This window comes from Nyctibius grandis, chromosome 8 (assembly GCF_013368605.1).
Source record: "Nyctibius grandis isolate bNycGra1 chromosome 8, bNycGra1.pri, whole genome shotgun sequence".
NCBI lineage: Eukaryota > Metazoa > Chordata > Aves > Nyctibiiformes > Nyctibiidae > Nyctibius > Nyctibius grandis.
This window is the reverse complement of record NC_090665.1, coordinates 31860079-31932167: the sequence shown is the minus strand read 5'-3', so window position 1 is coordinate 31932167 and position 72089 is coordinate 31860079. Positions and strand designations below refer to the sequence as shown.

Sequence of the window (72089 nt, the reverse complement as noted above, 5' to 3'; positions counted from 1 at the left end):
AACTCTTGCAGCTCTTTGTTTTGTTTATTCAATACAAAACCCCCAAACATCTTCCATTAGCTAGAATGAGGAGGTGAAATCCCTTCTACTCACCTCCCAGAAGAACTTTTCAGAGCACCAGAACCTCACGGGTGATGCTCAAACCCAGATATCTTCTCCCTGGAGAGGCAGTTCTCAGCTCCTCTTCCTGCCCGTTTCTTGGAACCCCAAATCTCGTGTCAAGCCAAGCGCAGATAACATCTCCACACTACCCTCTCCCTAAGTACAATGAACATGTTCAGGCCTTTGGATAGCACGTTCCTGAGGCAGGGATTATGCTCTGTAGTATTACTGTTGTCATATTTCCCCTGTTGTAATGTTCCAGGTACATTTATGTCATTTACAAAATACAATTAACAGACATATTGGAATCCACAATGGCCCAAAGAAGGGAATAATAGAAGCAGAGTAACAATGTTCATTTGCTTTCTACAACTATGCTGGCTGTGGTGACCCACTCCCAACTGGCAGATGAGTGGTAAAAATGAAACACAATCCTGAATTTTCAAAATGTATGGCAAAGCTGTCCATAGTTCCCTTTCACATAGCAGAGGCTTCACAACAGGGTTCAGCTTCTCTCTGCTGGAAGATGTTGCCCCGCTCTGACCTCACAGCGCACCTCACCTCCTTCCAGTGCGTACCAATGACTAAGGCTTAGTACTGTTACATCTGCTGGCTCATCCAGCCACCAAGAAAGCATCCAACCACAGTCATCCACCATGAGCCACTGGGCGGCTTGTACCAAGTCGTTACCCTTCCCCAAGAAAGACCACTCTGACTTGTACCAAACTGCCCTTCCCAAAGATACTCACTATGGGACCAGATGCCCCTTGTTTTCAGTGAAAGGCATCAATAGAATATAGACTGCCACTTCTTCACTAAAGTTTCTAAATCAATGTAAATACATATTTTATAGTGTGCAGTATTTCAATAGTGCGTACACATACCTGTCTACTCTCAGGTCTGAGCCTATCGTACCACCTCAGTGAGCTCTGCTGTACTGGGAGTACCAGTGTGGGCTGAGATTTTGCAGGCAACTGTCCTCCACCAGCACCCAAATTGTGGTTTTTAACATTTACAAATAGGTTTGTGCAAATAATCGATTCTGTTGTAAAGAAACTGAATGAAACTAAAATGAGCAAAAACCCATGTTTAGATCAATCTGAAATAATATTTTCCATTTTTCTTTGCTGAAACAGAACAAATCCCATAAATATTGCAGTGAGGAAAGTGCTTTGTTTCATCCAAAGTATTTCATTTCGGGCACTTGCAACAGAAAAAAAAAAAAAACCACAAAGGAAATAAGAGGTTGGATTCAGCACAGCTGCTGTCATTCCCTTTTTAATCCACTAACCCAGTAATTAGGGCAGTGACCCAGGATGTGGGAGATCCATGTTCAATCCCTTCTCTGCCTGAAGGGATTTGAACCTCCACCTCTCATCTCCGAGGACAGCGTTAGAGCCACGGTGCTGGAGGGGCCCTTCTCTGCTGTCTCCTTTCGGCTCAGTCCCTTCTGGACAGGTGCTTCGTGTCGGCTGGACACCACATGCAGCTCGGGTGCCCCATCTCACCCAGGCACAGCCCAGCTCTCGGGTTCTAGCGTTACTTCTCTGCCCCTGCCCTGCGGCTCAGCGGGTGCCGAGGTGCTGTGTGTCAGGTGGAGGAGTTGCAGTGGGTTAGACGACTCTCAGATACACTACACCAAAATGTTTAAGGTATGTCCATAACCAGGCCACTGAGGTGATCCCAGATCTGGGTATCAATCCCCTAAGGCAGAATGTGAGTCCTCCTCCCTAGACACCTAGCAGAATGCCAGGGCTTTTCCCCAGTAAGTAAGCAATATGCTAAAAAAAAAAAGTTGGATAAATATCGTATTTCTCTAAGCCTAAACCTCTTCCCACTTTCTAATCACGCTTTGCTACAATTTTCAATTACTCCCCTAATCACTTTTTGTCTATTATTGTAAATTGCCTGTGATGTTAGGAAGGATTGACGTTAAGAAGGGTTTCCTAATATGAACTTACTACTTTCTTGTTACCTTTTTGGTACCTTTTAACCATAATTAGTTTCATAAGCAGCTTACACTAGCTCAGGAATCAGTTGTATGATACTGAGTATAGAACTGAACGTGTCAAATGTCAAGCCTTATTCATAGCCTTGCAGGGAAGCTTTGCACACAGTAGTTCATGTGCATCATTTTCATATCACCAATGAGATCAGCTGAAGTCCTTTTTTTAATTAGGAAAATCTGGCTCTTTAATGCTACATTTTTGCCAATTTTTGAATTATCTTCATCATTTTAATAATGCTATTTAAAATTATTTTCTACTACATATTTCTACTGAAAAGAATGTCACCCCTTCTTCAATTTTTCTCCATTGTTTCTAGAAGGTAAATAAATTACCTGGCACTTCTTATGAGCAGACTTTGATTACTGAGAAGTCCATCATTTCCCAGTATTTGATAACCTTTTATTAGGGCTGACCTCTGGGGACTCTCCAGACAAGTGGCCACACGAAGTCACAGTCGGAGAAGGGGATTCACCCATCCAAGTGTGAGAAGGACTCCTTTGTAATGAACATTAAAAAAAATCCCTCTACTTTCATCTCGCTTTAAGGGCCTCTAGCACAGCATATTTACGGAATAATAAAACAGGGCTTCAGGGCTTTTCTTCTCATACATCAGTAACATTCGCATATCACGCTTATATGCTCTGCACACTACAGAATTTACTGTATCTCACTTCTCATAGCAAACAGTCTCAAATGCACTAAATGAAATAAATCTTCTGATACTGTTCTCACACAAGAATTAAATCCTGGCACAAAACTGGCTGAGAATATCCCCGTGACAACTTTTACCCCCTCCTGCCCCCGTGAGTTAACCCATCTCACCCTGGCACGTCGCTTGTGCAGCTCATTTAGTGTTGCCTAGTACAAACCATTGTTCTGATTATTAGTATTTATTTCTATTACCAAGAAGAAACTCCAAATGAATCCCTAGTACCAAAAGCTACGCAGATACAAAGCTAAGATGCTTCCCTTCTCAGAGAGCTCATAATCTAAAGAGACAGGAGGTGGGAGGAAGGAGCAGGGCGTTTGCAAGCACAGTCATCACAGAGCTGACTGCATGCCCAAATCAAGGGAAACCACCGCTTCCAGAATTAACATTGTCTCTCCTTTGCACTGATTTTAGAAACAATAAAAAACTGTGGAGTTACTAGAGTTAGAAATGAAAACAGGGAACGTACGTCTTGTTCTGGGGAATAACATGAATCACAATCCATCAAGGTAACCTTAGACCTTCGTCTCAAAAGTAATGAACATCTGTGATTTTTATACCCACTTCAGTCAGTGGGAAAATGCTACTGTAAAATATCTGCATTTCATGTGCAAATGTGTGTGTGTGTATGTATATATATATGCTCATTGTTTCACTTAATTTTTGTATTGATCAAAATTATTAAATAGCACAGAAAAAGTAATAGCCTTTCTTCTCATGGTATTTTTAATCTGAAGTTGTGCAAGAGAGAAAAAAACGAGGTCTCATGCTATTTCGGGTCATAAGGAGGTGGGTTTTTTTTTTTGTAATGAAGGTTCACAGTGATTGCAAACACTAAAGGAAGCCACAGCAGCTCAGGTGCCCTCAAGCCCAGAGACGCAGCCCCAGCCTCTGCAGATGCCTCAAGCCTGGCACAAGGAGGGTGGGCACTCAGCTGCAGGCACAAAGCCTACAGCCCCAGCACAGCTGTCTTCACTCGCCTGCAACACTAAAACCGCCACAAACCTACATCTAGTTCTCATGAGTCCTCTTCAGTAAGGAGAAACACGGATGCTGAGGAGTCACGGCACAGATTTACTGACATTTTGCTGCTCACGCTGGCCTGCGCCCGTCCTTGGGCCAGGGGTTGCCGGGCAGGGCTCTTGCAGCTGCCCTTGCCAACACATCCAGAAAGGAAGGAAAGCCCCGCTCTTCCCACACCCTCACATCTCCACCAGTTAGCCCAAATGCAGTTTTGACGTGATTCAGGATCGTGGCCCAGGAGTCCATCCACAGAATCACAGGCAATGCATTAGTGTGATCCCACTGGCATCCTGCTTTGCAGTGAAGTGTAAAACAGTAACACGTTCATTGGCTAGTGACAACCCCTGCTAAGAACTCCCCTATTCCTAACCCCATATGGGGCACTCTTAATTTAGTCTCACTTGGAGCACGAGATGCTCTAATTACATCATCCTGATCTTCCAGTGTCATGAGGATGGAGCCAGGCTCTTCTCAGTGACATCCCTTGACAGGACAAGGGGCAATGGGTGCAAGCTGGAACACAGGAGGTTCCACTTAAATATGAGGAAAAACTTCTTTACGGTGAGGGTGACCGAACACTGGAACAGGCTGCCCAGAGAGGTTGTGGAGTCTCCTTCTCTGGAGACATTCAAAACCCGCCTGGACGCGTTCCTGTGTGATATGGTCTAGGCAATCCTGCTCCGGCAGGGGGATTGGACTAGATGATCTTTCGAGGTCCCTTCCAATCCCTAACATTCTGTGATTCTGTGATTCTATGAGGCGTATTAGATGAACCAAATGCTATGTCTGTAACAGTGACCAGTATTATTTTTAATCGCATCCACAACGGTTTCATTTCAAAGCCCAAGGATCCACTAGCAGGCCCGTTTTATGTTTTTACATGACCCAGGAGCCTCAGTGAGGAATTCCTGAGACACATTCACTTGTAGCTGTTTACGAAAAGTTGCAGGCACATAAGGCCATGAACATTTCTTGCCCATCTGCTCCATAAATTTTTCTGTAAGGCTTATTGCAGAACACAGTGAATGAGTTATAGGTGGTCAGCTGTTGCTTCCTGGTTTTGCCGCAGTTGTTGCTCAGTATGTTGCAGATAGAGCCTGTACCTGCATCAGCCTGCTTGATACAACCTCTGCCCCAATGAGACTGTTAGATTACTGTATCTGCATCATCTCTTACTGATTCATCTACCCTGGTTATATACAGGTGCTGGAAAGGACCTTGAGGTCTGTAAGTTATTTTATTGGAATATTATAGAAAACAGATGTTTTTCCCTTAATCCTGATGACATGTTTAAACACAGCCCAGGACAATTAGAAATCCAATGCCCCAGAGACTGATTATCCATCACTGACAATTTTCCAGATTACCCTTTTTTGTTCTCACAGTTGATATCTGTATCATTACCTGCCTCCATCCTCTTGGAGTATCAAGAAAACCTCTGAAAAGTAGTTCTCTACCAACTTTCTTTAAGAACAGCAGCAGTAACATCCAATGTGATGAGTGACTGTTCAGAAGAAACTGAACATCTCAGTTGCACACAGAGAGGCAGAAAGCTAGTACCTCCATCAGCTGAGACACGCAGCTCTAACAATCGGTGTTAGCCTTCTCATTTGCTCCACGTCACACACAGTAGAACTGAAAGAGCTAATCTGATTCCTCTCTTGATGCCACTCATTTCAGAGGACTCATTATGCTTGAGAATCAACATATAAAACCAGCGGAACATAGATTAAAGGAAAAAGCACAACCTAAAACAAGGAAAACAAGCTCATGTTCTGAGCAGCAGCAGCAGCAGCACAGCCACCCGTTAAATTCCACCAGGCTCCACACTTGGTCCAGAAGAGTTCATTTCACAAACGGGACTTGGGGCAAACAAGAGGAGGACAAACACGATGGCGTACCTTCTGCTCCGCGAGCATCGCCAGCCTCGCAGAATTTCAGGTCCTTGTCTCCGCTCTGCCTACTACTGCCTTGCACAAGGGAATACATAGGTAGCCCTTAGTGTGGCTATCACTGAATCTTCTGGCCATTGATCCTGTCTGACCAATCCACTTTCCAAATTTCTTCATCATCAGAATATCATCTGTGACCAAGACTTGTTGCCTTCAGGAATTTCAGACGGTGAAAGCTTTTGCTGGGTCAGTCCAAGTCGGGCAGGAAACATCTTTTTGCCTTGTTTGTGCTGCAAACAAGCAAGCAGAAGACACAAGTCAAATGTATTTGGCTGGAATAACCATTCTCGGTACTAAGTGTTCACAGCAGAGCTGAGAGGATCTTTCTAGAGAGCTCCAGCATTACCTAACATCTGCTTTACTGACATATTTGGGCATTCCCCTCTGTTCAGGTGAAGTGTTGAGATTGTGCCTTTAAATTGTGCCTTTCATCCCTGCAGTGCGTCCTTTACATGGGCGAACAATCCAAAATCCACCTATTTTCTGAAAAAAAACCTCTTACATTTAAATTTAAAATATTTAACTTACAGAAACTGTTTATAGTATTGTTATGTCTATGAAGTATCTGGTTACTTGTTTACTTCATAGAATAATTTTGAGTAACAAAACTGTGTGGCCCAAATAGAGTCTCACAAACACAGGCAATATTATGCCTGTGTATTTATGGCATGCAAGGGAAAAAAGCCAGGTTTTTTTAAACATGGTACTGTCAGAGGGAGGGAGACGTAAGGGGACAATACCCATCAAAGCCAAGACAAGGGTTGACAAGCAAAGCAGAGAGAGAAGTGTCTGAGATCCATTCTCAAAGAAGTTGCTTCCCGGGAGGAGCACAGGGTGGCTTGGGCTGGGACTTCAGAAGAAGGATCTGCCCTGCCTGCTGGTACCGATGGTCTCTGTCTGAGGACCAGCGAAAGGTAAATAAATCCATTGTGCTTTAAAGGACAGCAACATGCACCCACACCAGGCTTGGGGAACATTATATAGATGGCACGGGAAGTTTAGAAGTGGAAGCAAATAAATCACCACCCATTATTCACCGACCGATGAGAAGAAACCAGACAATTACCAAAAAAATAGCGTTAAAATATGGGCAACAGGAAAACTGGTGCCTTTTTAAAGGACTTAAAAGCAGAAGTGCTCTGCCAAATGGAAGCTATGGAGAAAGCAAGCCCAGCTCGTGCGCCCCTGCCACCGCTGGGCTTCTGTCACTGTGGATGCGCGTTACCCCTTTACCGACTTCCTTGAGCAGGAGTGTGATGCTTCTCACAGCCCGTGCTGCCCAGCACGTACCGCACCCGCTGCGCTTGTGCACAAAGAAAGTACGTAAAGGAGATTTTTAGGCATGTGTCCAAAATACACTATATCTTTGGTTTTAATCTCTTTTAAATGACATACTCCCACAGGAGGTAAAATTAGGGCCACATCAAGCTTTTGTTACGAGAAGATGCTGTGCCTACACTAAAGCAAATTTGGTGTGTCCCACCGGGTTACGTGTCCCATGCCGCACCGTGCTCCCGCAGCCAAGCCAGATGGCTGGTGCAGCAGCCTCTTGCAGGAGCACATCCCTATAGAGGAGGACGTCGCACTGTACTGGGTGACCAGGCTGTCACTGAATGCAGCTCCGTCACGGTATTTAAATCACATTAAAGCTTTCTTTTATTACACAACCCCTTGTGATTTTGCCTGCCTACATTCTAATTACTTGCTGCAGCACACGCAGGTTCCACAGCTTGCTCCGCCTCCCGTTTTATGGGAAATGACTTATCTTGCACAATCCTAATGAAAATACTGCAGTGAGATAACTCCTTTTCATCGTGCATCTCCCATTCTACAGTGTAAGCTGGTTGGTTTTTTTTATGTGGGAGAGAGACAACAAAACATTCAGGTTTACATGCATTTGTAGAAACAGGAGATACATCTGTTAAGGCTCCCCGAAGCAGTTTAATCACTTTTGCTGTTTTCTTACATAATACCTGATCTTGAAGTATCAATATATTTTTCCATGTCAGATGTCAGCTGCACCTGTTTTTCAAAGATACTACATTTTGCTTTTCTTGTTCTCCACCTATTAGCTTCTCAAATAGAGTATTTTAAAGGAAATGCATTTCACTAACTTCTGATGACTTACATCCGTTTTCTCTGAGAAATCTTTTTAGCAGTAGGCACAATTTCTCTCTCCTATCCAATTAGTTCCCAGCACTAATCAGCTCAGAAATCACATAGACTTTAATGGAGAACTTAACATTCAGGAAAGCTTAAGGACTAGGACATGGCTTTGTTCAGTGTGTCCACAGCACCACCCTTGGCCATGGTTTTGCCATTCTCCATTCTCCAGTTGCAGCACTAACCATACCTAAACACCACGATGATTTCATACTGCCTTGCTGTTTTCATAGCTTCCCTGTTGAGTAAAATCAAAATAATCTTGACTGTTAACCAAGGCAAAGTACCGACATGGTGAAAGGCTACATTTATACTTATTATTTCATTTTATTTGGTTCCTAGGTACAGAACTGGAGATGGGCTTCCTTAACCCATGCAGGCAGAGACCAAACCGGTCAGAGCTTTCTCTCTGTGCAGAGAAGTAACAGCAACAGCAGAACAGATTTGCCAGCTTCGGTCAAATTCTCAGAGACAGAAAGCCGAAATAAAGTACCTAAATTCAAAATCAGCCTTGACTTCTTGAGGATGGAGAGCTCTCACCGGCCATTCAGGGAGCTCTCCGAGACCACAACACTGGCTAAGTGCCTAGCACTAGATAGGATTGACATTTTCAGTCTGTTAAGGTAGGGAAGACATCTGAAAACTGGAAGAAGACAGGAAGATCGCCCACTGCTTCAAAAGAGAAAAAAATAAAAGATGGGTCCACTGTAAATCTGACTGCTACGGCAGCAGGTATCACACACATCTAGACTGTAGATACTCTTGCATAACATACCTGCTGCTTGCAATTTCTAACGTAACATGAAGAAAACGTAGTCAGGACCATCATTCAACTCCACAGCCGAGCACACAGCACATGTTACACGAGGAGTGACTGGGAAGTAGGGCTTCCCTCAGTTGTCCCCACCCCTTATGAAATTCTGTGCCAGCTGCTGCAAATCACAGGAAATTACAGAAACCTGTAGGTTGCTGATTTTGTTTGCTGCTGGCAGTGGAGGGGGCTGCTCACACAAGCTTGGTTCATTTCTACATCTGAATCCGAAATCACAGTTTAATTTCCTAAGAATTTCATGCTATCTATCACATTAATAATTTACTAGTAAATGGGCTGAGATTCTTATCTCCAATATGTTTTTACCAGTTTTTAAGAGACATCCCTGTTTGGCTTTGCTCAAGGAAGCTAACCAGCTGCTTGTTCACAAAAATCGCTCAAGCAAATGCTCCATTTTCTAAATACTTCCATGGTTTCAGAAAGGCTGTCAGCGGAAGAAAAAAAAAAAGGAAGAAAAAAAAGAAAAGCCAGTAATCCACCTTTATGCAGACAAACCAGAAAGATGGTACAAAACATTCCCTTTCCCAGGTGGGCTCCTGCTACACACGGTAACTCATGAGGCAAGAGTTCAGCTTCCAACAGCAGAGTCAACTCCGGAGTCCTGGGTTGTTACCAACTGTGTAACTTGGGATTTTTGTTCTGTGTAATTTCTCTTCCGAAGTCACTCTAAAAATCTAAACATCTCCTCCTCCCCTCACCACTTAGGTACAGACAACTACTGTCTCCATATAAAATAAATCAGAAACCAGGCCATTAGCTATGCTTTTAAGAATACTAAGCAGTACTCTATCTGTGTTCACAGTGATATAGCTTACAGGACTTTCCCCAAAAAAGCTTCATCACTGGTAGCCAGCGGTAAAATAAAATCCTAAAGAACAAGAGAGATGGAAAATGACGAAGAAAAAGCAAGCGTGGATATGAGCAAAAACTGAGGAAAGGGAAAACAAACCAAGCTGGGAATGAAGATAATGAAAATGGTCAGGTTAGCAGCCCAGCGAGACGCGGCTAAGTACCATCCCCAGATGGGAACCTGGGCCTGAGGGCAAAGAAATGAGTTTGGGATCCTGGAAGAACACTCACATTCTGGGTCAGGGTCCTTAGTCGTTTATTAGCACTCATGGTGCGCTGCAGTCAGAGAACACTGCATTTAGTGGCGGAGATTATCGCAATGAGAAAAGAATGTTATTAAACAATGGATGCCAAACAGTAAAGAGAGATTTTTTGGAGGCAGTGAGCAGTAATCCCTACATGGACAGAACCTGGGAAATTCAGATTTCAGTACTGAATTTGTGACTGAGGCCATATGTGGGAAGAGCAGCTCATGCTCAGTCATGACTGGACCAAGGGTCTATGGATTTATATGCAGCACTTAAAAAGCATCAGTAAACGTACTCCAGATGGCAAACGGAATGGGTACAGTTGACTTTCAACACAAGAAATTGTATTTAAAGCCTCTTTTCCCTGTCACTGACTATTTCTTTAACAGTTTGGGGTTAAAACTTATTCCTCTGCTGTTCAGCTAAGGATAATATTTGCCCTAACCTCCTCTGTGCCAGGAACCCAAATGCACCCCTGAAGATTTGGAGGCACAGCGAATGCAGCCATCAGCTGGATTTCAGGGACTACAAAACAGGTGTCAACCTCAGGCTTATACTGTCTTCTCCTGTTTGCAGTTTCTGTTTCAACCTATGGGGTTTTTGTTTGCCTGTAAAAGATTTTTGTTCCTGCTTCCTTATCCAAATAAGGTTATTTTCTTTCTCCTATTTTCACACAACTTTTTTTCAGGGAAGAGAGACAGATGTAAGAATTATTTTTTGTCAGCAAGACTTGTACCCGGGTGACACGCGATTCCTCATTTGGTTAAGGCACAGGTTAATGGCGTTAGCTTGCGTTCTGCTTTACCAGTCACTTCTTTTCTGCAGCTGTTTCAAAGAGCACAATGGGATTGAGAGCTTCAGCATTTGTGGCTACAGCAGCGAGGATGGATTTGGATGAGTTTCAGAGAGAGCTACAAACATGATTCACAGCTGCTGCTGGCTTACGGATACATAACAAAATGTTTAAACGTGAAGTTTCCAGTTTCCAATAAAACAGATTTTGTAGCTGTAGATTGTATTTAGGAACGCTCACCATAAACATCATGTAAGCCTGTTTCATGTTGCAGGTCTCTGACACAAAAGCAGAGGGATCATCATCATCACTCAGATCTTATGAGTTAAAAGTGTACTTTTAAGTGAAAATAAAGGATAGAAAGCCCAACAGCGTTGCGATTTATACAACATGTATAGTACAAGCACTTCGGAAGCTGTGGGAAGGCTCCAGGGCTCCCTTCGTTCCCCCACTGGACAGCAAGAGCTGTAATTTTGAGGTCTCTGGGCTCACAGTTACCAAGGATGCTATTTGATTGGCTTTTAATTGTAGTAAAAAGAGTGTGCAGAGCCTGCACGAGAAAGGTCTTTCAGGGCTTTTATAACAAACTTCACCTCCACCTAGAGAACGGCATCCCTACAAGGATGCATTTATTCCAGTTTTTACTTCTAGCCAAAATAACAGCATGTCAGTCTTCAGGCAACATGTGCAAACCCTTTTCGTAGCCAGCGACACACCGCACAGACCCCTCCACCTCCCATTCTGGCACGCTGGAGCTACCTGCGCTGGAGCTCAGGCAGGCAGAACTGCTTCCCCGAAGGCAGAGCCCTGCAGCCACACCACTGCAGCCACGCACCGGCTACCTGGACCACAAGGTTTTTCTACTTGATGCACTGGAGCATTACTAATAGGTTGTATAAAAAGGCTGTCAGCTGACTTATGTTCAAATCTTAATAGGGCACTAAAGGTAGACAGATTTCTTGTTTTGCTTTTTTTAGGTACAAGTTTATCAGCCTATAATGCAACTAGGAATGAGAACGAGCAGTGCCAGGGTATCAACCTTAGCAAGGCAGTGCGGAGAGAAGCCCCACTCCAGCCCTTGTTTAAACAAACCAGCCAACCCACCCAACCCCCCCAACACTCTTTTATGCTAAACTTGATCATCCTCTGCTCTTATAGCACATGCGTGCGTGAGAACGGCTGTGGTATGGCAATGCATCCTTACATGCAGGAGCCCATGGGGAATTGCAGAGCACCAGGTAGCCCTAGTTTTTGAGAGCACTGTGGGTCTGGGTACATGTGGAAGGCACTGCACAGCTGGTGCTGTTAGGAAAAACTGCTTCGAACTGGGCATCAGTGAAACTAGATTGTGCAGAGTGAGAAGTGGGAGGGTAAGCACAGATGAGAGCTGCCGTTATTTGTGATTCAGCTTCAGATTTGGGCCCCTGGCTCTGGGGACGTTTCCTCCACCACCAATCCTCACTCTTGGTCTCCAATATTGGAATGTGAATACCCTCTCCCCACCTCACCTCTCTGATCTTTTAGGCAGCTACAGCCAGCAGAACTGCCCTCTTTGCCTCACCATGCAACTATCCAGGTTGGGGTGAAAGTGCCCGGTTTAAGTGACACATGCCATGCAGCTCACCTCTAAATGACAGGAAGAACAGCAAGGAGCCTGCGGTGTTAAAAAGGAACATTTTATTGCAAGAGATTACAGACCTGGCACTACGGCCAAATGTTTCCGTTACATCAAAATTGCTACCCATGTATCAGGCAACAGCACCTACAAAGCATGGTGGATTGAAATATCTGAAACCATAATGCAGTCAGCTTTTTTAAATAAGTACCACCCTAAAAAGATTTTTTTTAAAAACAAAGTCAAAACTATATAAACCAATTTTTTAAAAAAATATGAAACTGGTGTTTAAGTATCCAGGCCATTAACTACCGTGATAAAAAGTGGAAAAGTCTGTTAACCATTGTGCTCAACTAACAGGCTTCATTCACCGCCCCTACCATTTAGTTAAAAGCAAGTACTTGTTATTCACTGTTAATTTTTCCACATTTGTTCAGCCAACATCTATCCTCTGTAGGTTTTCAGAATCTGGTAGAAGATTTAATGAATAACCCCTCTTTAAAGCACTAGTGACATACAAGAAACCTTGAACCACAACTGGCCCAGAAAAAGCACTGGAGTTAAAAGAGCTTTGCAGGAACAGATCTCCCCGTCTCAGTCCCGTGATGCTGACCTTTTGAAACCTTGGATGGATGCACTTCTCTGAGCCCCAATTCACGACTCACGTTCCTCCTGTGATCCACTTACCTCAAAGACCTTGGTGATTTCCCTGAGCGTGGCTGAAAAGGTAGGACTTTGAACTGGCACGCAGCTCAAACACGGAAAGTCTGGCCCAGGACATATACCCCAACTGTTAGGATCCCCATCTTTGGCACGCTGGGTGCTTGCTCCCCCTCCCCAATGGCTACTGTTATCTACTGTCTGGTCTGTGCTGCTTCTCCCACTGAGAAGAGTCAGCAGCTCATTTCCTGACACCACTGACTGAGTAAGGTGAGCTGTGAGGAAGCAGAAGTTGGACCTGCAGGCAGAGCTGGACCGTCTCGCCTTGTGGAAGTAGTGCACCTAATACAATTCACACAATCCATATCAGGCAGTATATGGCAAACAGGAGTAACTGCCCAGAGATTTTTGTGAGCCAACATTTGTTATCACTTGCCTCCATCTCCCACTTTCCACTCATACAGCTTGAACACACTAACACTTGGCAGGAGCTTGGCGGACACTTTAAAATCGCCTTTCCAAGGTCCTGCAGAAACCTCTTTTCAAGGAATGCAAACAGAGTTTGAATTTTTTAAGATGATTTGGAAATTTCACTGGGACTAGGGGATATAGGTAATCACCTTATAAAACGTGGGGGGTGGTCTTCTACAATTTCCCAGGCTTCTCTAAGTATTCTGAAAATGCCTTCAGAATCTTCCAGTGGCTCCTACTTAAAGAGAGCTTTACCAGAAACCAGGGTAACTCCAGAAACACAGCAGATTGTGATAAGGAACCAAAAGCAACCAAACAAAATCACTATGCCACTGCAGCCTTCACCTCAAAGCGATCTAGCCAACGTGAACAGACTAACACTCGTGTTCATATGTGCAATTCTGGAAGTACAGCCCTTTAGCACAGACTGCCATAGAGCCTCTCAAGCCACACATCTCAAAACATGAGATTCATATAATAAAACAACTGATTGAATTAACTCTCTTCTACCAGATTATTTCGAATCTCTATAACTCTGGAAAGGGGGATTTATATCTCCTTGGAGGTAGCGATAGAAGATCTGTATTTCCATACAACAGAAACCACGAAAACGAACGGCCCCACTTGAAGACTAGAGGCTGAAGAAAACTTAAGGGTACTAAATTATTATTTTTTTTAAAAAAGATCATTCAGTCCGTATCAACCATATATGCAATTAATTTAATAATCATAAGAGTTCTAGAACTTCCATACTTATTTCAAACTATATTGCCGGGCACACAGCTCCAGTGCACCCACTCATCCTGCCACTGAAAACTGTGGCTCCTCCGCAGGAGAATCTCATATCTTGGAAGCTAACCAGGCCTAGAGCTCCCTGCTCTTCACACACAACCTTGCATTTCAGCATTACACAAAGCAGCTCACTATTGGGGTTTAAGGAATTAAATAGAATTAACTATTTTTTTTTGTTATTATGAACCTAATAGAGTTTTTTGCTACTGCTAAATTCCATACGGTATGGCTTTACCTTTACAAGCATTCTTAACAATACTAGATAAATAGCATTTGCACTTAATTGATTTTTTTCATCTGTTAAACAGCCACAAAATATGGTGCTCTCACAAGCACCTTTTTTGGTGAGAAGGGTAAACAAGCACTCTATTAAAGCATTATAAACATTCAAGGTGATTTGATCACTTCCCTCTATTCTGTTTCAACACATTGCTGTAAATCTTCCATTTTCACAACATATAAAAAAATCCCAATCATCCACAAATTTAGAAATTTGTTAGTCTGCATATACATAATTCATCTGCAATACACTTCAACATCCCAGTTATCTTTCCTAAAAATCTCTGAAGTACTTTTTTCTCCAGCCTTTGAATGTACTGATGTAGATTTTCCAGTTAAAAAAAAAGGGAATAAATTTTGACAATAAAGCTGAAGTTATTTGTAGCAACTTGTACAGTAAAGCACCTGATAGCACTAATTTAATGATGGCCTCGACAGAGGTAGGATGGCCTTGTCTCAGGACTCTGTCCTGCGCAGCTGTGCATTTTCAGCCTGTCTATTTTATTAGAACATTAACAAGCCTCGTGTGTTAACTCTGAACTGCACACATATAGGAAGACAGACATTTATTCATATTTTCCACCAATCAAATGTAATGCGTCTGTGAACAAGTCAGTTTATTGCAAGTAAATGTACTTTCACTTAAGATCATGAGAAGATTCTAATCTCAAGCAAGACAAATCAATTTCACAAACTTAATTCACACAATGCAAATAAATGCTTCACATTATAGACATTTAGATTTTCTTTAAACCTTTTTATTTAGAGATTTTTCTGGTAAGGAGATATACCATAGGAAAGCAATTTCACTGGCAGTGAGGTATGTATATACTCTACCAAAATACTCCTCTTGTTTTAACTGCTTTTAACTTTATTTACATATAAAGAAAATATCAATGCATATCCTTGGCTTAACTACAGTATCTGTTACCCTATACGAGTAAAATGAAATGTTACTTGCATACAAAATTGATTTGTAGAGGAATCTGATTTGATTTAAACAAAAATCATGTTCTGAAGACAGCTTAAATGAACAAACACAATTCAGCATGACCAAGACACCTGCACCGTATTTCCATCCTCACAGCACATTTATTTCAGTAATTCTGTAAGTAGGTCCTTAGCATGAGCATAGTGTTACAGTTTTCATACATATAATCACATCCAAAACAAGCTCTAAAATTTAAGTTGTAAACATTCTCTTCATATGTAGAACATTTCAATCTGTGTTTGAATTTTCTAAAATGATCAATCTTTTAAACAGAATTATAAATGAAAAGTCTACTCTAACCGTGTAGTGAGCAATGCTTATTAGTACATTTCTACAGTGTTAAATAAAATAGTAGGAGAGGCAAACTTCTGTAAGCAAGTCAGACTTTAAGTAAATCATCATAAAGAAACAAACTTGTTAACAAAAAGATGCTTTGTAATAAAGAAAGTTGGATTCAATCTTCTATGATACAAAAACATAAGGGTAAATACCATCTTTGTTGACAAGTAGGAGGTAGCATGGATGCACCACTTTATTGTCAGTGAGAAATGCAACTGAAGTAAAGAATATTTCCTTACCACAAATTTCCAGTATTATGTACATATTTCTCTTAGGAATTTGTTTAAACAAGTTTCCCTCCACTTTTTAGTACAAAAAGCCTCATGTGATTTAAAAAAAAACACTTATACACCTAGATAGAATAGTACTAATTGCCCTATTTGAATGAAACAGTCTCTTGAACTATGAAGTACATGATATTTAATGCCCTAAGTTGAGTAAATTGTATTAGCAGTTCTTGGTATTATACAAAACACTACATACATACAAACAAAATATAATAATATCTTATTTTACTATGTAATTCTTTTTGGAATAAACAGAGCCTTGATTTGGGTAACACTGAAGAGAACATGGTTTCTTTGTTTTATTAAAATCTGTCTTTTAAGTACCCATGTGCAACAATTTAAAAATGGCTGCCATACATGTAATGGTCTTGTATTGATAGTGAACACAGTAACTGACAAAAACATAATAAACCTTAAAAACACATCTTCCACCCTATATAAAATATAAAGACTACTTACTGTAACTGTTAAGTATTCAATTTATTTTGATGTTACTGTAATCCACTTCCTCTATTTTTCTGTCTTTAGCATTTATAAACATAATTTAGTGTAGCAATTTATTTTAAAAAATGACAAAGTATTTCAAATTTACATCCAATTAAAATTTAAAATGTTTCCTTGTTCTATGATGCTGCTTCTGCCATCAGTAAAGAAAATGAAGTTTCAGTAATTGAAGCAGGCTTTTTAAGCAGTGATGTGACTTCAACCATGCCAGCTCCAGTCCGTGGAAGATTTGCGTTGACAATGTGTCGCTGCAAGTGCTTTATCCAGTCTTCTTGAACAGACAAAGGTCCTCGAAAGACCAGACCACAAAACCTATGCAAATATTAAAATTATTCCATCAAGATATAGCTAGCTCTACTGAAAAATTATAAGATAAAAGACATTAAGTGGAAAGTGTTAATTTTATTGAAGTTTCGCTTCTACATATTTTAGCTGAAAACCTTAGTAACTGAGTTCATTTACAGTAAATGTGAGTACAAAAACCCTGCAGTTTGTACAATTTACACTCTTACCTTTTTAATGCTAGCAATAACAACCTGTTGTTCTTACGTAAGGTTTCTTTTGAAGGACAGAACAGAATATCACTCAGACATGACCAGTAAGATTTTAGTAGAGAAACACTTGGCAACCTAATACCCAAGCATGACTGATTCAAGCCCTCTTGTTCAAATTAAGGAAAATAGGCAGCTGCTTCCCCCCCTTATTATTCAATTTAATCACAAACACATTTACAGGATACTATCTTAAATCTTATGACTAAAATTAGCAAGCTCTTAAGAATGTCTTCTTTCAGTTAAAATAACCCTATGTACCTGCATCTGAGTATGTAAACTTCATCAGCACTATGAGGTAATGGCAGCATTTTTTTCTTGCTTCCAGATCTTGACCTTGACTTCTTTTGCTTACAGTCTAAAGCTAAGAAGAGAGAAATTTCCATATGTGAAAGGATACTTCAACAAGTGTTAACCAGAGATATTTAGTAAGCATCTCCTATAGCAGTTGTGAAAATACATCTACCTCCTTGTTATTCTACATTTAATTATAATGTAAATCCAAAACAATTACAGTGTACTTAAGAAATCTACTAGCAAAATGCAAGAAGCTATTTTTTTAGTTTAGCATAGTGCTTGCTCTTTAAAAGACTAGATAATTGACATTCAGCATTAAACTGTTGTTTTAGCATCAGCAAGCATCTACTAACCTATTGCAGAATAATAGAGAAGCAAAGCACCATTGGAAATTCCCTTTCATGCATAAAACACTGTCAAAATCTTGGAACTTGTTTTGTAGTTCAAGTACCATCATGAGACAACTCATGTTCAACCAAGTTACAGCTTCACAAAGTTGTAGCTTTCAGCTAATACAATCAAGAATTTCTAGTTTGAATAAAACACCCGCCATTTGTTCAACATAAAGCAAAAGTCTGCCCTTTTATTCTAAGAATTTCAAATTAAGCTTCCCTCTCACTCCTGTTTGAATTCTAATGCATCTTACAAAAATTGTGTATTAATCCTTGGCAGTGGGAGCAGGTATTGGGACAATCAACAGGGATGGCAAGGCCACTTTTTAAATTCAGTCTAAGCATTTGAAACTATGTATGAAAATAATGTGTGTGAACAGGAAACGCAGAGCAAACGGGTTCAGTTAGTATTGAGGTCTGTACCTCCCATAAACAGATGCAATAGGAATCTGTAACAAAACCTGGAGATTCCAAGAAGGAGCCAAAGTTGGAGGATGAGGGGATTAAACTGAGTTAATATTGTTATGATGAAAACAGCTGATAAAGCTCAAGAAAACCCAAGAAGTTGGGGACTGCTTAAACTAAGAAGTGTATCTAGCTACACTCTATTCCAAAACACAAGACACCGATACTAAAACTCCACTGAAACATGAAAGACAGTAACAAGTGGTATTCTTGATACCAAAAAGGTATAACGCTATGCTACTGAAGCATCTTAACAGTGAAATTAAAAAAAAAAAGTTACACTTGTCTAAGTTTTGACTCCTGTAATACAAAACAGAAGAATAAACCTCTTAGTATTTTGAAGCATAAGACAACACCTGGTGAGGCAAAACATGCTGATTTAAAGAACACAGTCTTGATCACATCCTTCATTTTTCTTACATCCTCCAAATGAGCACCTCTCAAGCTTTTACCCTGTAGCCAAACTTTTAACTTGTAGATACACCAGACATTTCCCAGTTCCATCCCCAGATTTAAAGATTCCTACAGTATCCAGAAAAATTAGAATGCATTTTTGAGGTTTGAGGGTACCAGAGAATTAATCAAACAAGTAGAAAGCAGATACCAACCTAAAGAGACTTCCTTCAGGCCCTGGGTCAAGCCATCATTAGGAAGATGAGGCTCAACAGCATTTTTTCTGATAGCAACAATGAAAGCAGTCTGGATATAAAGGCAGTAACCCAAGGTGGCAGGGGAGAGAGAGAAATGGCCAAGATAACTTCTGGAAAAGTGAATAGGTAAGGGGTTCTTAATGCTTTATGCTCTTGTCAAAAGCACATTCTTCATATAATTAGGAAGAAAAAAAGCTAACTATCTTTCAGGCTGTAGGAACTACCAAGTAGTATAAATATTTTACATACTGCAACATCAGTAACAACATAATCAGAAATGTAAGCAGACAAAATACTGAAACCCAGACACCCGTTCTCTGAAGAGAACTATCTGCATGAGGGGCAACTTATCTGAAGCAGTTATTACAGCAGAAGCTTTGCCATTGCTGATTTTGCAGAACATCATGGGAAGAAGGGAAACAGAAGCCAGTATTATCCAAATGCAAACACATCTATGAGTTGCATGTGATGTCAATTAGTTGATGTCAGTTGATATGAGTAAAAAAAAAAAAAAAGGCAGCAGACAGCAGGCTCCTTCTAGAGAAGCCTACATGCATTTGAAACAAGAATTAGCTTATTTGCTTCATGTTGGCAAACTAAGACATTCATTCCTATCAAGAAACTCATTCTACTCACATACATACCAAGTATTTCAGAGAGATGTCACTTTCTTACTAGACCTGAATTGGTCTGCAACAGAGTTCCTGAAACCTAACGGTATTGTGCGTGTGTGTAATCTTCTAAGAAAAAAAACCCTCTGAACTACCCTGCAATCAAAATAGACAGCAACTGCCATAATGTAGCAGGAGAGGTAGTCTCTACTTCCTTGAAATTTACGTTTTCCAAGAACAATGAGAGAACGAGGAAAACAAAAGAACGGGCATCTTCTCTGAGCCATTTATGATGGAGGCTCTAGATAGAGGAATTACAAAACAAAGAACAGAAAATATCACAGTAAAAGGCATAAAGAAAAAAACCACTCAGATCACTCAATGCATTCTTAGAGTAACTTAGCTAAGACTGTAAGTACATTTGCCCAAGCAAGAAGCTGTTACAAAAGATAGAAAATACTAAGAATACTAAACCTGTGTTCTGCAAGGGGTATTTTTTGTTCCTTTGTCTTTTGACCTAGTGAACATATTCCTTCACATTTCAGGGGGCACAAAGCAGCACAAGTATATTTTGAAGTTACTCCAATGAAGCAGGAAAGTAAGTGAAGAAAGAGTAACGTCTGGTTACTCCATCAGAGTAAAGCTGATTGCAAACCGTAATTCCAACACCAGTTATCACAGACGTGTACCAGAAACTGTCACATTAATTTCATTTTTGTCTGTCCAGACCGTAACAAGTTTAGACGAAGTCACGTGCACACACTTAAGCACTCTGTTGATATGATGCTTACAAGTGCTTGCAAACATCAAGTAAGTCACACCACTGCCTGACCCCTAAGAAAGTGTAGCCATGTTCTGACTAAAACTCAGTCACTGTTCTTACAATGCTTTTATCGTAACAAAGCAAGACCTCCTCAGAAAGTACGTTTTTAGCACAACGCCAAGGATAATCTAGCTCTAGTAAGCTGCATGGAAATTGCAGCAAATTGCCAGAGAGAAGCAGGAACTACCTACCATTAACGTCTACTTTGTGGCTATCAGCTCCCAAACTATCATCCTTCATTCTCCATAAAGGCCCAATTCTGTATGGAAGAAGCCTCCTTCCTTCAAGTTTGGCCACTGGTGTTTCCTCCTTGCTATTCTAAAAACTTTTTGTAAACAACCAGTTACACCACTTCATCAAACCTCAGCATGACAGAGAAACAACCCATTTAAAACAAAAGACAATCAAACTTTAGAGGAATCTCCCTGAGGCACTTAAGTTCAATTTCAGAGCACCCTACTTTTCTAAGTATATGTTAGGTAAAAAGGCTGCATATAAAAATCATCTTTACCTCTGTGACCGTTTATCAAGAAAGACTACTAGCAGATGGAGACAGGAGGCTAAAATAAACATGCCTAAGACAACATGAACTAGAAAAGTCACAGTTAGAGGTCCTTCATGCCATGACATTTGGTCTGAGGTTCAAAATCAAAGTGCATCTATGTTAACTTGCATACCCTGCTTCTTGATGTCCCCCAACATGGAACACTTCTCATTTCAGGAAGGCTGAAGCTGCGTCTTTATTCAGACTTCATTACTTTTGTCATAGCATATGTAAGCTAACACAAGTTGAATAATTGCACGCATAAATGGATCTAATTAATCATTTAAAACCACTGCCAATTAAAAAGTACAAGATAATGATTTATCTTTCTGGTATATTTATTCACTAATTTTTCCAATTCAATCACTTGCTATCTATCCTCGTCATTACTGCACAGTAAAATGCATTTTAAAAAACCCTCCAGTAATTTGCTCCCCGAAGGATTTTATAGGATACTAAAAATTAGCCCATTGTGCCAGTTGATCAGTTCTAACTGTAACAGCACAGAATAAAGACATGCAAAGCCAGTGGATCTCAGATTTCTGCTGTAGCTGCATATGCTTCCACAATAAAGTTCCCGAAGCTACAATTTTGCCAAAACAATATTAGAAATTACTTGGAAGCACAGTGGCCGCAGGAACTGCTACCTCAGTCATACTGTTGGCTCAAAGGCCAGAATCCTTGCTCTGTATCCGATTGTTCTCTCCCAAGGTTCTGAAAAAGCAGTCTCCATCTACAGAAGCAAAGACCAGAGAAGAGAGTGGTGATTCCCAGAAGATGACAGCTGGTGAGGAGAGACTGAGCATGTGAAAAGAGTCAACAAAGAGAAGATGTAAAAAGCCAGGGTGCAAGAGAGTATCAAGAGACTTTGGGGGGGGAAAGAGAGGCCTAGAGAGAAGGAAGGAAGCTGGATATATTACTGTACCAAGTAGAGTGAGATGCGTTTTGAAGATTTTGTGTAGTCTGTCCAATGCTCTAAAGATAATCAGAAGAAAGAAGCAAGTTTGCCACGTGCTCTGAGAAACACTAATGTGTTGCTATTCATCAAAACAGGCATAAAAGGAAAACAGCATCTACTCAAGATGAGCGATTAAATCATTACATTGTTCAAAATTGGACTGCATAACAAAAAAAAAAAAATAATGTTCCAGTCAGACATCTGAAGAGCATCATGCAAGCACTAATACAAAAGCAAGTAACTACCCAAACGAACCTAGACAGGCATTTGCTATATTGTGGATCCATACTGCGTAACTACAGGCACAACTGAAGTTTAATAAACACCATCCTTGAAGAGCCAACAGCCTAGAAAGTTTCACTTCTAGGATGTTTTTCTTGAGTCCATTCTCAAAATTTACCATTATGCTTAATTATGTCTATTATACTGCTAAAACTGTCAAGTCACATTTGAAAGAAAAATAGGGTAAGATTTAACTAAATGTGGTCAAAGTACTGACTCTGAAGAAGCAGGACATCTGCTAGAAAAGCAGTATGATTATAGTCAACATAAAAAACATTTGCAGACAAACTGAAAAACTGAGCAGAAGACTAGTACGTAAGCTAATGTAGCACTAGGAAAGGTCTCACTTTGGTGACATGCAGAGATTACTACATTTCTCTTGCTAGACAGTAATGCCTAGATAGCTCCCATAACAACTGCCAAATAAAAGAACTACAGCATTCATGTTTACACACAATTATTTAATTACAGCAAGAAACTGAGACAAATATTCAACCAACATGATTTCTTTTCGGTAGTTATGTTTACTTTAGAAGATATAAGAAAGGCTTCATGACAACAGAAGAGAGAACCTGTATAAATGTATCCTCATTGTCTCCACACAGGTTCCAGGCTAAAGCCAAACTGAAGATATCCCAGAATTGCTCTCAACTGCAACCATTTTTTTAATAAGAAAAACTGAGATCTCCCTAAGAATGACACTCATAGCAAAGTTTAAAACTACTGTGTGCTACTGAAATCTTGTATTAAAATCATTCTCTTCACAAAATTTACAATATAAAGTGGAATACCGAATAAAGCCACTGTTTAAAAGCATATTTTCTGGTCTACAAGCCTTGCACTGAGCTTGCTCGAATGAAAAGCCAACGAGCAGTTTACAAACTTTGCAGAGTTACAACAGTTTTAATGGTAATGACTCAGTTAATACAAATATACATTGGGTGCATACTGTTATAGCTAGAACTTAAGCCTCTCTAAGTCCTTGGTTTCAGTGGAAGGTCTTTATCCACATGGTACGGGCTATTTATCTGGCTCAGCTCCAGCTTCTGAGATCAGAAGATTTTTTTAAAGTTTTGTTTCTAACTTTTTTTTTTTTTTAAAGCTTTGTTTCTAACCTGATTTTAAACAAATTTCTAGGCCCAGTGATACAAGACTCAAGAGTTTTCTTTCAGTTCTTTTAAAGAAAGTGGCATCTGTTCTGATGAGTATGCTACTGCTTCACTAGCAAAATACATTTCTTAAAGAAAACAAAAATCCCTGAAAGCCCCTTAACAAGCTACCTTCACTTTTCCCATTTAGCAAAAGGGAAGCTGAGGTACAAGGAGCTTGTCCAGGATCCATTCTCTTGTGTACTATCTTGTCTGCCACAGTGTCTCCTCCACTGAATTATTGTTAAGATTTCAACATGCAATTTAAATATACAGCTATTGAAAAATATTTCACCAGCAGGTATAGAAGCAAAGTAACTTACCACAGTGCTAGTACCAAATCACAGCAGTGGTAAATGAAGTCCACTATCATCATCTTTCTACTGAGTAAATATGAAAACTTTCAGAATCACTAACTAACAGCATACACTCCTACACATTGGATATTACTGCATCTGCTGACTTCCTTCTAAATCTACTTTGTTATAGCATTGGCTTAGTATAATATAAGACCTGGCAGCCACAGGTACAGTTTGTAAAAATATTTCTTTTAGCCTTCTGCAGAGAAAGCCTGAAACTCAGCTTATTTGTCACTCTTAGCATAACGAATTACATCTACACATAAAAAAAAAAAGAATGATATATTTTTCCAAAGCATTATATAAAAGTCTGTGCTTGACACAGAAAACTGATGGCTGCCCTTCTTAATTACTGAATATCTAGACTTTGTATCTCTAAATTTTCCTCACTATATTCCATCTCTGCTCCCCAATCTGCTGTTGATCATATGAAGTCCCACTATCTCAGCAATAATCCAAGTAAACTTAGAAATTGCCAGGCAAATTGCAGGTCTCTGGAAATGAGTCATAATATGGAATATTAGAGGAATTTCAAAATGAAGAGTGCTTTAATAAAAAGCATTAATAGCAGTGCCAAATGCTGTACTACACTCACTCCATGTCAGACCAGGTAGTTTTTGGGTTGTGAGCCAAACAAGAAATGAACCAACTACATACAATATGTTGTTAGAAATACACAAACTGTAAAATTACTTGCTTTTCCTATTTTAACTACAGTATTCTTAGTAATTATATGTACTAGATTGTAAAAATTACTAGTTGGTTTGTTGTGGGGTTTTGGGTTTGCCCCCCCCCCCCCTCTCATTTTTGAGGTACTTTTAAACACTTCGTTAGAAGGCCAACTAGCTGGTTTGGAAGTGGTGATATTGTAGGAAAATGAATTTAAGTGACCAGCTCTTAGTTTTGCTTACATACCTTAAGTGTTGGATCCAAAATACATAAGTAAGAATGAAAACCAGACATGAGAGTGGACAACAGCAACATACCTTTTCTTACAAGTTGCTGAAGTTTTATGGCAAATAAATTGTTTACCAGCAGAAGCTTCAAAATTATTTTGAATTAACATATGCTTTTGTCCAGTCTGATGAGGAAAATGTATCATAGACAGACTTGCTTTTACATCTGTAACAAAACATACCTGTCCCAGTCAAAAGTCCAGCACTCTTCTTTCGTGCATAAGCGCGTAAGTGGTTGGACAGGCTAACAGCACTTGTAAACGTCGTATTGCAATGCACACACGTTCTAAGCTTCACAGGCATACCTATCATTCAAAAGAAAACTATAATCCAGTTCTCTCTTCAAAAAATGAAATTCTCAAAGCGTTGTAAAAAGTTTTCTGCAATAAAGATGGTTTAAAATATATTCACTGCATTGACGCAATTGTTTAGTATATTAGAAGGATCCAAGTTAACCGTTATTAGTTTTCCATGTAGTGCTTTAAGCCAAACCAAGTTATTTGAAATAGAACAGAAAGGAAGCAACTTGAGCCCATTAGGCTACTCTGCATTTAATACCTACTACCAGGTTCCTACAGATCTCCACATTATGAAGCTCTAAGCCCAAAATACAATCCTGCAATTCGAACAGCACAATTCTGTTGAGAAATTTCAGAGTTTGCAACATTTCCAATAAAGAGAATTTTAAAAGTCTAGTTGACAAAGTGGTAATTAAAAGTGTTTTACCCCTAAGACTGAAGAGCTCAATACTAAATTAGGCTCCTGTTGAAGGCTCAGAGAAAAAGGTGGTAAAACACACCACTGAACAGCTGTTAGACAAAACATTTCTTTCAGTGCATTTTCTGTTCATTATTTTAGATGCGCAATCGATAATGAAAGCTAATGATTTGAAGTTTTTTGTGAAAATCTTTGTGCTAAATAAATGATCAACAAAGCAACATGCTATTTATCACAGGAAAACAGTGAAACAATACTGAGCTCCTCACTTACCAGACAAAGAAACCATTATAACTTATTCCCTGCTCAACTTCACCATAACGTTCCTCCCTTCATTTTACCAAAGATATATTGTTTTGGTCAACTAATATTTCAAGTTCTCTACTAATAAATTATTAGAAGAATAAATAAAAAAGCTAAAACTATTCAGCTGGAAAGCCTCTATTTGCAGGAAAGAAAGAATCCTATTCTCCAGCAGCCCACAGAAGACATGCTGTTTTTTCAGGCAAGTTACAGAAGAAGAACACCTGGCCCGTAAAAACCTTTTTAAAAACTAAAACCAGAATTAGAAACATTTGCCTTTTTAGGAAAAACAGAAGAATTTCAACTTGATGTTAAAATATTTTCTTATTAACTGGCACAGTGCGTTAGTTGTCAAATTCTGTTACCTCAGCCACAGATAATTATAGGGCCCCATTCATAACTGTTAGTACTATGCAAGCATATATTTATTTTTACCTGGTTGTTCATCACAACCAAACAGGTGCTACCTAGTATTCAGCAGTAAATATTAAACAGAAAGCAATATATAGTGTCAGGTTTGGCAAGCTATTCCTTTAGCATTATTTTTCAAATCATTAAGCCTGTCAAAGACACACTTCCTTTATTAAGCAATCTCCTGTCTTAAAGGACAACCACATACACCCAGAAGACATTAAATATAATTCTGTTCCACCTCTACTATGTCATTTTAGAAAGCCACCTTTGTTAAGAAACTGATTGCCACACTTTTGCAGTGCCCTAAAAGAACTTCTGAGCACGTCAGATTGTTGTTGTTTTTATTTCTTTAAAGGAAGACAAGAATATAGGTGAAAAAGTACTGGGCACTGCCAGTTTTACTAACCTGCACTGGGTAATAACAAGAAAACCAAGAGAACCAAAAAAAAGTCAGGGGTATAAAAATAAGATCCTGTTCCTCAGCCTAAAGAATCCTGCAGCATTATAAGGTGGTGTCCAGATAAGAAACAGGTAAATGCAAGCTCCACATACACATTAAAAAGGATGTTGTAAGATTTCCCCAAGACTAGACATAACTCTAATGTGACAAGTAGGTTAAAAACATCACTCTAAAAACCTGCTCTATTAGTATAGAGAGTATCTAGGAAGTTGATTATAGAATTGTTTCATTAGCACAATTCTCAGTGGAGAGGCAATCTCTGTTCGTATCAGTCAGGGGCTGTGCATTAGAAACCTGCTGGCTCCAACTGTATTCCAACAAAGCTTGAACCAGCACAGGTCTTCACTCAGGATAGACAGGCCCTAAGCAAGCATCAGTTTCCCACAGCAGCTGCAATTTTGAAACAAACAAGAACTGATCTATGTTGTAAGAGTATGTTTGCCTAAAACCATCAAAATTAGTTGACAGTGATTCACCAGTTTGGAATATTATGCATTTATAATGGTATCAACAGTTCTGTTAGTTTGAGCAAATGCTGCTTTGCACAAATTTTGAAGATTTAAGTGAAGTAGTTCCCAAACCAGTTGTTTTAATGCCCAGGAACAGAGTTATAAGCCCAATCGTTCCAGAACTGTTACTCTACCAAATATGAATGGACATTTCAACTTGTTATTGCAGGATGTGTCTTCTTTCTTACTGAGGCTCATTTTGTGTCCACTTTGAATGTGTATGCCCAGCCATATGCAGAACAGGAACTATGTGCCATGCAAAAATCCCTCAGTGCTGCTGAGGGTTTTTTTTACTTTAGGAAAAACATGTCAGAAAAATGTGCTATGCTACCTCTCGCAGTCAGTGTCCTCTGGAAATGAAATAAGAAGTAAATGAACAGTATACCAAATAAAATACCCTCCACTTGTACACTTTCTATGAATTAGAGGACTCTTTGGAAATGTTGTCAAGACAGCTAGAAACATCTTCTTACCTGACTGCATAGTCAAGTCCATTTTTTGTGGCTGATACATCAATGGACTGTCTTCATTTAATGGAAGAACACATTTCTGAACAAACCTCTTTCTTGCAGTTTGATTATGAATCTTTTGATGAGAAATATCAGGATTCCTTTCTTCTCCTAACCTCTTATTTTTCAGGAGTTCTATCAGTGTGAGTGACTGATTTTTTTTTTCATCATGTAGTACTGCTTTTGTTTCATCACATTCGTTTAGGAAACCCAGCCCTTCTTCCTCCAATGCAGACACAGACGTATCTTCAGTCTTTAGGCCATTATGGTATGCTTCAAGAGGTATAACATTCTGAGATAAAAAGTCATCATTTGATGCAAATTTCTGAGCAACAAATGGTCTGGGAATAACGCGGCGACTGTTCAAAGCCTTTAGGATTTTTTCATACTTCTCTTCATTTTGCATCATCTCATTCAGAACACAGATCGGAGACTTGTGTGCATCCCACTTGGTTTTGCCAAGCCTCTTCAGGTGTCCTCGCACATGATTAGACAATCCAATTTTAGTATCAAACCAGCCTCCACAGAGCTGACACGTATGCTCAGAGGAATTTTCAGATTTCTCAATCGCTACAAAGAAAATAATTATGTTTTTTTGACAATTATATACACTTACATTACAACAGCAAATCACAAGGACAAGAAGGCTTTACAACGAGATAAAGCAAGTCTTGTTTAGAGCTCAGTAAACCCCTTTATCCCCTTGACTTTATAGCCAAATTAAAAGAAACCAACAAAAAAAACAACTTACCTTTTCTAACACGTTTAACAGGAGTTCCTGTTCCAGTTCTTTTAAAATGTTGCATTTTATCACTTGTTGCTATCTGTTCTGGTGAAACAACATGACGGGCTTCATAGCTTAGTCCAGCTCTGTGAAGATGTCCTCTAACATGATTGGACAATCCAACACCTGTTTCAAAGGTTGCTGGACAGTATGGGCAGGACTTCTTTTCAAGTGACAGATCAGTCCAATGGAAAACTGAATTATGCTTTGGCAACGCTGATCCTACATTTTCTAAATTCTGAGGATCATGCAAATCATGCAGGAAGTTACTACCCTCAGCATCTTCATAATACTCAAAATAAAATCCATCATTCTGCTCATAACTAAGTGAGGACTTATCACCAGCTTCATGATCTTCCATTTTACCTTTGAATATGGGGAATAGGTTTACATGCTCCTGATTAATATCACTGTAAGATTCATCCTCCACAGACTGTGTAGTGTAATCACATAGTTCAACATTATCCCATGAACTTTCATCCTCCGTTTCATAGCTGTCTTTTTTTTCAGCAGAGTTAAGTTTCTGTAAAACAACAACAGTCATTTTATGCAGAAAATCTGGATAGCAATCCAAATCATCTCCTGTAACAGAGCCTTCCCTCTTGGATTCTTTAACCACTCTTTTTACAGCTACATGCCTACGGTCTGCACAGCCTTCTGCCCTTTTGCAATCAAGATTATTTGAATCCATGACAAAACAATTATTATGGGGACTACTTGATGAAGAAAATAAATGTAAAGAACTGACAGAGTTGGACTCTTCCTTTTTTAAATGCAAAGGATAAGAGTCACTAGATTTTTTAATCATCCTGTAGTTTTCATATTTGTGTCTATATAAATAATTACCACTTGTTTTGACACTAGCTTTCTGCTTTGCTGCTTGATGAAAACATTTACGTTTCTGGTCAATGCTATTTCTAATCAAAAAGGTCTTGTTTGTAGAATTTAGATTGCACACACTTACAGATGACTGTGAAACGCTTTTCCGAGCCTTCTGTATCCTGTAGGGTCTCTTGTGAAGTTTTGCGAAGTTACCGGACTGTGAAGTAGAGCCAAATGACCTTTTTACATCCTGTTTTAAAACAGAGTTCTTTGGAAAAGTAGAAGATTGCTTGATCAACTGTTTTGTCCTGCTACCAAAATCTAAAGATTCTTCTATTATGCTGCCTTTTCTTTTTTCTAGTCTAAGATGGCTACCAAAGGGATCAATGCGTGATGCTGGGTGCAAATATTCCATGTGTTTTTTTAAAACGCTTCTAGCTGAAGTAGTAAATGGACACATTTTACACATATACGTTGATGACTTTTTTGAGGATCCTAAATATGGATCTTTCAAGGATGCCTTTTTCTGTGTTTTCCTCTGGGACATGTCGCTACCGGTAATTGAACATTTGACTAACGCTCCATGAGCGATCCCTCGATGGCATTCCAGTTCACTTTCTGTCACAGCCATGAAATTGCATTCCTCACAGCAATAGTATCTTTTATCTTTTTCATGGGTCTTTGCATGCTGCACAAACGTTTTGGGACAATTGGTACCAAATACACACTGTGGGCACTGTAACCGTGCACTCCTACCCTCATCCTGAAGTTCTTTCAGCTCACGGATTTCTTCCATCAGTTTCTGCCTTCTTTCCTGGTGAATTATCATATGTTTAAGAAGTGAATTACGATCTCGAAATGTCCTTCCACATTCCCTACATGCATAAGGCCTGGGGACATTAAGATGTCGGAAATGACTGTTCCCATCTAAATGGTACATCATATGCCTATGCAGATGTTTCTTCTCCCTAAAATTCACATTGCACTTTGTACAGGGATAAAATGATGGTTCATCAGTACTGAAAGTAGATGGTGATTCAGAATCATTCTGTTCACATTTATTTTTTAAAGTACTGGAAAGAAAAGTGCTACTGTGAACAGGAGAAGTATCTTCTGCACAGTTACTAGTGGGACTATAAATGAGATGCTGTATAGCATCAACAGCGTCCAGCTCTTCATCTGTGGATTCAGGCTTTACTTTACTCAATGAATATTTTTGTGGTTCTACTATTTGTAGCTCCTCATTCTGCTCTAAGAAGTCCACATTTAATAGTTTTGATTTACTAGGAATACAACCGGTATCACCAAAACAGTCTTCAGTATAGCGTGTTATTTTACTAACATCCATTTTCCTTTTTCGCTTCTTTTCTAAGCCTACTTTACAGCGAATGGGAGACTTCTCTATTGTTTCTTCATTTGTCATAAGAAACTGTATAAACTCTTTTTGTGGATCCCAGCTGGGATCACATCCTGATCCGAAACCACCTGTACCTGAGGAAATGCCTGTTAATGTATCGACACAATCATCTTTTACTAGTAAATTTTTATCATCCTCACAAACTTCTACTTGGCCTACTAAAGTGCTATCTACACTATTTCCTACTGATTTCTGTGAATCACAACCAATGGAAGCAGAGGTAGGTAGATTTTTCATGGAATGAGTCAGGTTCTTAGCATGTGCTACATCAGGTAACAAAAATAAAACTTGGTGCTGATTTGATTTCTGTGTTGTACTCTTTGAAGGCAGCTGAAGATCATGAACCACCGTCAAAGTCGAACAGGAATCTGTGTGATGACCTACAGGCTGTCCAGTGGTTAATGAAACACTGCCTTTATTCATAATGGAAGTCTTAGTTGAGGTGGAGTGTGAAACTGGTCCATTAACAGCAGTTCCTCTAGACAAGAGAAAGTTTTCACTAGAAACAGTAGGAGCACCAGTGTGTATAAATAGAGAAGTCTGGCCTCCACTTAAGGCTTTTTCAGATCTGTCCCTTGATAGCTCCTCAGGCAGAGTCAATGTATTGTTCTTCTGAAATGACGTGTCGCTTTCCTGTGGTCTAGGAATACCACCTTCTTCTTCAGATATGAAATTATCATCACATAGGATTTCTTCTTTAGCACCGGTGACTTCAGTATTTATTTCTAAATCATCCATATTGCTGGTCTGTCCATTAAGTACATTTATACTAAAAAAAACAAACAAGAAAAGAATCAGGCAATCACAGAAATAAATAATGGCAATTTTAATTTACAGTTTTCTTCAGGATCACCCTTCTTCACACTGTAATCTAAAAATATGTTTTGAACTTGTTAAAATGTATTTTTTTTGTTTAGGATATTCAAAACATTTAAAATTAATCAATGAAGCAATTTAAAAAATAATTTTTTTTGCTATGCTATATTAATAACCATACAGCAAACTAGTCACTGCCCAGTATCCCAGTTCAAAAAAGCCTGAATGCCTACATGCAAGCAAGATAGGGGAAATGAAATTGTCAAAAACTGTGCAAATACATTCTACACGTACATTAACATAAACAGAGTTTATCTTTAGTTGTTTTCTAGAAGTAAAACAAGTTAGGAGTAAAGGCTACCCAGACATCTGCTAGTCATTTTAGTGATTTTTTTTTTAAATCCATATCTCCCTTTTGCACTTAGGAAACTAAAATAATCTTTATGTATCTCAAAGTAGCACTTTTTTCAAAGTGCTTGTATACAACTGACCTGATGCTACACAGAAACCTGCAGAAGTGTTTACTTTGGTATTAAAGGAGAAAACACAACTAAGCTGATTTTGAACATCTGATTACTGACAGAGACATAGCAAAGGATCAAACTCACTGAAGAAATTCAATGTCTTCCCATTCTGCTCTTACAAAAGGATGCTCCTTGCTTTAAAATAAATAAATCAGATCCTGCTTATGTTATAAGGCCATTTAAAATGATAAACAAATAAAATAGCATCTTCTCAAAGGTGGAAAAACCCCCACAATTAGAAATAAATTTAATTAGGATTTACCTACCAGAGGAAATCACCATGTTGAATCCAGAGCATGACAATAATAGTATCTACTAGTACAGAGAACTACAACGTATTATTTTCCCCCGGGAGGCCTTATGTACATAAATATGTCTTTCATTCATACACAAAATCATTTACCCAATGCTTAGTGAGCACAAAGGAGTTGCCTGCACATGAAAATCAGTGTGTAATAAAAAGGAATGTGAACTTAAATCTACCCCCTACCTCTTACATGGGTCCTCAGAACACAGTAAGAGTAAGGCATTAAAACACCCATCTAGGAGCCAGAAACATCTATCTATATTTTATAGAAATCACATTTACCCTTAAAGAGTATTATTCGCTTTGATCTTTTGGGGGATTTGATTTCTGCCATCGCATACTTAGCTTCAGCTACTAATTAACATTTTGAATAGAGTTCAGTTAAACGGAGTCATTACCTATACTCTTTGAATTAAGATGTTACAACTCACAACTAATATCCATGGCTCCCTGCAATGGTCCTTCTTCGAAATCAAGGAAGACCACTCTTGACATCCTTTTTTCCTAAGGAGAGAAAACCACCTGGTTAAACAACACTGCTTTCATCTTTATACATCACACTATAAAATGAGTCCAGCATTTTTCTTCGTTTTTCAATTGAGCATTATGATAGCTACCCACACAATTCAAAGCTAGCTACGTTCTCATGGAACTTCTCTGTTATTGTGCTTGTTTTGTTTCAAATCAGCAAAACGACAAAACAAATACTTTAACCTCCGTTAAGTTTGTAAAAAACAAACTTTAATGTAATACGACTTCTTTACTATTTTGAAAATAAAAGTAACTATATTTGGAGCAGAAATATAATGAAAAAATGTTGCCATTAAATAAATGTTTTACTTTGCTACTCAATCACTGAACTAGACAATTTAGAAACACAACAACACTCATGTCAGATGCATAATAAATGCTTAAAGTGTATGAAATATTTTATTGTATTATCTATAATATACCTTTATACAAATGTTCTATTAGACACCCCAGTTTCTCATCTTCCTATTTCTTAGATTTTTGCACTTCTTTGCAGTTTTGAGATGGGTCATTTTCCACCATTATAAAGACTTCCAATAAGATCACATTCAAAGCTATCACTCTAAAATGCTGATAATGCACCACCCAGCAGGAGTCTTTACATCACGTACACAAGTTAGAAATGGGCAGTGCAAACATGCACTAAGAATCAGTAATGGAAAAGTCAATTAGAAGAAGTGAAACCTCCAAGGATGCACAACAGCACCAACCATTTTACAACTGAATAGTGTAAGCTTCATACAGCATCAGGCAGTAGAGTATAAAAATGTTCACAAAAAGTTTAGAAGAAATTCAGTAAGCCAATTTTGCCTGAAAGATGTGCGTTTGCTTTGTTTTATTACTGCAGAGGCAGACAAATGTATGCTCAGTCAATTTAAGAGCCTGTATTAGCTTTTCTCAACAGGAAGCAACATTGCTAAAAAAGTGGTAAATTCAGTGTTAATGAGTGGCTTCACTGTTACCACCTCTGAGGTAAAACCTTCCATGTTCCAAGTTCCACCCATCTGTTCTGGTGTGAGGGGTTCAGAGGAAGAACAGACGCTTCCCATTTAAAGCAACTTAATCGGTACCCCCTGAACAGCGGGGAGGCAAACTGAGAATATCGTGCCTGCTTGGAGACTGCAATCCTCATTATCAGAACGGCTCCTGAAAACTTTTCACAGGTTTATGTGACGAAGGCAAAACCATGTTGCTCTACATACAAAACCACACTGACACTAAATATTAGTGTTACAGCTTAAGTTAAAAAGGTGGCCAGGGCACCATAGAATCACCTTTAAACTGAGATTCTTCAGAGTTATCATGAGCAATATCTAAAACATTACACTGTGCAACCTTGTAAGAGACTCCTTTTCCATATTTATGGAGATCGTGAACTATTCCATATGTATCTGATTAGAAGTCTTCTATGGCAATACAGCTGCCCCTACAGATTTCAGTCTTTGAATCAAGCCTGAAAGGCTTACTGTATCAATAATATTGCTGTTATATTTTAATAATTTTCTGCTAATTATCACATTTTTTCCAGCTATCAGGGTGGTACAATTCACTATTTTATGTGCAGGACAACAAGAAGAAGAAAGTTAGCATTTTTAACAGCATGATATTAAAGAAAACATATAAAATATCTTTTTAAATTACAGTAATTTAGAGTCTTGGGATGACACTGAGCCAAGATACAATACTTATTTACATTCTCTACTTCATGTGTAGAAATTGACACAGTAACAACCATGGGTGTAACTAGACACATGCAAGATAACATTTTCCTCAAAATGATGGCATTATGTGGAATGCTATCATCTAACTCTACCATTCAGGAAGCACAACACCCAAACTGAAACACTACCTAATCTGAACACTCTGGGGAAAAAAAAATAAAAATCAATCATTGTAACAACTAAGATGCAACCAAGACTATGCAATATTCTTTGCCTATTTCCATCACAGTTTAAAAATTATCTTATCTAGATCGTATCAGAAATACAAAATTATTAATTCTGTCAGAATAGTAATTAATCCTTACTTAGTGTGTTTGAAAAATTAAAAATTGAGATCAAACTTTAAATTTCCTGCAAACAGTGCTTGTTATATCCTCCACCAGTGCAAGCACCATATAGCCGAGGTGATTTTTATTTAAGCACATAGTGAAATATTCTTAGGAGATATATAAATGTACAAATGGCAATGCTGAAAAAGCCTACACAAGCGTACACAATCCCAGGCTCCCACCTTTGAAGCATGCTTTATCTAAAAGGCTAGGCCAAATTCAATTCAATTATTTCAGTCAAGCCTAGAATGACTGTAGTGCAGTTAACAGCATTATTCCTGGTTTACATGATACACTATTTATTATATAGGAATTTCATATTCAAAAGTATAAAACAACCAACTATTTCGCCAACTAAGCCACATTCCACCCTTATCTAATTAAGAACTTTTAAATTTACATAATTTTAAATATTGGTTTTCTTCATAAAATATCAGTTTTAAAAATCATAATGAGTTCTGCAGATATGACTGCCTGTGGCCAGATAGTCTAAGCATTAAAAGACTGTAAGGTCAGATCTATCTTCAAGCTGACAGATCATAATTTAAATGCCTTAAGCTAATCTTATTGTCTCAAAAATCTTGAACATCAGTATTTTTGCAAACTATCAGCACTTGCTATAACACCCTTACTACACTACATCTTGAGGTTACTACAGAAGAAATGAGGTGATAATTGCATATTAACATAATTATTCGGTAATCCCTCTGAGCAAGCTTCCTAGGTCACTCAGTAATTCAGATTAGATGCAACTTTCTTGTCATCAGATCTATGCTGTCCACTTTCTGTTCATTAATAATTCTTTTTGATAGGAATGTATTTAATTCCATTGTTCTATGTACATTATTAATCGTATTTATTACCAGTACGTTTACGACATTTCCAAGTTCTTATTTCATAATGACAACCTTCGCTATGTAATAGGGTCACACACCAAATTAAGAGTATTGCCTTCATGCAATGCTAGTTCATTAAAGCTTACACACCAGTGCTAAATGTGCTACTCTGTTGCCTACTAGCAGTTGTAGTTAGAGATATGTCAGTTTCTGTTACAAAACCCACATTATTTTACAAGTATTTACAACAGATTTGAAAGCACATTGGAGCTGAAAAATTAAGACGGAAGAATTTAGTTGAGTTTGTGAAAAGCATTAAGTGCTTTTGTGTTTTGATATCACGTTTCTCATTAAATTCAAAAATAGAAGCCAATGAGCTAAAAGCACAGAGTGACTGTTAAGTGGCACAAAAACTTAGAAGTAATGTCCTAAATGGATTGAATTTAATTAGTCTAGTCTGAAGAAAATATACTGTCTTTCAGCAGTGCCGTAATGAGGGCAACAATACACTTGTCCTGTGCTAAGTGACTCCTCACAAGTCAAATTCTTTAAGCAGATATGTGAATAACCAGGACATTCAAGGGATTAGTCAAATATTCAAGAGGTAAGAAAGGTGCTTCACGTTTGCACTGTTCCCATTTAGATTTTTCTTCAAGACTTTGTTATGTAAATAGAGAAAACTAACAAAACCTACAATTTTATCCACAAGCATTCCTGTAATAAAGCTTTGCCAAATGACAGATTATATTAAAGATGATGGAACCAAAGTCTCAGATTTTTAGGCAACAAACAGCAGACCAGAGAGAGCTTAAATACATCGTGGCACAGGACTAAAGATGTGTCTCCTTCCATTCTGCCCCATTATACAGTCTATTCCTTTAACAACTTAATCACAGCAAATGTCAAGCAGGGAGCTTCCATCAAAAGTGAAATGTTTAAGAACCTTTGGAAAATGAAGGTTTGTACAGAGCAATACAGGAACTAGTAGTGTATTAGCATAAATCAGCCACATCTTGAGGAAAAAAACAAATCATGTTGTTTAGAGGATAGCTGCACAACATTTTTGCCTCTTCCATACAGCAATGCACACAGTTCACACCTCTCGAGTTTTGGGTGTTATCTAGCAATATGAATACGCAAAGTCAATAAAATCACGATACTTTGACCATTAGAAGAATGCCTATTACTTGTTTTCCACTTTATCTCTTCTTAAAATGCTATCCAGATCCACCCTTCAGATGGAAATAGAACCACAAAGCCTGACAACCAGAGGACAAGTCAGTGGCTCACCTTGCCTTCCTCCACCTGCTATTTGTGTTTGCAAATTAAGTTGCTGAAAATATATTCCCTTCTGCACAGCAGGGACAGTGACTATTTGTAGACTGTCTTACTTAGCTTCGAAACTTACAAATTCACCTGAACATTTCTGGACTCTTTTTAAACTTCTGTAGTGAAGAGATAGCTTGTCTAATATGCACACCACCATGAACACTGCCCTCCCACACCTACTTTACATGCAACTATATGGTTATTAATGTAACTACTGTCTGAGGAGTTCCACTGAAAACTAGCTATCTTCAGATCCATACCTGTTCACATGAAAACACAAGCATTGGGAAACTCTCACAGCTAATCAGATTCCCATATTAAAAATTATTTTTAAAGCAGCAAGAAAAATTATGGATACAACACCAAGAAGTTGTATTATGCCTAAAGAAATGCAAAGTTATTGCCACTCACAGTATAACCTACTGTGGCAAAGGAGGCCAACAGTATCCTGGTCTGCATCAGGAGCATTGTCAGCACACTGAGAAGGGTGATCCTTCCCCTCTACTCAGCACTGGTAAGGGTACATCTGGAGTAGTGTGTCCAGTTCTAGACTGCTCAGTCCAAGAGAAATATGGGGCTATTGGAGAGAGCCCAGCGTAAGTGCCACTAAGACAATTAAGAGAATGGAGTATCTCATATGAGGAAAGGTTGATAGTTAGGACTGTTCAGCCTGCAGACGAGAAGAGAATGCTTGGCAGGATCTCATCAATGCGTACAAATATCTGAAGTGAGGGTAAAAAAAAAAGACGGAGTCAGACTCTTTCTAGTGGTGTTCAGTAACAGGACAAGAAGCAATGAGTACAAACTAAAATATGTCAGTTTCCATCTGAAAACAAGGAAAAGTTTTTTTACTGTGAAAGTGACTGGCACAGGTTGCTCAGAGAGGCTGCGGAGCCTCCATTCTTGGAGACATTCAAAAGCTGTCCAGACATGGTCCTGGGCAAGCTGCTCTAGATGACCCTGCTTAAGGCAGAGGATTGGACAAGATGCCCACAGGCTCCTTCCAACTTCAACTATTCTGTGATTCTGTTTTAGTATACTTTGCCACACAGTATCCCAATTCTCGCTTACTTTGCTCCTCTTTAGAGTGCCCCATATGCTCAGACTATCCACTTTTTTCTTTCATTTCAAAATATCAGCAACACAGGCACAAGAATATTTTAATTAAAAAAAGTTTCCAACGACTAAGTTCAGATTTATCATTCTGACAGATTAAGAAAATTACACAAAAATAATTAGGTATACAGCAAAAGTGCATTCTCTCTATTCCAAGTTATGTAGAACATATTCACGGCAAAACTATAATTTGATGCCCCTCTCCCTTCTACCTCTCTTCCAGTGTTCCTGTTTTCCAGAGTTCTCTCACTAAATAAAATAATATTATCGCTCACTAAGTAAAGTAATACTATCACACTCAAATTTATAAACATGCATTTCCCAAGTCCCACCTCATTTTCTATCAGTATTTCTACAATTCAGGACTTTCCACAGGATGAATTCTTCTTCCCTGTCACAATTTACTTAGATGCCTTCTTGCTATGTCACACCTCAGAGGGGTCCAAGGATGCTAGATTCTCAGTGTCAGCTTTTCAGGCAATAGAATAAAAATATTTCTTCCTTATAGAACCCACTTCCACCAGCAATGCTCTGTTATAACTCCAGTCTCACTTCAGTCACACCGAGTGAGACATTTCACAAAGAGCACGTTTAGGAAAGTATCTGCATTCTTCTTCCAGGCTTTAGTCTCACCACTACAGTCCTTACATGAGGGATAATACTAAAATAAAAGACCTGCTGTCATTGCAGAAGACTTTGGCTTGCAGAGAAGAGGAAGTAGTCTCAACATGGAGCCATATGCTGTCAAATTACTGTGCTATACATTGGAATTATACTTTTCTTTGCAGCAGAGCCAATTTAAATAACTCCTGCCTTCTTCCACTCCCCCACATTCCTTCTTCCACACTTTATCAACAATTTCATTATTCAGTTTAAAAGGCTGGGACCCATACACTGCTGAACCGGCACAACTGAGAGGCAACAACTATGAGTAATGGCACAAACTTTTACTAGCTTTGTTGACAGAAAAATCTACTGGGGAATCTTTTCCTAAAATTTGTATCAAAAAATAAAAAAAAAAGTGAAAATGCAGAGAACATTTCAGAAGGCAAAAAGGCAGCTTTGGCAGCCCTCTAACTGCAAAAGACAACATTATAAAGAGCACTACATGAAGCAAATTTTATGTTATAAAATTACTTGAAGTACACTACTCAATCCAAGGAAAACGCTAGAAGTAAATGCTATAATAATTCAACTGGGGAGCATTAAATATATCTTCTGAGAATACTATTAACACAAGAAATACTCTTAAATTACATATTAGACATGATAGCTAGATTTTCCACAGAGACATACAAATGCAAATCTTCCAGAGGGTTAAATAAAAAGTATTTTTATTTCTAAAACACATTACTAACTTTTAGAAATTTTAAAACAAATCTGCTCCCCCTTAACCTATAGTTTTACAGAATCAAAGTCACTTCATCTGCTCAGAAACAAGTCCTTTTGAAGCCAGGTACTGCCACCAAGTGGTAATGAAATTCTCGATGCAAATCTAACTATTCCCCATGTGTAGAGCACACAGATCTGAAAACATTCCCCCAGCTGCCAAATATGAGCAATGGTGTACTAACACGAAGACATTTATAATTAATTAATTAAAGCAGAACCTACAGAATTTTCATATCCAAATCTAAAACTGACTTTCAACTTAAAATAAAGGTTTTTCCTACAATCCGGTCCTTTTGTTTAGGCATCTTTTGTGAGCAGTTAAAGAAACCTTTCTTCCAATACAAATCCAATATATATCAACAAACTGACTCTAATAATTAGCTGTTTTCCACAACTCTGTACAAATCCCCATTGATTACAACTACATGGCCACAGAAGTCTTATTTTCACCGTAATCCCAAATTTCAGAGAAAGGTAAATTCAGTAACTGAAGCAAAAGACCTCTTAAGGTATAAACATCCACCCTGTTATTTGGATAAGCTATTCAATGTTCTTTTGTTAGTATGTAAAGATCACAACCAGACTCAGAAGGATTTTTAGAAGTCAGCTATATTTGACTATTTTTACAGGAATATTTCTCAAGTTCATTAAACTATACTGTTAGTTACTTGCATGAAGTAGTCCTGAAGTGTCAGTCCTACAGATCACAGATGAAAACTTGCATGACAACATGATGCTACATAATGGATTTATAGTACAACTTTCTTAAAGAGGACATTAAGAACAGTTTAACCCAATTTTATTGAGACAGATCTTTGAACATGACACACCTTTCAACTTTGGAAAAATTCTGACTTTATTTCCTGTTATATTAAAGTTGTAATTCTTTTTATCCAGTGTGACCTGAAACACATCTAGCTATTTGTCACGCTTTTTGCTTTTTCGGCTGATAAATATTTGCTGTACTTACTTTAATAGTATCACAAATTTTAAGATTGTGTCTCCTGCTAATGTAGAGACTTCTTAACTCCTAAAGCATGCCATCTTTCCCAATTATAAAAAGACTATCTGAAATGAACACTCTGCTTAATTTAGAACCTTAGTATAATGAACTACGTTAGTGATATTCACTCATCCTTACCAGCAAACTGGCTCTCATCATCCTCTATATTCTTTCAGTGATGAAGGGTTAGAAAGCTAATAAGATCGTAAGTAACAGTGCCAGGTAAGGCCAAAAAAGCCATCTTGTACCTTTTTAGATTAAAAACAAAAAATTATCACCCTTAAAAAAAGTTATCATCCTTACTAATGAACATATGAAATAAGAGTTTTTAAGAGACCCAAAGCTACAAAACTGTACATGACCAGATGAACAGACAAAACTCATAATTCCAAGTGACAAGAAAAGGTAAGGTCACTCCCCTAATAGTTGTTTTTTGTTTGTTTGTTTTTGTGGTTTTTTGGTTGTGTGGGTTTTTTTTAAAAAAAGGTCGTCACCATAAGTGACCTAAAGCCAGAAAACTCAACTTCTTGTTACCAGGATAATATGAACAAGATGAAAACTGTATGAGATTCCTGTCTGAGCCAAAGAAACACAAACCCCACATACTCAAATTTATCCTGTGCAGAATTCTGCATATAACCTATCCTTCTTCAATATCTGTGGTGCTATTATTAATTTATTACATCCTCTACTTCTAGGCAAAGCAATACTACATACATTCAAGACAGTTTCTGGAAGCAGGTCTGGTTTTGCCTGGTATCTCAAATGCTTAAAATCTGACCTCACTCTACACACTGTTACAGGGAAATACAGCACAAGCATCTACCTTCTGTAACCTTTCCTGTTACACAGAAGTGTAACCCATTATACTGTTAACACACTGAAACCAAGATTATTTTTTCCTAACTTTCCTCCATTTAGAACATTTCCTCCATTTAGAACAAGGTAGGTCCTCCCACGGAGCTCAGAAGATGCAGTCTGGAAGTCAGAAAACCTAAGAACAAAGACTACGGTTATCCCAATAAAGTACCTTCGCTATTTGTAAACAGTATCTTACATCTGTGTGGTTTTAACTGGCAATATTTTTTTCTTTTTCCAAAATTCAGGATATCATACCTATTATATTTGCTTTAGGAATGCGAATGATTTGAAATTAGAAAAACAAAAACCCCAAATCCTTTACTCAAAGAAGAACTACATGGAAAGCACACTATCAGAGTCATTAGGAAATGCATTCCGGTGAAGATACAAGAAAAATGTTTGAGCAAATCATCAAATCAATTTTCAGCTATTGCTTTAGATGACATAAGCTTACACAAAAGGACAAGTCTGCAGTGCATTGTGGAGTTAAGTTCATTGTTTAGAAGCCTACAAGATGCTGCAGCCACTACACTCATGAGTGGAGACAGAAGACAAACGCAGTTGGGAAATGCAGGCTGCTTTTTAAAATAAAGTCTTTCACTCATCCTTGCTGCCCCCTTCTCTGAACCTTCTTCAGCTCTGCTATGTCATTTTTCAGTCACAGGACTAGACAAGTACTCAAGAAGCAATACACATTGCAATGCAATGCATCTATGGCACACCACAAATTTGTATAACTGGATCTGGTTTTTGTTTTGTTCTGGGTTTTTTGTTCCCTGATAATGCATAATACTTTAATTGATCTATTGACTATTCAGTTGTCATTTTTACAGAACTGTCAGAACCTCAAGATCTTCTCCAAGCAACAACAATACTGATCAAACGTCATTACGCTGTTTCCATGTATTCTTCCACACATTTTTCTGTCCTCTTGTTACATATGCAAGAGTATAGGCTTTCTCCTCAGAGACTAGCTTTTTTTCTATTATACACAGCTAACCACCATTAAGATGAAAGGTCTTTGGAGTTTCATTCAGATTTCATGCTTAAAGAACACACTCAGTTATTTATGTTAGACTTCTCAACTACTTTTCTGTATTTAAACCAGCAATGACCTAACACATAAATTAAGAAGAGACAGAACAAACTGTAAGCATTAAGTACCAAAAGCATTAGAAGGCACAGGGAACAATCTAAATCTTACTGTGAATTCAAGTCCCCCTCCCTAGCCATGATTCTTCGTTTACACTCATTCTCAGATAAAGAAAAGTATTTCCTTTTGCACAGTAATATTTATTCCTTTTCTCAAAGCAGCACATTCTAGAAACCTGCAAAGTCAGGCTAAGGCAGTAAACATCCTCTACGCATAAGTATATGGATACTACAGCAGTATAGCTTACTTTTAATTGTTCATAGTTCAGAAGACAATTCATAATCGAAGTCCTAAATCAGTTACACATTATACAAGGAACAACAGTGAACAGAAGAGTTATTTTAAATTCCCCAAGAAGTGTCCTGCTATAATCAGTATTTTAAAGTTGACAGCAGTAGCTCTAAAAAAGTCTTAGCAGAGCAGAAGATACAAACAAAGCATGTCATGTCTATTTTAAAATGCACATACTACATTTTTAAAGCTACATTAAGTCTACATATTAATTGGAGACTAGAAATAAAGAACAAGCTCATTTGAGCAAATGGGGTCTGCCTCTCACCTCTTCAAAACATCAAATCACCACAAGCAGCTGTATTCTGAGATGGCATATTAGTCAAACAGCAAGCAGGACACTTGAGAGGCCAGTTTATGTTTGTTACGGAAGCCTATGTACACCAGTCCATCATGCCCTGTCTCCGCAGCAGAGAATTCACCGAACTGTGGTGCCTTACCTAAAGATACTCTTGAAAGACTCAAGTTAAAATAGATTAAAGCAAGTTGCTCTTTGTTAAATGTTTCACATAATTTAATGGAGAAGAGATTAATTTTGTAGTTCAAAGTATTCCTGAAGTAGAATATCAAGTAACATGAAGAGAAACAAAATCTGGGCTTAGCTAAATTCTTTTTCTCACAGTAATGGGGAAGGGGAAGGAGGAGAAATGCCAAAGTTACAGAAAATTTTTCCTAGACAGACACTTCGCGATTGCAAATGGACACTTTCTACAGCTCATGAGTACCAAGAGTAAACCTTCACATACTTTGTCTTTCAAATAGCTCCCAAAAGGGTTTCTGAGGACAGGAAAGGGGAAAAAAAACCCAACAGAATTTCGTTATTAAAAATTTGAAATGCTATCCTAGTAGCTGGTTAAATTTCCCACACAGTTATTTATTAATAGAGTAAGTGCAAGTTTAACATGCTGCTTTGACAATGCAAAGTACACTTCCAGTACTGTGAAACCTGGTGGATAATATGCAGAGGATGAAATTCATTTGAAGTACTCATAATTTTGGCTCTCAACTGCCAGCAGAATGCCTTGATAGATTTTTGACTATAATAGTTTACAGAAGAAAAGCATAATTATCAGCATCATCTTAAATATTAGGGGTGTGTGCTTTGTTCCTGTTTTGGTATCACAGAAACAACACTATGTCCATACATTACAGTAATCAAGATACAAGTTTCAATACAATTTTCATTGACCACTTTTCTGAGTGTTTAGCAGTATATGCTAATGGATCACAGAAATTTGGAAAAAAACCAAAACAACCCAGAAAACTTCTACTCACCTTTGTTTGTCTGATTTGCATTAAGCTGTGAGATCTACTTCCACATTGAAACAAACCTGCAAAATAAAACAAGGACTTATTGTACAGCTGTCATTGTTTTCTGCTTGTGTTCTAGACTATCAGACAGGACAGGCAAAGCACAGAGGTAAGAAATCCACAGCTACAAAAGTATTCTATCAGTTTTGTCTCAGGGCAGAAGTATCGAAATTCCAGTGGTCTTCTCTCAAATACACAATTTTCAAATAACATAGATGTTGGTACTTTAATTAAAAAAATCCACCAAGAAATCATATCAAATATACACACACTACTAAACTAAGTGGGCAGAACGGGAAAAAAAGTTGCATGGCATTTTCTGCTAGTGCCTTCAAAGTCAGATACGTTAAGCTCCCTGAATGGGAAATGAAACATAGAAGGAAATAGTTACAAATGAAAGCTTTTAAAAAAATCTTTTTAGCAAAAACGATCAACATATCTGAAATGAAGTGTTGGAGGGTTTTAAATCCGAGTCTCACTGATTCATCGCCTTTCCTAGGACAAAGTTGTGTTTATTATTTTAAGGCTAGCTGGCCCATTTTTAAAATCATAACTTACTTTGCCTTCATGAAGGCTGTTTAATGTCAGATTAAATGCTCTAATTTCAGTTTTGCTCATGGATCTCTAACAGAACTAAATATACAAGGAAATTTTTCATTTCCTAGTTGGAGGTACCAGACTATATAACATTTGGAAGAGACTCTGAAGCTCCACAAAAACAAGAATGGGTTTGGGTACAGCATCTCTACAGAACTGGGCTTACTTCTAATGAAGACACAACAACTAGCATACAGCTTTACAGAGAGGGTTATTCATATCTAGACTAACTAATGCACTCATCACCAAAACTAACTCTGAAAGAGATACCTATCCTCACACACTGCCTAAGATTCCTTCCCTCAATTTGTTCACGCACAGCTTTTTGATTCTGAGTTCCCCAGTCAGCCTGTAACTGTCTCAAAGCCCTTCCCTAAATTGCAAAGACAGTAAGGAAAGACAGATCTTTCAAAAAAAGTCTTGCTGGGCAATATAAAGCAACAGAAGACAAGTCTCCAAGCTGCTTTCCCTAGCTCCAGGATAATTTCCTAATTATCACATTAAACTATAGCCTTTATGCATTAATGTTATTCAAAAGATACATTCATTTGTCAAATAAGCTGTATTACAAAAAATTAAAATCCTTTAGTCAGGTTTTAGAGTAATATTCATGCACCTAGAGAAGGAAAAGTGTTATTTTCAAACAGCAGAGGAGCCCTATGGTATGTTAAAGAAGGTAAATGTAAAGCTGCAGTCAAAAATGCCCACAAAATACACCCTGCATGTATGAAAAGCCAAAACACCTTTCAAAAAATGGGAAAGAAGGTCTATGTAGGCTTTACATTATCAAACACTAAGATTATCACTAAACCAGACATCTCAGTAAACCTGTGTGCTTTGGCTGGACAGAGTCAATCCCAGTCTAACACTTCTCTAACTGCAAGTAAGAACTACGTGAACGACTCTGCCCCTATGCAAAATGATCTCACAACACCACTGTAGCAATTCTCACATCTTCTGAACATTGCAATTAGCTAAACATTAGCAATAACTGTTCTCAACATAGATTTCATGGTTTGTGGTTCAAGCACAGACAGAATCTTTGCATCAAACGACTGAGCCAGATAACTGTAGACAGGTGGCTGTGGTAATACAGCAGGCTGTCATACAACCCATCACTCACTTGCTGTAACAGCTTTTTCACGGAAACGCATTACTTTGGACCAATCCATTTACTCTGTTGACATAAAATGGGAAGTCTTATCCTACACTGCCTATCTGGAGGGCATGTACTCTTGTACTAATTGAACGTGCTCTTTGGAGAAAATTTAAATGCAAGTACTCTTGAATGTAAGTATTCTTTGGTTCACAGGGAGCTCACAGACCACTTTGGGGATAAATCTGGGGTTACTCTATATCTACATCTGGCACAGAGGGAAAGATAAGGGAACAGAAAATGGGCCATCATAATTTGGATATTGTCCACCTGAAGGAAAGGTGACAGAATTTTCACAAAGAGATGGTCAGCAAGCAAACTGCTGAAGGACCAAAGGGCTGGCCACTGCAGCCCTGCGTTACAAACTTCAAAGGGCCCTGCAGCATTCACTCCCCTTTTTGGGATTTTGAACCCACTGGTGTTCAAAACTCCACCCAGCAGGAAACAGTACATGCAGTGGCATGCAAACATCTTGATGAAGGCAATGCAATCAGCAATAAGACAGCAGATTTTAGCCCAAACTATTGATAGCATTGAGACTCTCACTGCTTAAAGTGACCCAACCTACAGTAATTAACGAACACTCACCTCTCAAAGGTCTTTCTGCTGTCAAGGAAGATTCCTCTCACTTCAGCACAATCAAACTCTAACACCTACTATTCCTTTTAAGCGTGTTGACATTTGGAGTAACCGAGCACCTCAAATCCTTTACCAGCAGATCCAAGAGAGGTAGTTCTCCAAGACTCCTTAGGGAAAGGCAGAGATTTCAAAATCACAAATGCTTTGGCTCCAATCTTCCTGTCTTAATTCTCATTATCAGGAAAGGAAGTGAGAATGAAAGCCACTCTCCTTCACCAGGTAATAAAGACAGCACCAAAAGGGACTCAGAAGCAAGTAAGAAATGTAGTTACAGAGCATTCACCTTGAGGCCTTGCCATTCAAAGAGTGAAAAGGGGCCCACAGCAGGTGCAAGGACTGCTGTAAAATGGTTAGGCTTCTGATCACCGATAAGCAGCTGCCTGTTCTGATAAGGGCAGAGAACAGGAAGTGGAAGAAAACTGCAACGGTGGAGATGGGTGATATCTCAAGTGCACCCCCAGTGATACTAAAGAAACACAGACGGACTGGAAGTGCTTAAAAGCACCAGCATTTCTCACTAATGGGTAAATGTGAACCAAGGCTGGTTCAGTGCTAGCAATAATCACCTTGCACAGTAACAGAACAAAAAAGCAGCATACCAATGATAATTCTTTTCATGCAGCACACGAAAAAGGCCCGACTAGGCACAAGAAGTTCTCCAGTTCTGTATGCAATGACAAAGTCACATCTGTGAGTATTGCTCAGAGACAGAACAACCCCTCAAGTGTATCTGAGCTCCAGAGAGACACGAACAGATTCTCAAAAAGCATTTGTTTGAGGAATAATTTAACAGGCTGTATATAGATGCTGTAAAATAATTGTTACAGATAACACACTAGACTAGTTAAAATTTCTAATCTTTGTGGCTAGCTAGAGGACAAAAGCTTCAATAATACTGCTTTCCCAAGTAAACAACAGCTACAGTTGCTACTTCAAAATTCAGGTTCACAAAGAACTAAGATAACTACTTTCACATCTATAAAGACAGCAGAAAGTATTTTACCCGTGACTTTCCCATCAAGTTCATAACCATTCGCAATACATTTTTTTTTTATATAAAGACAATTCTTAGTTCAAATGTAAGTTACTACACAAAACTTGCCTAACTACTCCTCTTGTCATTAGAGTTGGAGCTTACGTCAAGGCTAAATTTACTTTTATTCACTCTCTATTTAGGTTATTAGGGCTATGTCTGCTATAATGAAATATCTCCTATAACGTGCCCCTCTCTGGGGAAAAAAACTGAGAAACACTAGAATGCAAAGGTGTACAATGAGTAAATAAAATCTGCAGTAATCCTAACAAGACTTTTGATCTATTTATCTACTATTGAGCCCTTATTTCCTAACAGATCTGTGATAACTGACATTTCTACATCTATCTGGGAAAAGACACTTAACCATCTTTAACCATCACCTTCACCTGGAATGGCTACAGTCAGGAATGTAATTCATACAGAAGGTTTTTGGTGGGTTTTTTGGTTGTTTGTGGGGTTTTTTTGGTTGGTTTTGGTTTTTTTTGGTTGGTGTTTTTTTTTGTTTGTTTGTTTTTTAAAAAAGAGAGTTATAATGTAATACAAAACCAGCTTTTGCCCTCATAGCTGATTATGCTTGTGGGGGAAGGAAGGAAGAGGAAGAAACAAAGGCTAGAATAAATTATACTATACAAACTACTTTTGTTGGTATAAGCTGTGGCTAAACAGTTCATTTCACCAGCTTAATATAAAAACACAGCAAAAGGCTTGCAACTGTAGTCTTGACTTCACGTACTCTCTGGGACTTACAAAAGTTGATTAGTTGGTTGAGAGTGGCATTTAAATTTATTAGGATACTGCTGTCCCAGCATTAAAATCTGCTAAATTCAAAAGCAAGGGGCAAGGAGGGTAGTGGGGAAAGAAATTTCATTCTAGTATCTGATGCAACTCTGGAAAACGTCCGTAATCTTAACAGAAATCTAATAATCATAAGAATCAATGCAGAAAAAAACAGCCAGTAGAAAGCAGAGATTACTCTAACAAAAGGCTATTACCAGAAGCCCAGAAGAAGTTCCAGTTAAAACCGTACACACAACTACCAAGGATAAAATAACTTCAGAAGAGGACTGAAAAAGCAAAAACTGACAATAGTCTCCTAAATCAGCTAATACAGCTGAAAAGCTCTTTAAATACAAGCCTATACTGCCATTTTCCCAACAAGTCAGCAATGACCTTGTCTGTACAAAATGTAGTTTCCTGCTTTCTGTTTGCACAAGGAGCTTTGATGCCCCTTGATTTCTATTAAAAAGTATAAAAATAACTTAATCTACATTTGGTATCCACAAATATCTAGAACTAACATCCAGTGTAGATTAATTTAAATAATCACTGGAATTTAAACATGAGCTTTTCTAAAATCACAAAATTAATTCCCTTTGAGAATTTGTAAAACTTCTCTCCATCTATGCTATTCCAACCTTCGTTAACCAACTGAATTATAAATGCCACAATCAAATTTACAAAAATTAAATTTGCAAGGGAAAAATAACAATCACACTTCTTACAACAGTTAAATGCAGGTTCCCTACTGAAGCCTGAATTATCCAGAAGTCAAATTAAGCAGAAACCTAACACTTCACAACATGAAGGGACAAAATTGAAGTCCTTTTACTGGAGATGCTTCTGACTTCAAAGAATCTGCAGAGACTGAACAAAAGCAAGTAAGCAAGGGACTGCAAGAGAGAAGACTGCCTCCTGCATTTTGAATCTCCTGCTAGATTTTGAGAGTTGTCTGAAAAATAGTTCAAAGAAGTTAGTTCTTCCTTTGTCTATTCATCACAGTAAAAGCCACATGCACAGTTCCCAAAGCTGTGGTAGGGCTTGCACGTGGAAGTGTTGAAATCTCTCATTTTTGTACTTGGAGAAAGTTTTGCTTTTTGACAACATCCCGTATGGGACGGTGAAGCACTTCAAGGAAAACTGTGACAGCACAGGAAACGAACACAACCGATCATACCTCAGACTGTGAAGCTGTTTCAGTCCAAACAAGATTACAAGCAGATGAATGCAACATTAATAGGAGTATCAGCAGGGAAAAAAGTAGCCAGAGACAGTAGCTTGAATGGAAAAAAAGAACTTGTGTTTTTACCATTAAGTCAAACAGCAGATTTAATTATTATTTCAAAAATCTGTATTATGTAAATGAAAAAAAATGAAAAGCCATCAGAAGGAAAAATATTCTAGGTAGACTGAGGTTTGGACTAACAAAACATACATTGGTCAAAAAGGTTACTTTTCCTCTCCATCACTAAACAGATAAAGAAGTAAGCCTTTAAAGATGTACGCAATAGGCACACAATAAAGATGCAAAGATGCCTACAGAGAAGCAAGGGGAAATAAGCATAATTTAAGAGCTGTCTACTTTGAATGTACATTATCCAGTAAGCAAATATGTAACAATCAACATACAAATGAAAGCATCATAAAAGCACTAAATTGAAGCATCAGTTTAAAGACAAAGTTCTGAAAACATTCAGAACTTCAAGGCCTTAGGAGAAAATATTAATACGTTGTTTCTGAAGGTTACTTATCAATGCAGTTTCCCCTCAGCTAAGATTAGGTGTAACATTCTAAGTATCACTGATATTTAATAAATAAGTTTACAGTCCATCAATATCCAATTAAATTGAATGGCATTCTTCACAGTGAGAGTTATCATAAGCAATAAGATGCAGAGAAATAATTCACCTTCTTTCTTTATCATTTCTCTACCAGTTTAAGCTGCAGATCAACATACCACTTGCATAACAAACATCTGTAAATTTTCAGTCACTCTTCAGCCTATTTACCTTGACCACATGAACTAGCTCTTCATGTGCTGCATTTATACACCTTAAACATAACAGCTTCTCTCACACAGGAAAAGCTTGAAGTATAGAACGACAATCTCTCCATTCCGCCCCAAACTACCAATGGCACTGTACGTAACCTTGGCATCATCCTTGACATTGAACACTTCTCCTTTCATTATGCTGTCAGTAAGATCTCGTCCATACATTACCTGTGCAGGAACTGCCTCTACACTTCACCTACGGAATCACTCTCTCCTCCAGTCTGAATTACTATATGTTCCTTTATCATATCATCACATAAGCTTTACATACAGCACCCCAAAATACAGTGACATACCCTCTTGACTATAAGCATTGCACAAATGCACTCCAGAAAAAGAGTTGCATGAGATCTTGCCTACCTCATAGAAATTGACTATGGTTCCTTGCAAATTTATAGTCCAAGTCTGCACACACAGTTTCTCAGCTGAAACTAAGTAATCGGAAATCCAAAGCAGAAAGCTTCCTCACTGAAGTGCTTTTCCAAGGAACCAACAGCCTTAATCCAAAACCATGCACTTTGTGTCTTTTTTTTTAAAAAAAAAAGCTTTCAGAAACACCTGAGGCAGCACCTTCCATGTGCTCATTGTAAGAAAACAGCCTGTTACACCTCAAGGCTTGTTTTTTAAAAAAAACAAACTGTACAATGGTGTTAGACATTTGTAGTGTAAATCCTCTCCTTTCTACAAAACTCACAGAATTCTAATAAAAACACGAAGGAGGCAAAGCTAAGCATAAGAATAAAAAAAATTCAAGTTAACGTTGCGCACGTCAAATTAGTGCATCCCCTTTTGCGTGCCACCAAGCAGCAACATTCTACTGTCCAAATGACTGTCCTCACATACTACGCATTTTTCTACAACTCGAAAGTTGCATTTTATGTATTTGGCACTTATGCCTGTAAATGAGGTGGGATTTCACTGAAATCAGTCAGAAGACTGTTTTGTACAAAATACCGAAGGAAGGTGTGAAATAGAGAGTGCAATAAAAACAATACATGTGTACAATCAAAGTAAATAAAGCATGTGTTGTACTTGAGAAATACCATGTTTTAAGTACAGATACTTGCATTCCAAGTCATAGGCAACCGTAGATTTTAAGGCCTTTAAGTAAAGACATTCTTAATTTTTACCAATGACCCCTGAATACTCTTTCATAAGTGCCCTGAACAGAGAATAGTTTATCAGCTCCATCTCTACTGAACGCATCTAGTGCATTTTCAGTCAGGAAGCCTGACAGATAACTTCACCAAAGCCCCCCCAAATCAAAAGAACTACAGAGAAATGGCATCTGCTATAGGTATACAAGAAAGATCACACATACAGGACTTTGATGAAGAGCAGAGACAGTTTATTGTCAGTCCATACCTGCCATCAAATCTGCCACCTGTGGAATCCTGACACACACAGAAATGCATCAACTAATCTTCACACATTCACTGCACTTCATATATCCCTTTCCTGATGTACTGCATTACAGACCTCTGAAATTCTCTAATGTAACTGCATTCTTCCCTATTAATAAAAAAAGCTGCAAAAAGTTTACTCCACAATATATACTTATGTCCTTACGAAATAAAATAAATGCAGATCCCTGAGCAGATTCTACTCTAGAATCTAATCCTTATTTATAAATCTTCAAACAGGATTTAGGTTGGCTGTATTTTTTTATTTTGAACTCAAAATACAAAAATATCTTAAACAAAAGCTTTGCTGCATAAAAAAACCCCAAATATTAAGGGCTTAATTTCTGAAAGCCAGAATTATGTTACCAGATACCACATACTTTGTGAAATAGTATCAAGGATTTTAAAAAAATTATTACCAAAAGAGATCAATACTCTGTATTTTTTTTTTCTGCAAGTTGTTTTATAAGGCCATTATGTTTATTAATACCATTTAAAACCACTAAGCAATTTTTGGCGGTAGAAAAGAGCAGTAATTAGGTTTTAAAAAATATTTACTAGAAATTAGTTCTTCCAATAAATAGACTGGAATTCCAAAACAAGAAATCTGATGATATCCATTAACATTAAATTGGTTTAAATCTCTGTTCCCATTAAGGACACTCTTACCTCAAAGCAGTATCTCGCACAACATTTCTAACAGTAGTTAAAGCTGCATGTTAATAGTCAAGCCATGTTGTTACTGTAGCAACAATGATTTCTGGGAGCCATTTTCTTTTCAGCTTTAACGCTGTTCCAAAGCCAACAGCCCTTACTGCAACCTCTGTTCAAACCCAAAGGCAGCAAACTGCTCAGCACTTTTCTCTCTGGCTACACACTTCAGATAACTCCCTCTAGACGGCCGCCGCCTTCAGTCTAATGCACTTACCTAACAGTATTCTCTAATGCACAACTCGATGTAACAGTATGGCAGTCCACTTATTAAAAAAACCCCTACATTTAGGAGACCAAACAGTTTGCAGGACACTGGAAGAGAAGAACAGCGATGCAATTCATTATTTTAACGTGCAGGCAATAAGAACACAGCCCAAGACAAGGTGACCAGGCAGCAGGCTCATAGCCTTGGTCATTACACTGACAGCAGCCCCAGAGAACCCCTTCTCACATCACAGATTGCAAAATCAAAGCAAGTGCTGTAGCCAAAAGCAATCTCTTAGTAGACTGACATCTCTCTGAATTTTCTGTATTTAGAAAACTGTTTCAAGACAAAACTAGTGTGCACACTCATTTCCAACTCCTGCTCTACATTTTTTCAGTCTTAAAAATGACAACACCTGAAACACTTTCCTGGCTTTCGTAAGACTACAACACAGTTTTTAGAAAAGACTGAACCTAAAATCCTACAGCTCAAAATTAGTGATAAATGACACTATTTTCACTTCTTTCTTTAAAAAACCTTCCCTTTCTAGTATCATGACAGTTTTAAAGAAAGCAATGGTGGGAGGGCACTAACAAGAAAGTGAAATACATAGCCATTCGTAACAGCAATGGGAGAAAACAGTGAACTGGTATCAGTGCATCAGCACTCCCTACAAAACAGGATCCTAAGTCCAAGTTCAGTTCCTCACAAGCTTGTTCCAGTTGAACGGGTAGCTACGCTGGGATCACGAGCTCTAATGCCTGCTGTTGTCTAGACAGCATTTCTGACACCTCCTGTAGACCACGGCAGTAAAGGGAATCTCTTGCTCATAGCCTCGGAGGAAGTGTATTTTCTATGCATGTGAAAATGTAAAATCTAACAAAAACTTCCTAGAGATTTCATGCACACTTAGATTTCCACAAGTATTTGTAAACCTCCGCTTATAAACTAGTAATAAATATCTCATATGTAAGGGCTTAAGCTTAAAATGAAGGTAGGTTTATGCTGAAGTGTGAATTGGTGTGGTTGAGACATTTTATTCTGATATCCCTACAATGGTAACCTCCAGCAGAGGACAGAGTAGACAATTCTGGAGTATCAGCATCTTTAAATACCACTGCTAACTTCCGAAGAGCCTGCCTGCTTATCAGAGGAGTAAGCTGTCACTATAATGAATGCTCCAGTATGAAGAAAATAGACATATAAAATGATCACCTAAAAATATAAATTCCAGTATTGGCACTCTTCCTGCAATAGTTTTGTCCAAACAAAATATACGTATATTTCATACAATAGGACTCAACTACTGCTTATCAGATTTGAAGTGAAGCTACAGAACACTTTGCTTTCTAATTGGGTTCGTATACACTCTATTACTTATAGTCTATGAAATATCACTTTGAGGAGTCACATACACATAACCAGTAATGTAAAGGCTTTTCCTTCATTTCGTAGAAGGCTGCTTTTTGATGACAGAGGATTAGTTTGGTGAAGGAGTAAAGTTAGAATATGCTGTCAACACTATCACCTTAATAGCTATTGAAAATGGTTTTTAAAATAAGTAAAAATCCATTCCTCACTGAGCTACTCAGTGTTCACTCTTGCTTTGGTGGCACTTTAAGCTTCCAACATTGTCCATCATCTACATAAATAGGAAAAAACTATGTCCTACTTTAGGTAAGTTCTAGCAATGCGACATAATTAAACCAATTGTGTTTTATTTTTACATCTTTATGCTAGATAGTGGCATTAGGACTTTTTTTTTTCTTTTTTACATAGGAACAACCCACACCTTATAACCCAGGTTGCACTACCGCACCTGGCAAGCAAACCAGGGCAAATGCCTCCACACACCTCTCTGAAATGTAGTTCGAGACCACTAGTTGCGATTTTGAACACTCCAAACCAGACACACACCACCAGCACCACAACTACAGATCAGCTCTGACGCAACATCCATATCTCATTAGCAAATTCCTTATTCGTGGTCCCTGTGTTCAATCAGACAGTGACCACAAGTTTTATTACTAACACACTTAATTAATCACCACACAGGACTGCTTCCTACAGTATAATTTACATGTTCCGTAAAGTTACTAAGCCTTTGCTCAAAAATTATTCTATGAAAAGTGTTTTTGCTATGAAGCGGATATTCTCAAGATCTACCCCAAGGTCTCTCTACCTAAGTTATGCAGTACCTTGAGGTCTACTGTCTACACTGTTTAATAAACTTCTATGGAGCCTCCATGTCAGATTGCAAGAAGGTGTAGCAGTCCTAGGCAGGCTTCACTTCAAGGTTAGGGCTTCATTAATCCTTCTCTCTTCAAACTTGAACCCTTTAAACCCTTGAGGACTTTGTTCCACTGTTCACTTCCTTTTGCTGAGCCATCAATCACGTAAAAGCCTTCTATCTTTGATTATTTTACTATTTGAATTAATTCTTCCAAACACATGACAGCCAATGGACAAACTCAGTCCTTCCAACTTGTATTTTTTTAGTCATAAGATATCTGGGATTTCAGGTGTAAGCGTGAAGCGTTTCATGCAAAGACTCACCTCCATTCATTTGCATACACATAGTAAAGTATACTGTTTTTACACTCTTGTCACACCTGCAAATACATATCTCCTGGCCCAGTTTCCACTAGCTAGCTATAATGATACACAACCGTATCATTAAGAAACTGAGGCAGGTCATACAGGTTCTAACAAATGTATTTAAGGGTCACAATATACCTGCCACACTACGAAACAGAAAATCCATTACATCACATGTGTTCGGCCACTTCATCACCACCACTTTGGTCATGTGACATACATTGCTACTCATATGAAACACTGATCCCATGATAAAAGTACTGATGTCTCCATCATATGATGAATTACAGCAGTGAATACCCTTGTTCTGGCTACAGGAAAGCATCCTTCTGGTATGCCCGCAAAGAAGTTGTAAGGCTTTCAGAAAGGACAACAGCAAAAAGCATGCCACACTGGTTACCCTCACCTGTGCATATCCAGCTCATTGGCTGTCCTTAGGCACCAGATCTGGTTTGGGCTAAAAAAAAATACATACACTTGATTTGTCAGTTTTCCTGACCAAAACAAACAGGTTTCCCAACCAAACTTTCAAAAGTAGCCCAAGAAGCAGAAGAGACACATATACTGTAAGCCTGTTTCACACGCTTTACATTGGATTACAGGGACAGTGCAAAAGAACTGGATGTGCATGGGCTAAGGCTGTGTAAAATCAAGAGTGTATATACACACAACTGGCACAATCCATTCATATAATGACATGAATTCAGAATATAGACACAAATGACAGTTTTTTAACTGAGGTAAAGAAATCCGTTTCCCACACGTCCCTCGCACCTTAAAAAGCATGCAACCCTGAGATAGAAATATTTCCTTCTAGCAAGTAAACAGCTTATGTTATTTGTACTAATAACAAAACTTCTTAAAACAAATGAAAGTGAACACCTAAGATAAAGGAAACTTTGCCATTGTCTTGGACATGCACAGTTAAAACAAAACGACCACCAGAATACCTCCTGCAAAGGATATTGACCAGCATGTCCCAAAAACCTACATCAACAGAGGTTCTGTGCCTGCTTTTAGGCCCATAAATAGGATTGACTATTTTCCTGCTGACTTGCCCCAGGGCTACTATCTGAGCTCATTATTGGGAATTTTGGAAACATACAAGTTAGATTTTCAAGGTTAGCTCCAGTATTTCACATTTGTTTTAGGCTGGAACGCTGAAGAAACTATAACCAACACCAAATGTTCAGAGAATACCTATGAATGTGAAAACTTCTGGTTTAAATGGATTAAAGGAGAGAGAGGAACTTTTCCTTAAGTTCATGGACAACAGATGGAAGCATACTTAATCAGAGCAATTCTGATAAAAATGCTCAGAACTTACTAAATTCCTACTTAATCAATTTTAAACAGTTCCAGAGAAAATAAGAGCCATGAACTACTCTCCAGAACTCTGTTAAAAAGTACAGAAATACATAAGGTATTACCACAAATCAAATTTAAGAAACAACCTGTCTTTATCCTCAGATTCACAAAACTAAAGAAAATTCAGAGAACAAATAAAACAGAAAACAAAGGAAGTTACAGCACAGAACAGGTCAACCTCTCCAAAATTAGACTTCAGAATACCCTAATCAAAGATATGCCCTGACTACATTTAAGCCTATCAGAAAATTGCTGGGAATTTACACCATTTAGAGGAAAACAATGTGATATTTGTGTCTTTATTTTTGATGAGGTATAGGCAGTCACAATACACTCAGATTTGTACTGAAAGCAAGACTAAAGAAAAGGTGAGGGAGTTTGGAGCTTTTTGTTGTCTTCTGGTTTTAGGGGGTTTTTTTGGTTGGTTGATTTTTTTTTACAAATAATAGGGTTGTCCTATTAAAAACAAAGTGTGAATTCTGAATAGAAAAATATCGTAACAAAAGGTAACACTTCAATGTATTCTTTCAAATAAGCTGTTGATTAACATCATACAGCTTTGGTTTTCATTTCTGAACGCTAAAATCTTCTTTAAGGTCAGGAAGAAATGCTAATGAATCTACAGTGACAGAAAACATGAAGAAAAAGGACAACCTCAAGAATGTAAAAGAACAGTGCACTTTCTCCTGCTGAAAATGGCATTCCAGAAGATGACTTAAAAACTGGAAAGAAAAGTTAAGGTAAAACTGTTTGGCAGAATGAAGGTGATTCAGAGAGATTACTTGGAACAAAATCACCCTGGGTCCTAGTATTAATATTACTAAGTTGGAAGAAGACTTTAAGAAGATCATGGAAACCACAACGCAAGGGATCACTAATTAATCCTCCCTCCTTTATATTTGCATCCTTTGAAAACAGTATGCATCAGTATGCTTCAGGATCAGCTTACTAGTCAGACCAATAGCCAAATTATTTGAAATACATTAAATAGAACTTCATTTAAAACAGCACCCAACTTCCTAAACATCAAAATGATCACCTCGCAGAAGTCAACCAACCCACTTTTCTCTAAATGCCTTAACAGACAAAAAAATCCAACTCACCATTAATGCTCCAAATGAGATGAAGAAATGTTCTGCTGGGATACTGCAGTACTTTTTATGCAAAAGTATAAACCCATCTCTCTAATTCCCTAATGGACATTGCCAGACTTCTGAAGAGACTACAGAACCTGGATGTCTTCACAATCTTACTAAATGTCAATACATTACCCTAAATACAGCCTTAATTTAGAACTTTGTGTCTTTTTCCATAACACAATCCTCTTACACTGGAAAATAATAAAGAAGATTTTAATTGTCTGATTCTATATAAATGTTTATAAAGTTCTATCTGGACAGACAGGCAAAGGAACACACATGAATTGTGTACACACACACACCCAAAAAACCTCCTGCAATGATTACAAAAAAAAACCCCTCCCGCTATAACATCACAAATTTTTGTTTGTTTTTGACATAAATCCTTGCTAGACTACCTCTCGCACATCATTGTCTCTGCTCACCTCTGCTAGAACTTCACTGAACTACAAAATGCAAGGCGAATTTCCAAGTTGTTTTTAGTGCCTAAAAGACATTTCTAAAAATGAATTATCACAGTACCTGTATGATATTTTTAGAAACAGTGTGACACTTCAGTTATACAGTAGCCTGAATGGTTTCTCCCAAGTATAATTTCTATTGCTGTTTCTCTCCCTCGTGCAGAAATACGTTATGCCTGTTAATGCATATTACTGCTGGTAAAATTGTGAAAAACAACAGCAGTCTTACAATCGCAGTAGAGAGGTAGACCTGGGGAACAATTTTTTTCTGGACAAGCTGTTCCTCCTCCTCTCCAAGCCTTACACGTGCCAGGAAAGAAACTGGACCTCTTTCATCCACCAGCACTTTCAGCCACATGTATAGCAGTGAGAATCACAGTGAACTTAGCCAGTAAGTTTTACCACATAGAAAGTCTGGAACAGGGGCTTGTCATTCACAGGAACATGGCACTGAATACCAGTGATGTACCTACCTTACTTCAAAACACTAACAGAAGGAAAAGCCTGTGAGAATCCGTGCTAAAGCAGCTCATCAGCCAGGCTACCACTTCTCAACACAACACGTGTCACTATTGTCCAATACATTCAAGGCTTTATAAGGACACAGAAAAAGACAATCACTATCCCAAAGCACTTACAAGAGAACAAGTCAGACAAAACAAACCTTCAGAGGTTTCCCCAAAGCAAAGATGTAGAAAGAATATAAAACAGACAGTATCTACAGTTTTCTTTTGTTTATGTACCACACAAGCAACCTTTCCACCTCAGCTTCATCAGCATTTCAGTTCAGTTTGCATACTAGACATGCAAGCTCTACTCCCCCCCACTCTGTAACTGCTCCAAAGTCTCCAAATTTTTTCACTGCAGCTTATCTCTAGGATAATTCAACATCACATGTCCCCCAACTTATCTTCCCCCTACTGCCACAACACAATATATTTTTTTGTTGTTAATAAGTACCTGAGTAGGGAACACTAACCAGTATTTTGTTCTCAACTTCCCAGAAGATGAAAAATTGTCTTTAAAGTAACTTCAGAATTCTAACATTCATTATAATTTATATACAATGTAGTTATTTTCATTACATGCCACAGGTTCTCAGTTTTTCAGTGTTGCTCAAGAACAGAAAAGATCAGGTGATTTCACTGATGTCAATATATATATATATATATATATCAAAAAAAGGAAGAAGAGGACAGAGTACCCGCTTCACTGTCGGAGAGAGCTGGGAGAAGCCAGCTGCAGAACTGTCACTTCCCGCTCCCTGTGATAGCACATACAAACAAGACTTTCTCACAGAAGATATACTCATAACAACTACAGTATTAAAACAACAAAAAGCAGCACTTCTGCGTGAAGAAACAAAAATTATTTATATTGGAACTTTTCAGGCAAAGGCTGTCCCCTGTTGAAAACATACTTTCTAACACCAAGCCAACTTATAGTAACAAAAAAAAGCTTTTGGAAAAAAATACTCCCCTTCTCTCCTCCCCACCAATTGTCACAGGGGAACACAGAATCTAGTGTCTTTGGTGAAGGCTCCTAAGAACATCTGTAAGAATACACATTTCTTTGCAAACAAAGTAATCATAAATACGATAAACACTCCAATAACCTACAGCCGCTGTTTTGGTGGTTGGGAGCCTAATTTTAGGATATGAATGCTATAAAGTTCCTACCTCTTCTGACTGGAAAAGATAAATTTGAAAAATTAAGTTAATATCAGAAAGAGTTTCTGAAACTCCGCAGCTACAAAACTGCTGTATGTGCCTACACTTGAAGATGAAGAAAGATATTTGCAACAATCATTATAAACAATAAAGGCTTTTTCAAAAAGTAGTCATCAAGAATTATATCACATAGATAGTGCTCCAAGGAGAGCTGAGTGGAATCAGAAGCAAACAGCAGAAACATTCAGAGACAGCCATTCTAGACAAAAACTGAAGTTTAAAAAAAAAATAAAAAGGCAACCTACCAACCAGAACACTCTATGAAAAGCAGCAAAACAAAATAAAAAAACAAACCATAACCACCACCCATCACCCCACTGACTGCAGCCAGACAAGAAACAGATACCTACCACTTCCTACCAGCAGCAGCAAGGAGCAGCTTCAGAGCTGCTGTGCTTTAGAAGCAGACGTTAGTAACAGCTTTCCAAAAGTAGTCCCCTGACCTCCTGTTGTATGTCTTTTCTGGAAAGAAATCTCGGGTAGAAAACCCATCGCTGTCCCCATCAAGGAGCCACACTGGGAAAGTAGATGGGATAAAGCACAACTCATGCTATCAGTGCACCACATTATTATTCTGTGAAGAGGCTGGCAGGAGGGATTCATTACTACTTTTCAACATTACAATGATTACATTTGTTAAGGAACTCCTCATTTCTTTCACTCAAACTAAAAAAGGATGCATCAGGTAGAAGCCTGTAAACAAAGGTAAATTATACAAGATCTACACCTTGCACCTTGTTTTGCTCGCGTTGTATCACTTTGTTGTGGAATGTATTATCACAAGGGAGTGCTAACAGTTGGCTCAGAAAACAGGAAAGTTACAATGATCTCAATCCCTGTCTTCATCTACAACCAGACAAATCAATAAGGCACCTGTAATTCCTTCTTCCCAAGATGCATCCTTTGCCCCACTCCAGCTGCTTTGTGAAGACTATAACATTATCAAGGCAAGCAAAAAATATCAGATACTCACAAAAGTGTCCCTTTATAAAAAAAATCTGATTGCAAATATCAAGACTGCAACTGCTACCTTTTTTATTTTCGCTCAGAAAAGAATAAGCCTGTACTTCAAACAGTCTCCAAAACTCCAAAGCTTTTATAAGTATGGTAAGTATCTAACTTGCAACGTTAAGCATACTGAAAAGAGTTACCACACGCTAACAACAGGCCTGAAATACTCCAGATCCCAGCAATCTGATCTTTATTCTGATTTGAGCACAAACTTTGCATCCTCTGGATTAAGTTTCAAGAAATACTGAATTACTAAATATCCCATCATCCTTCAACTAGTCAATTATATATAAGATTAAGCACTCAGTATCAATCAATAAACGTCAACTAGAGACTTACCATTCCCAGTAGCTGGATTTAGTCGCATATGAAACCAGCAGTTCCCATACCAAGAGTATCACAATTACATCTACTGGAGAGAGAGTTCTCTGTATTACCAAGTTTGCTAAGAAATACTGTCAGTTAATATTTAGTGCAACCAAAACAAAAAAAAATGCATACTCACTGTTGAGCCACTGTCTCCCCCCCTTTAACCTCACTGGCAATGTAAGGGCGTTGCTGCAACATTTTATCAATGTAACAGCTGCTGTGTACAGTTGAACGGTGACAGAAATGCAGCACAACTAGATACTCATTTTTATTTGGATTATTTTATTTCCTTACTTTCAAATTTTAAAAAGCTCGCTCCCCTTCAATGAAGCAACACCACTTATGAGTAAATACCAAAGAATTCTGGGTAGACTTTGTACCAAGACGGAATACTCGTATTACATGACACTGCATCGCAACTAGGTAACGTGACCGACCCCGTGACTATCGCACTCTCTTCAATTTTTTGAAAAAACACACATTAGAAGTTTATGCAAACTCATTATATGGTCATTATTGACAGACAGCTGTGATTTGAGCGTTAAATTACATCTCGCAGTATTACTGTACTGTAGAGATGCATTGTATTTTTGCCCATTTTTATGTTACCAGGGAAGTCAGACTGACCATTTCACACCCTTGCCTATCAAAGAGAAGCTTTTCTACAGTTCTGTGAACAATGTGGGCATGACTTTCCTACCATCACTGCTTGTGTGAATGGTTCCTATTAACTGACACAAGTTTTGACTTAAGGGACACAATGTATACAGGCATGAAAGTATATGTTTGGGTTTTTTTTACATTAAGCATGAAAAGGGTATTGTTTCATGATACTACAAACTACATGAAATCCTTTAACCCAGACAGCCCAGTAGTATCTTTGTGGATGTTGGTCGTTCTGGCTGATATGCGTAATTTCCTCGGGTAACTTAAGCTCTTTTTCCAGTAGCTACACGAAGTTTGCATCTACACTGAAAAAAAAGGCAGCAAGGAAAAATGTTAGTTATTAAAAAATCAGCTTATATTTAGAGTGCTCAAGAAGATAAGCAAACATATTTTTAGAGAAGGCAGGCTTGTTTTGCTTTATTTCACCAGGGATTTGTTTACACTCTGAAGTTGCGCGGACACTCTTTTCATGTGAAGGAATCAGGCTTTGGAGGCTATGCCAACTTAAACCAGTCTCAAAGTCAATTTAAGTGAGTGCAACATTGTTCAAATATAACCTAATTTTATTAAATTATTTTCCTCCCAATCTCTGAATACGTAATACAGTATAGTCACAATCCAGAGCACAGAGGGAACTAATTCAATTTGGCTTAAAATAACCGTAACATTATAGTAGTGCACTTGGTATTAAAATAATAGCAGGAAGAAAACAAGTATCTTAAGGCAGTCCTCTAACAGCCGCATCACTTCAACTTTGCTGAAGACAAGAAGTTGTTTGAAAATGTAAAAACATGAGAAAAATGAGTTATCGACTAGCCAAACAAACACAGACAAATAGCAACTGTTCAAAGACTTAATTCATACCAACTTCAGGTGAAACTGCACAGCAAGTGACACAACTATTCCATATTTTTTCCAGTTTTAATTTCTCAGATCTTTTGCAAGCTGGTAAGAAGTCTGAAAGTGTTTGAAATTAGTAACTGTGTGTCAGCATGTGTGTTTTATTGCTACAGAGAATTATATTCCTTTTTCATTTCCGTTTTCTCCAGAAGTAAATTCAAAAGGCTTGAATTAAAGAAAAAGTATACATGCTAGTAGGTTCTGCTAATACTTGCAAGGATAAGCACAAACCATTCCACAAGAAATTCCACTGACAACCCTTGAATTCAGTGTCCATATTGAAATTCGGCCTACACTGTTATTTTAAAGTGGAAGGCACTGTCACTATTGTTTAACATCCTGTTTATTCAGTCGCTGATGCTCCTCTTTCAATCAATTGTTGCTGTACTAAATAACCTCACAAAGATGCCTGTTCCTCCTACTAGTCAGGTCACCTGTTGAGATTTCAAGACAGTATTATTCACTCAAGAACTTGCATACACATTTTCCTAGGCATATTCCTTCTAGTGCTACTCAGTATAAACTAGATGCTGGACTTCATGAAACTTCAAAAAAGAAGTCAGAGTAGTATATCTTTGCTCTGATTTTGTTACAATTATATCTGCCAAGGATTTTTTTTTAATAAAAAAATACCATACAGATTACAGAAAACAAAAGAAAAAAAATCTATAAAACTAAAAGTTTCTTTAGTGACATTAACAACTTTTTTTTTTTTCTCTGCAGAACTCCTGTTCCTTGGGTATATTTTTTTTTTTTACTTTAAAAAATTCAATTTGAATGAATGCTAGACATCAGAAGAAACTATTTTAAGACAATATTTTGAAGATTATTCATTTCAATTCTGGTTGTAATTCTTGGATAACTCTGCACCACATCCCTCTGCAGTTACATTAGACAGGTTTGCAACATCAGCTTTGATGATAAGTCAGTGTAATAGGATTGTCACACTGCATTGCTCCTCCATGCACTCTACTTGAACTCCCCTCCAATAAGAAAATTGCTGCATTTTCTCTACATCTAAGTGACCCACTAAAAGCTTCTCCAGATCTATTTTACACTGTCTAATCAGTCCATTTATTCTGCCCTCAAATCACCTGGCTTGCACAGGTCAGGTACTGAGGAATTCTACACAGAAGAATCACACTTAAGTTACCAAAACTCTGAAGCACTTCACTCTCAACTGTGAAGAATCTTCTCTTCAGAGATTTGTTTTATAATTTGAATGAAAAAAGTATTTTGCAACTTGTATTAAAAAAACCCAGCATATTGCACAAACTTCTGAGTAAAAGGTACAATTCTATGGTAGAACTCCAGAGATGCTTATCAGCCTGTTAAGAGTGTTTGTCCCATGTGTTAATTCATTAATCTATACAACATGAAATGGCTTCTTACTCTAAAATCTGGTGCACATTCATTCCCCATATGCATCTGAAAGCTAAGTTCCATGACACAATCTTCATAATTAAATTATGTGCTAGAAGGGGGGACAGGAATCAGAATATCACTGCGAATGAGATTTTGCTTAAAGGGCCAGAGTTGTACAACACTGATGGAAACCTATTTTGATATACCATGCTTGTTTTTCATTACCACCGTGGCTTGTCAGTTTATAGCTCACACCACCCCAACAGAAGTATTTCAATAGACTAAAGGTCACATATAAGCCGTAAGAAGAAAGAAAACTTTCTAGATTTCAGATAAATTACATTGGTCAAGATGATGCTCATCACTGCACCCTGATGTAACATAAACTTTGTCAGAGAAACCGCCAGACCCTGAAGCAGCTGGGAGCCAGAACATACGACTTTGATACCTGGAACTGTTAACTTTTCCTTCGCTCTTGTGAACCACCCCGGCTCCGGGGGCCCCGCGCACTGCCACCGGTACGCAGGGCACACTGGCCAGTCCCACGGCGGGCCAGGAAGTTGCCAGCCCCTTGTAGCAACACCGTGCGTTTCAGAGCCGCCCTGATTCATGCCAAGAAGGAAGGGAACGAAGTGGAGGGAGGGGATGGCACGTTACCCTGTCCCAGGACAGCAACAGGCAGCCTTTCCCGGGCTGCCCGGGTGGGCAGCGTGTGTGGCGACCCGCACTAGGGACGCGAGCGGCAGCGGGAAGCAGAGCGCAGGTCCGCCCAGCAGCACCCGCCGCGCCGCCCTGGCACACGGGGGCAGGCGGTGGGAGGGTACCGACGCCTGCCGGAGCCCCCCAGGGTGACCCCGGCCACCCCCGAGCGACGGCATCCTCCTGGCGCCGCGCGGGGCGTTACCTGGCTCCCCGCGCTGCTGGGGCCCGGGCCGGGCCGCTCTCCCCGCGCCCTAGGCCCCGCCGCGGCGGCACCGGGCTGCCTAGCTCCTCCGCGCCTGGCAATGGCGGCGGCCCCGCTCCCTCCTCCCCGCTCCGCGCTCACTGGCTGCGCCACTTCATGTGACCACACAAAACCCTCCTCGGCACAGCCCTTTGTGTCCGGCCCGGCCGGGGCACCGGGCAGGCCGCTCGCCGGCTCGGGGAGGGGGCGAGGGGCGACGGCGGGGACGAAGGGAGGCGACAAGGAGGGCCGGGGAGCGGAGCGCCCTCTCCCCGCCCCGCCGCTACCGCCGCTACGTCGGCCCGGCCACTTACCGCGGGGCGGGCGGCTGCGGCCGAGTCGCGGTGCCGCTCCAGGTCGGAGGCGGCCGCCATGTTCCCCGATGCGGCAGGATGGAGGCAGGGCCGCCCTCCCCGCCAACCGCCGCTAGGGCGGCCGGCCCGCCGCGCCCGCCCCGGCCCGCGCCGCCCCCGCCCCACGCGGCGCCGCGCGGAGCGGCGCGCACCTCCCCCCCTCCCCCCTCCCGGCTGCCGGCGGGCGCGGGGGGAGGGCGGTTAAAAAAAAAAAAAAGGCATAACGGGAAACTCACGGGCTCGCCGGGGTGTGCGTCACGCCGAGGTTACGTCCTGCGCGCGGCGTCATGACGTCATCGCGCAAGCTTCCCGACCCCCGCCCCTCGGCGCGCGGCCGCGCACACACTCATCCACACAGCCCCGCACGCACACGCGTCCCGGGGGCGGAGCGCGCATGCGCACGGCCTTCCCGCGCCGGCACTCCGCAGCCCCCTTCCGCAGCGAGCCGTACGGCCGGGGGGTCGCGCGCCCCCTTCCCGCCGGTGGCAGCTGTGCGGCCGTTACCGGCGCGCGCCGCTCCCACGGGGCGCCGGCGGGGCTCCGAGAGCGAGAAGGAAATGCCTCCCGCGGGCAGGAGGGCGGTTTCCTCAAAGACCTTTCCGCGGCAGGCAGGCTGCCAGCGCGGCTGCCGCCCGGCCCGGCCTCCCCTCACCTGCGCCAAGCCGCGCAGCGCGCTCGGGGGCGGGAAGCCGGAGCGTCAGTCGCTTGGCGGTGCCTTTCCCACAGAAAGTGGAAAACTAGGTCAAGTGCTGCAGGAGCTGTAGAAAGGCGCTTGCCGTGCCAGTGAGAGGGGCAGGCTCCTGCGAGGAGCCGCGGCTGGCGAAATGTGTGAGAGGGGAACAGGAAACCTGAGAGCAGAGAAGCGAGGAGAAGGAGAGAGGAGACGGCCCGGGGGTTGTCCGTCTCTCCGGGGGGCGGGAAGGTATGAGGTGACACCGAGAAAGTAGAAGCATTCAGTGCCATTTTTTCTTCAGATTAATGCTGCTGATAGCAAACCCCGATTCAAAAGGGCAGGGATTCAGGGGAGAGTGGTAAATGCATACAGTAGAGACTGCTTTGACAAATTAGATTTTTTCCTTCAGATTTGCTAGGTCTGGAGGATTTCACACTGAAGTGAGAAGTTAAGGCAACGTTAGAGGTGTCAGCAGCCATCACTGAGAGCTCACAAAGACAACTGAGATTTCAGGAGAGAGGAAAAGGAAAAACACCGCACATATAATTCAAAAGGGGGCAACAAGTAAAGCCAAGAACTGTCCATCATTCCAGCCTCTATGCCCAGAAAAGTATTGAAGCAAATAATCACACATCTTTAAGTACATGGTAGCTAATGAAGTGATAAGTTACAGCCAACATGGATTTGTCCAGAAAATCATATCAAGCGAAACGCATCCCATGCTGTTACAGTATAACAGGCCTTGGAAGGGAGTAGCGGTAGATCTGTTATGGCTTAAGTAAGGCTTTCGACTCCATCTCAGAGAACTCTTAATTGAGCAAGTAAAAGATTTACCATAATGAAATGGCCCTGCAGTGGTGCAAAATTACATCAGCAATGCTTCACTGTGAAAAATAGCAGGATATAGCTAATATGGTTCCTTGGAGGTGGACATGTCCTGAGTTTGGTACCAAGTCTAATTATGTGAATGACAGAGTACAGTTTACATTGAGTGGATTTGCCAACAATGCCAAACTGGCAGAGCTGGAAGCATGTTGCAGGACAATAAAAGAATTCAAACGTTCTTGACAAACTGGTTGCAGAAATAGGATGCAACTGAATAAATACAAGTGCCAACTTCAACATTTAAGTGGAAAAATAACAATTGCACAATTACAAGACTGGAATAGATGAATAAACACCAGGACTTCAGAAAAGGAGCTGGGAATCAGAGTAGATCACAAACTGAACATGCGTCAACAATGTCACACTGTTGTGAAAAAAGCTGCAGTACAGAGAGATGTGTAAACAGAACTGTCATATCTAGGACATACAAAGAAATTCTCATCTTTAATACTAGTAAAGCTTCAGCTGTAATACTGTGTTCAGATTTGGGCTCTGCACTTCAAGAAAAAATTATTTCAAAAAAGTCCAATAGAAGGAAGTACAGGGAAGAGCAAAAAAAAAAATATTTTTGAAAGACATGACCCTAAATTAAAATAGGAATGCTTGAGATTTTTTAGTCTAGAGAAGAAATGACTATGGGGAGAAAAACACATTGTTCACTAATTCCACTGCAGAGAGGGCAAAAATTAAGTTTCAAACTGCACTGAAAGAAATTTAGGTTAGACATTAGGAAAAGTTTTACTATGATATGGATAAATAAAACAGGCATATATTCTCTAGAGGGCTCTGGAAACTTCATTAATATTTTTAAAGACTAAGTTAAATATCCATAAGAAAAGATTAGAAGCATTTGACTCTGCTGTGAAGTGATGGAGGCAGACGAAACAATCATTGTTTTCAACATCATTTTCTGTAACTGCAGTTACTATCCAGATACCTGTTCTGATCCTATTTTTTCTGATAGAAATGAATCCCAGAGACATTTAAACATTTAATGTGTTGGTGTGATCTTATGCACAGGTGTAGATATTGCCTTTGGGAGTCTTTGTCATGTTACATTCTGTATAGCTGTGTGGCAACATATGTCACATGCTCAGCTAATTTGCTAATTTATAAACTTTATATATCAGTATAAATTCCACATTTTAAAATACTGTGTTTGTTATTGCTCATGTAACTAGTGTGAATCAAGGCTTTTGCTTTTCTTTGTTTTTTTTCATGGTACCAGAGATTAATTTCCCCCAGAATCCATTAAATTTTGGGGTTTCTCTGGAGCTTGCCAGTTAGGAGAAGGCAGTGTGAATGGTTTATGTTATGTGACTGAGACCCACCAAACTCTTCTCATTAGAGATGACTAAAAGGCCATTAAATAGGCCAATTTTTAATCTCCACTGAGTTAGACTGAATTCAATCTGATAGCCCACAGGCAAAAGGCTATGAATTTCATTAACAGCACCCTAAGGCACTCAGTCCCCTAATCAGTGCTAATGTTATTCTTCTGAGAATTAAGCTTGTTTTCTGAAAAGATACATTTATAAAATCAAGTTCTGATATTTTGGAGCATGTATGGACAGTTTTCCATTGCTCTTGAACACAAGAAACATTATAATCTTGTGCAATCCACAGATTTTTTTCTAAGGTTCTTGGTCATATGTGCTCCATGCTAACCAAAATACAAACATAAAACCAAAATAAAAACATGAAAAAGCAAATATTAATACTATCCCTATGCTTCTTGCTGAATATAATATATTTTATTGTACTCAATTATTTTAAGGTCATCCCACTTATGTATATTATGTCCCCTAGCAGATAATTTTTAAGCCACAGCAATTCTTGCTTCAATTCTGCAATTAATAGTTGAAGGATAACACCAAATTCTATAAAAGCATTAACTTATAGAAGATGCAGTGTTTTATTATATTTCACATCTATTTGTGAACAAGTAAAATGGTTAGCATAAGGAAATCTGAACTTTAGTTATTCTGCCAAATCTCACAATTTTATTAAGAGTTTAAAGATATCTAGCACTGTGTTTAACGCCTCAACTTGCTACTTGAGCTAAAAGGCCCAATTCCATAAGCAGTAGTGGACTCTCTAAAAAATGCTTATGGTCCACACAATCTGTAGATTCAAAGAAAAATCCATATTTGGCATTAATTCATGGAACACATAACTGCAACATTTCATTGAAATGACAGTGTGGTAAAAAGATTATGTCCAGTTGTGTCAGAACTCTGGTTTCGATTTCTAATTCCACCAGCTTTGCCACTTATGCTTATAATATGTGAAAAGTAGTAGATGATCTTAAAGGTTGCATGTTTGATTAAGAAGACTTGAGAAATATACACAAAATGATGCAAAATTGGGATTGCACGTGTGCATGAAATAGAAATTTTAGGACCAGCCTCCAATAAAGCACTCTAAGATCAGTGGAAGAACGTGTGCAGCCAGTAAAGGACCATACAATACGATTCTTGAAAATTAAGCCAGCTATTGCACAGCTGTCTTTTTGCTTCCAGGAATTCTGGCTGTGTCCTGTATTATTTCTCCACCAGAGAGAATGCAGACAAGGCCTAATAATGGTTAAAACAGCATTTGAAAACCTCTTGAGAGAAGGTTGCTACCTAGTTCCTTTTGGTCTTCAAAATGCTTATAAAAAGCTTAAACCAAGGCAGGCTCTTTCATTTAGCAGCCAAATACGATTAACTGAAACCAATTTAGGAACTGTTTCTTCATATAAACATTTTTGTAGCTGAAGCTGCAGAGGGAGAGTTGGAGCAGGTCTAAGCTGAAGCAGTTTGAATTAAAGAAGATTGCAAATGCCTCCTTGTAACACACACAGCAAAATCCCAAATGCCTGGAGGGAAAAACTTTTTAATGATAATTTCTTACATTTATATAGCACCTTTTATTCCCTGGGACCCCAACCACTTCATTAACTCTATACAAAAAGCTTCACCATGGAAATATAGCCACTATATGCATCATTCTTTGAAAATTTAATTTTCAGTTGACACATTTCTTTCAATAACAAAATATTCTGCTTATCCTGTATACAGCAACCAAAACAACAGATAACAGATTAAATTATACAGTTTTGAGTTGTAGAACAATTTAAGCCTGTATGTTTTCAAAATAGTAATGCACTCATGTAATGGATACATTGCATTTATCCCATGCATTTCCCCTCTCCATTTACCACTTTGATCTCATCTTTATACCGTAGCCTGTGGTAGAAAATTTTATCTTCCGTAACATTTTCAAAATTGAAATGATCCTTGATGTCTGAATTTCAGACAAAAAAATGGGGTTTATAGGAAAAAGTCACACCTTTTATTAAATCCACAACTATAAATTCAAAAAGTAGAGAAGTTTTTGAGTACCGAAGACATAACACTTTTTTTCAGCTAAGATGGTTGTTTTAATAAAATATCTTACCTTTACCTATAAAGTTTGTCTTGTCTTTGCCCTTAGATCCTCATAACTACAAAAACAAGGCCCCAGAAACATGATCTGAGAGATATCTCTGTGTTACTGCTCAACTTGCCACAGAGTTTTTCTTTTCATCCAACGGAGATATTTCCAGTTTCTTGGCTGGTTTCTTTCTTACAAAGATATAGTACTCATTTCACCAATATCAACAAATTTAGGAACTCAATGTACTGGTCATTTCAACAAACTATTTCCATTGAAATTTTAGAAGAACTACTGCAGGCCAGTCAGTCTCACCTCTGTGCCTGGCAAGACCATGGAGCAGATCCTCTTGGAAACTATACTGAGGCACATGGAAATCAAGGAGGTGATTGGTGACAGCCAACATGGCTTCACCAAGGGCAAATCATGCCTGACAAATTTGGTGGCCTTCTACGACGGGGTTACAGCACTGGTGGATAGGGGAAGAGCAACTGATGTCATCTACCTGGACTTGTGCAAAGCATTTGACACTGTCCCGCACGACATCCTTGTCTCTAAATTGGAGAGACACGGACTTGACGATGGACCACTCAGTGGATAAAGAATTGGCTGCATGGTCGCACTCAGAGAGTTACGGTCAACGGCTCAATATCCAAGTGGACACCAGTGACAAGTGGTGTTCCTCAGGGGTCGGTATTGGGACCGGTCCTGTTTAACATCTTTGTTGGTGACATGGACAGTGGGATTGAGTGCGCCCTCAGCAAGTTTGCTGACGACACCAAGCTGTGTGGTGTGGTCGACACGCTGGAGGAAAGGGATGCCATCCAGAGGGACCTTGACAGGCTTGAGAGCTGGGCCTGTGCAAACCGCATGAAGTTCAACAAGGCCAAGTGCAAGGTCCTGCATGTGGGTCGGGGCAATCCCAAGCACAAATACAGGCTGAGCGAAGAATGGATTGAGAGCAGCCCTGAGGAGAAGGACTTGGGGGTATGGTTGAAGGGAAGCTCAACATGAGCCGGCAGTGCATGCTTGCAGCCCAGAAGGCCAACTGCATCCTGTGCTGCATCAAAAGCAGCGTGGCCAGCGGGTTGAGGGAGGTGATACTGCCCCTTTACTCTGCTCTCATGAGACACCACCTGGAGTACTGCGTTCAGCTCTGGGGCCCCCAACATAAGAAGGACATGGAGCTGTTGGAGCGAGTCCAGAGGAGGGCCACAAAGATGATCAGAGGGCTGGAGCACCTCTCCTATGAAGACAGGCTGAGAGAGTTGGGGCTCTTCAGCCTGGAGAAGAGAAGGCTCCGGGGAGAGCTCATAGTAGCCTTCCAGTATCTGAAGGGGGCCTACAGGAAAGCGGGAGAGGGGCTTTTTACAAGGACAAGTAGTGACAGGACGAGGGGGAATGGTTTTAAACTGAAAGAGGGTAGATTTAGATTAGATATTAGGAAAAAATTCTTTCCTGTGAGGGTGGTGAGACGCTGGAACAGGTTGCCCAGAGAAGTTGTGGCTGCCCGCTCCCTGGC

At 39.1% G+C, this 72089-nt stretch overlaps 1 protein-coding gene across 10 annotated transcripts; it reads right to left on the bottom strand.

Moving 5' to 3' along the window:
• Positions 1-15233: 15233 nt before the first annotated feature.
• On the bottom strand, positions 15234-65881 carry ZNF644 (zinc finger protein 644). Of its 10 annotated transcripts, none has more exons than XM_068406962.1 (10): positions 65829-65881; positions 46451-46608; positions 44074-44129; positions 32635-32740; positions 29315-31358; positions 28318-28873; positions 27531-28136; positions 24837-24959; positions 17431-17533; positions 15234-16930 (listed from the first exon to the last, which is right to left on the bottom strand). In XM_068406962.1, exons 5-10 carry the CDS (start codon positions 31325-31327, stop codon positions 16738-16740), a joined length of 3594 nt encoding a protein of 1197 aa, XP_068263063.1. In that variant the 5' UTR covers positions 31328-31358; positions 32635-32740; positions 44074-44129; positions 46451-46608; positions 65829-65881; the 3' UTR covers positions 15234-16737. The 10 variants fall into 10 exon arrangements, with proteins under 10 accessions (XP_068263063.1, XP_068263060.1, XP_068263062.1 ...); XM_068406959.1 differs by having other exon boundaries at positions 32668-32740; XM_068406961.1 differs by lacking the exon at positions 65829-65881 and adding an exon at positions 65554-65671 and having other exon boundaries at positions 32668-32740.
• Between the last annotated feature and the right edge of the window lie 6208 nt (positions 65882-72089).

Bases quoted from the DNA above. Each gene is read 5' to 3' on its own strand.
- ZNF644 (XM_068406962.1), bottom strand. From the start codon at position 31,327: ATGGATGATTTAGAAATAAATACTGAAGTCACCGGTGCTAAAGAAGAA. The intron at 24,960-27,530 runs GTAAGAAGATGT...TTTGAATGATAG, and splicing joins GGACTTGACTATGCAGTCAG to GTATGCCTGTGAAGCTTAGA. The intron at 17,534-24,836 runs GTATGTTTTGTT...CTCTCTTCTTAG, and splicing joins TGGACTTTTGACTGGGACAG to CTTTAGACTGTAAGCAAAAG.